Source organism: Chelonia mydas, chromosome 4 (assembly GCF_015237465.2).
Source record: "Chelonia mydas isolate rCheMyd1 chromosome 4, rCheMyd1.pri.v2, whole genome shotgun sequence".
In the NCBI taxonomy this organism is placed as follows: domain Eukaryota; kingdom Metazoa; phylum Chordata; order Testudines; family Cheloniidae; genus Chelonia; species Chelonia mydas.
In genome coordinates this window covers 62,268,420-62,340,508 of record NC_057852.1, presented here as the reverse complement: position 1 = coordinate 62,340,508, position 72,089 = coordinate 62,268,420, and the positions used below count along the sequence as shown (strand labels likewise).

The 72,089-nt window shown below is 38.7% G+C and overlaps 1 long non-coding RNA gene across 1 annotated transcript; it reads right to left on the bottom strand.

Annotated features, from left to right (window-relative positions):
- Window positions 1–21,822: 21,822 nt before the first annotated feature.
- LOC122465680 lies at window positions 21,823–44,670 on the bottom strand. Its single transcript, XR_006290675.1, has 5 exons — window positions 44,573–44,670; window positions 26,188–26,659; window positions 25,420–25,576; window positions 24,681–24,881; window positions 21,823–21,954 (listed from the first exon to the last, which is right to left on the bottom strand). It is a non-coding gene; the product is annotated as an uncharacterized LOC122465680 (long non-coding RNA).
- Between the last annotated feature and the right edge of the window lie 27,419 nt (window positions 44,671–72,089).

Sequence of the window (72,089 nt, the reverse complement as noted above, 5' to 3'; positions counted from 1 at the left end):
GCTTATCAAAATTCTCTCATCAGCCTCATTTTAAAGTACTGAGTGCTGCCATCTTGGACGCTCATTCTTGGAAATTACCCCCACACCTCAAAAATAATATTACAGTTGACCTGACTGGCTGCTAATGGAATATGATCCCCAGAATTACTGAATTTCATAAGAAAAACTTCTAATTATGAATCCAACAGAAACCAGGATGCTCTTTTCAGTGTGAAGTACCTATAGGAGAGCATATATGATGAGTATCTACAATCAGTCCAATTTCTAATGAAACTGAGCTGTTAATGTATACATATTGGATATTTCAAACAGTCTTGACTTTTGAATCTTTGCCAAAAGTATACCTCAGTGATAGACTGGAGGATCTTAAGCTGGGACTTTTGGGATCTTTTCCTAGTTCTACCACTGACCAACAGTGTGACTTTGTGCAAATCACTTAGCTTCTCAGTGTTTGATGTATGGATGTAATAAAACTTACCTACATCACAGGGAAGTTATGAGGATTCATAAATTAAAGTAACATATATCTATGTACAACATCCACTAGAGTGTTTGGGAGCCCCACATAATTCTCTCTGAAATCCCTTAATATTTGTACAGAATTTTCCGGTGAACAGATTCCACTCCAAATGGGCCTTTCCTTAGGTTTCTTTTTCTAAGGAAATAATAACAATCATAAAAATACATAGAGCTTTTCACTCATAAATTTCAACTGCTTTACACAGGATTATCTCCATTTTATGGTGGAAATAATTGTTACATTATTACTATTCATAATTTTAGGAATATCTTTGATTTGTTAATATTCAATAACTAAAAATATCTCCCTTTTATCTCTTTGCCAAACAGAAATACTGCATATTTCCCATCAGGCTCCTCGGCTGGAGCAAAAGGATTCCCCATCAGAACTGTCTCCCATCATGGGCCTGAATCATGCCACCAACCAGTTGGATTTTATTCCTATCACTAGACAAAATGTCACCTCCCATCATTGTCTAAGAACTGATCATCGATCAGTAGGTCCAACAGTACCAAAGACTTAGACAAGCCCCCTTTAAAAACAGACTGTGTTCCTGTCCTTCCTTCTCTCTGCTGGGGCTGGAGACCTACATTTTTTTTTATTTTTATTTTTTTTGGTATGTGTTTTTCAGAGAAGGCTTTTCTTTTGCCTTTAAGCAGAGAAAGGAAAACCATTTCAGGATTGACTCATTTTTTATTTTTTTAAACCACCTGTCATAGTCAACCCATTGTTTATAATTGCCAGCAATTACCATCTCACTGTTTAATTCCTTGCTTGCTTTATTTGTGACTTCCATATTGATTACCACTCCAGGAGTCATGGTCTAGCACACCTTTTTATTGTCTGTGCTGCGTTGATGGGCGATCTCTGTCGGTAGCCAGCTTAACTCAAAAGTTTATGGTCTGTCTTACATCCACAAACAACATGATAGTTTCTAAAAATGGTTTCAGAGCGGTCACTGGCACTGAATACAACAGATATGACAGAAGAACTGACTGCAGCAAATTTTTCTTTACTTCTTCAGAACACAGCTCTAGAGGGAAGCTGTATCAGTAAGTCCTTTCTATCCTTTGGGGGGGATCTTTATCTAATTCAGAACAGAGAACATGCCCTGTCCAATCTGCAGATGCTGCCTGTCATACAAATAAAGGAGGCAAAGCCTTATGCTAACAGTGAATAAACTGCAAATATAAACATTTACATCAGAAAAGTAGAAACCTTGCATTCTGATTTTCAGACTTTCCATAGCAAGCACCAGTGTCGCACTTATGGAAAGCAAAGAAGGACACTGGTTTTCTATTATAGGTGGGGCAGGTAGCACCACCTATTGTTAAGGTTGCTGGATATATCCCATTATAAGACCCCCATTTTCAGTTGCTTATAACTTTGCAAAACTTGAACTGTTTGGGTTGAAATTTTCCATGCTGGGTGTCTGCCACAGGCTGAAATTCACTAGAAAATCTCAGCCAAATTTGTTAAGCCATTTCTGAGGCTAGACAAAAAGGACATCTTTTTGATCATGTTAAAATTTTTGGCAACCTTCTCTTTGAGAATCTCTAACACCTGCATGCTTTGGAGCAGGGACTTGAATTTTGGGAGGGGTGGGGATGGCTTTTGAATCAGGGATGGGCCTTTTGCTGTTATGTGAAAATCCTCTTAAAATTTGGCCACGTTATAAGTCTTTAAACTTATAACAAGTCAGTTCACACCTACTCAGTTGGGACATGTTAGAGATTTACAGCATCCACACTGAACATGGTCTCTAGCCTGAAGGCTGCAGAGCCATAGGCAAGATAACCTGAAATTGCAGTTTTGAGGTGCTGTAGGGCAGAGTCAGAGAGGGGGTCAAGGCCAGAACTTGGAACCAAGAGTAAGAAGCTTTTCTCTCCTGTGTTCTCAATGACCTCCCTACTGGGCCTAGGCAGTGTATTAGAAGAAGATGCTAATTTGAATACAGAGAGGACCACAGCAAGACCTGCAGGGTAAAGAAAGGGAGTAGATTGGGACAAGGAGTCTGGAGTGGGGTGGGAGACTGGGACTGAAGACCTTCCAGAAGAGGGAAGGGAGACTGGGAGTTGGACGGATGGGGGGAAGAGGGCAGATCTGAGACTAATTGGGCAAGGAGACTGGGAGATAGGGGGACAGAGGAGACTTGGATTTGGGGAGGGAAATGACAAGACAGAGATGCAGCGCATGGGAGACCAAGACCACACAAGGATACTGGAACTGGGAAACAGTGGGGCAGGAGGAGTGGGGACAACAGATACAGTGAGGATCAGGATGCAGATGGAGAAGTGTGAGTGACTAGTCAAAGAACCTTGGGCAAGGAGCCAACGAGGGGATGGGATATTGATATTGGGCATGAATGCCAAGGAGGAAGGCTGGGATTAGAACCAGTGGGGAGTGACTTGACAGAGGGGAGGGACAAAGACACATCAGATACAGAGTTGGGAGGCAGGGAGCTGGGACTGGATGAGCAAGAAAACTGGGGACAAGGAGCAAGGGGGATTAAGAGGGAACTGGAGTGGCTGGGCAAGAAAAATGGCACTGGGAATGGGGAAGAAAAGACTGGGACTGGGAGGTAGAGCCCAGACGAGGACACTAGAACTAGCTTGGCAAGGGGAATGGAACATAAGAATGGCCACACTAAGTCAAACCAATGGCCCATCTAGCCTAGCCTGGCTTCCAACAGTGTCCAGTGCCAGATGCTTCCGAGGAAATGACTAGTACAAGGCAATTTATCAAGTGATCCATGCCTGTCTTCCAGTCCCAGGTTCTGGCCATCAGAGGTTTAGGGATGCCCAGAGCATAGGGTTGTGATAAGATGAAAAGCCTGAGAACCGGAGACTGAGACTGGCTAGGTGAGGACAGTGGGTCTGGTAAGAGACAGGACTGGGCCACGGGATGGGAGAGCAGGGGACAAGCTTCTGTGTGTGTGTGGGGGGGAAACAGGCAGAAGAGTCTGAGCCCACTTGAGCACACTCCCCTCCAGAGCCTTGACTGGATGCCACATTCCTGAGTCTCACTATTCCTCTGCTGCCAGCAAATTGTGAAATCCATTGGCAAAGTGTCTCATCTTCCTCTGGTGCTAGTCCACACAAAGGATGACAACCTACTACTGCTCTTAGTTACTCCTTTAACTCAAGAAGCAGAGTCCATGTGGTGGATCTAAAGGTTCCCACCTGCTAATGACCTGTGTCAGTGTCAATATGGTCTTACATGATGAATTTTTGTTGTTCAGATTGCTTTTTTAAATACCTAGGAAATTACACACAAAAAACTACATTAAAACAGTAAAGTTGCAAAGTGAAGTTTTCATACATTAGGAAATGCCAGAATTAAGGTGTTGGTGTTATCATAATTTGTCCCCCTTGTGCATATGCATTATGGTGCAAGGGTCCTGTGGGGGGGGGGGAGTATATGTTCATTTTAAATTAAAAACTGTGTCATAATGCACAGGCAACTTTGAAACTTACTATCTTTTGAGTATTTAAATTTGCAACCTTAAAATTAATAGAGGTAGAGGGGTATGTGTGTGTGAATATATTTAGTTTCAGTTTGTTCATCATCAGTTGGGAAACCCTTGTCTTCAGCACAGGATCACGTTGTGTTGTGCTTCAGTATTTGGGGCACGATCCAAAGCCCAAGTGAAGTTAATGGGGATCTTCCCATTTACATCAATGGGTTTTGGATTAGGCAAACAGACAGACAGTCTGAAAGACAGAGTATCACATTACTTGGTGGCTGTTTTCTTGTTGCTGTATATTTCCCCCCTTTATATTATGTGTATTTCATTCTATTCACCATTCTAAAATTATAGAATATTCATTATTGCAGCAGCAAAAACAAAATACCATCTTTTAAAATAAATAAATCAAGGGAACCTGTAGTTTGTAGGTAGGAATAAAACTTCAAATAGGAATTACAATTTATTATGATTTATTTGCACATTGTTGATATTGCATTGATTTTCCATAAGTTATTGGGAAAAAAACCATGTCCTCTAAGGCAAAGGACATATAATTTTTTTATTAATAAACAAAAACTATCCTCACTTGTAAGAGGAAAACAAAAGGTAATCTATTGAAACCTGTGGAGGATAAGTATCAGTATGACTGTGTATGGGTGTACAGCAGCTACCATCTATAGCTTATGCTTACAGTATGCCAAATAGTGTGTGTCTATCCTTATAGTATGCCAAAAACAGTGTCTAATGTGCTTGCTGTTTTATGACAATAAAATATTATTTCAAAGATCATTAGCTCTTAAACTCTGATCACGAAATCCTGTAATTGCAAACTGAAATTAAGTTTTATACATTGCTTCTGCATTGCGTCTTACTATTTGATGCAAAACCCTCTGAGAGACTCATCGACCTTAGTCACAGTGGACTTTGAATCAGACCCTAGATACGTTGGTTTTAGCCATGAAATTAACGTAACAGCAGAAGTCAATGACGAATGGATGGGAAACCAGATACTTAGTTTACTAATATATACATTCAATCTGCTCAGCCCTACAATCTTTATTTTTAAAATAAAGTTGACATTGAATTGATGATGGAGAGCATCCAAATACATTGTGGCTTCAGTTCATGAGTAGCATGTATGTTATAAAAAGGGGGAAACTAAATTACTTGGTCTGATCTTACTTAGAATTTGCTCTTGTGCAGGGCATTGTTCACTGTTACTATGCAACTTTGTAATTCTGCCCACACACTATGATTGTTGTTGCCACATTATGATTTACGTTGAATGTTTAGGTTGTTACAGCTACATAGTTCAAAATAGTAATTAATTGGAGTCACTCAGCATTTTTGAATCAAATACTTTTCTCTGCAATATTTGGCTTTAAAAAAATGAAAAAGAGAATTTGTTTATGAAACATTTCAGGCTTTATAAAATTCTGTTTTTTCAAAAATGTTAGGGGGAAAAACAACAATGAACAAAGAATAGCCTTATGTTTGTTATGCTGTTCTTTTGGCTTCAGGTTTTATTTGTTTTTTACATTTATTTGTACAGCCAATTTTGATTGGTCCAGCTGTGGCAGGACTTTTTCAAAATTTTCCCATAACCCACATTTTCTTCAGAAACTGGAGTAGTCCCCAGCCTGTCTTTGAGGCATTTTCAGTCCTGCACATAAAAATACATTAGAGATGGGCCTGCTTCTTGTCTCCATCCAAACACATATTAGACTGTTTCTTGTTTTACATAACCTCTACAAGAGCAGCTCTCTGCATCTGTCTTTGTTTCCAGCTGCTTCTACAGGGATCCAGGCTCTTCCCGAAGAGGCTGGATGCCTATGACAACAGGAGGCGATGACTTAGAACCTAGATCAATCAACTAAGAGTTGCTAATACTTAAAAAAGAACAAGAGGGAGGGAACAGGAGCCACACTCAGGGACTGAGTTTCCAACCACCAGTGGGAGAAGGACGTACAGGGGAGTAGGGAATGAAAGAGTGATGCAGTTTGTTCAATGGAGCCAGGAGAGAAGAGGGTGTCCAGGTGAAGAGCCAAGTGACAGGGCAGTATGTGCAGGGGAAGAGGAGGATGAGTGGTGCAAGTGACAGAGAAAGATGTACAAGGGGATCAGTGAGTAGAGGAAGGGGGAGATGAAATGTAATGCACCAACTGCCTGAAAGTATATGAGGGTGGTGCTTTAATTGTAATCTATCTCAAAAGAATACCACAGTAGCTTCTCTGAAATGCTCTCCCCACTCCCTGCCTAAGAGACCTGGGTTTGATTCCCTGACTTGAGGTAGGTTTGATTCCCTGACTTGACCCTGTGTTAGGTAATGGCTGACAACTTTGGAGAGGTAGTTGACTCTGATTGACATCGGTATAAAATGGGAAGAAAGCATCAGTATCTTGATATTATTCAACAGGGACCTTATATGCCAATTAAGGGGTAGGATAGATAAGCTCCAAAGGGTAATTCAGACCAGTTCTCAGACACATACATAGCTGACATAAGGGCTCAAGGAAGCATAATTAAAATAGATTTTAGGAAGTGGGAGGTGTAAATAATGGAGCAACTTTTGTTCAGTGAATTTTTAAATCCACACCAGATTTCATTAGTGACTCAAAGGGAGTCTAAATAAGAGGAATTACACTCTGAGGAAAATGGATGAAGGTGCAAAATTATATAATCTTAGAATCAACTCTGAATTTAGCCTTGTGGGTAGACTGTGTTAGCAACCAAGAAAAAGACAAAATGTGCATAGTCTGTGACCCTGATAATAGCTCTCTGTATATGTTACTTACAAATTAAGGTTCAGAACTGCATGATTCCTACTAGCACTAGAACATTGTAGGTGGACGTGCGAAGGACACCTGTGGAGAAATATGCATAAGCAAGCACATATAGTTCCCTGCATTTAGAAGGATTTAATAAACAGCAGCATGATGCTTTAGGGCCACCTCAAAGAGAGCAATTGCTGACATGTTCAGAGCTGTTCTGTCAAGAGCTGCGTTTTTACTGAACTTCATCATGACCTTGAATGCAAATCAAAGTGGGATGGATCTATCCCAAAGATTTATTGCCGTGGTTTGCTCCAGCCTTTTCTTAATAAGCTGAGTTAAAAATAAGTTAGACAGCTCGTTAGTTATACTACAATCCATTTCCCCCATAATTTTGGGGATGGCAAATGCCCTTGTTATTCTTAAAGCAGCATTTCTCTGCTGTGCAATACCCACCATACCATGAAAATCAGGCTAGTCCTTTCTCCACTGGCTGCTTTAAAGAGTACTAATCACCCCATGGACTATTTCTCTCTCTCCTTCACCAAACTGCATCAACTACTTTCAGCAGTGCCACTCTCCATTTTAATGAGGATTGCCTACTTCTTTGATTTGTCTTACTTCTTCTCCTCCAATTATTCTTTCAGAGCTCTTAGTCGAATCCAAACAACCTTCCCTTCTCCGTATTTGGATAGACTGCAATATAACAGAAAGGAAATATTTCAGAAAGTTACCTCACTGGAAACACCACAGAAAAGAATTCTTGTGGCATTTCCATTAGATGTGCTCTGTGAAGGAATAGTTTTTCCTTCAAGGAATTTTCTGCTAAATTTCTATGAGAATACTATTTCTCTTGACACTTCCCTTTCACAGTAGCATATTTTTATTCAGCTTTTCTAAAGAACATTCTAAAGAGCAAAAAGACTATTTCCCTTCTCTTTTACTTCTCTGTTTGCTCAGTAGCCAACCACAACCATCACTAACTGGTTATTTTTTACATTTCATCTACAACTATGCATTTTAAAAGCAAAATTATCTCTCTGTGAAGGACTGTAATTATTTCCTTTATCACTAGGCCCTTCATTTGCTTTGGTCACTACAACTCTGCACTCCTTATTGCTTACTAACCACTCGCCTCCAATCCCCAAATTGAATGGTCTTGGAAACCAAACAAAAGCAGAGAGGAGAACATTTCAAATATGGCCATTTCACACTAATATAGTGAACTCTGCTCCCAAAATGAAAAAGGAATATAAAGGGTTTGTATACAGAGATGCCAAAATTTTCAAATCTGGGAGCCTACAGTTAAGCACCTCAATCCATACTTAGGTACTTAAATAGTGGCCTGATATTTAAAGATGCTGAGCACCCTCAACTCTCAGACCTCAGTACTTCTGAAAATCAGGCCTGTTATATGAGACACCAGATTTTAGGCCTCCAGTCATTTGAACATTTCGGCCATAGTCACGGGAGAAAATACATAAGAAATGCTTTGCAGATGTCTGAGAATACAAAGTGACAAATTTAGCCCAAAGACAGTGGAGTTGTGGCCACTTACACTACTGCTGAATTTGGTGTGATATTTGTTTTTTAGCTGAATTTTGTATGGCCTCCAGGAATATTTAAGAATGGGGCACCATATAAATAAAAACACATTAATTGTCATCACTATAGTATCTTAAGAAGCTAAGCATCTGCCATGGATGTTAACTTTTAAAAAGGAGAGTCCCCCAGTGATCTGCACTTTCTCAAGTGTCTGGAGAATTTAAATAATTAATAATTCTCTGAAGTGGGAAACACTTAAGCCAATGAATTCATCAGTCTTCAGAATTCTAGTTCCAGCTGAACCAATGATTTGCTGTGTAACCTTAAAAATGCCATTTCCCCTCTTATAAATTAGTGATGATGATGCTGAGTGGGATTTGAAAATTGCTCAACTGGACTTGTGCTTCTAAGTCACTTAGGTACTTTTCAAAATCCCACTCACTGACCTTACAACACAGGATATTTGTGGGGATTTATTACATATACATTATAAAACACCGTGGATCCCCAAAGCACTAAGTATTGTTACTATTTAAATTAAAAATATTACACATGAATTATTTGCTCAGAAATGTAGACTTTCTAAACCAGGCACTTTCAGAAACATAAGTTTGTTAGAGCGAAACTGAGGATTGGGAAATTAAGTCCTTTTTTGAAAGATTGAATATGGCATAAAAACTTGATTGATTAGTAAAGAATATTCCTCAATGTTTTAAAAAGGAAATGTCTAATATTAAAATGGCTCTTCTACAATTATGAACAAGCCCATGCCAGCTCTAACTGTGGTCAATACAGAAACAGAATCAAGAGAGGATTTTTTTTTTAAATTGTGTTTTGAAAGATAGCATGGTTAGCAGAAGAACTTGCAAAACAATCATGAAAACTCTTAATAAAGAAACCCTCCTTTATATTATTCTTATATCTAGTCAGTTTAATTGCTTATGTTTATTTTGACTTAAAGAAATAGATGGATCAAATGAATAATACAGATGGTAAAAATGCAATGTTTGCACAGCCCTGAGACTGCTATCCTCCAGGGTCTGCCAAGACCACATTTTGATAAAATGCAAGGTATGCATCCGTTCTTGGCAAAGTAGAGGCATATTGTTAGAGTTGGAAACAATCCAAAAATGTATGTTTCACTCACTGTACCAGCTACTTCCCTAGCATATGAAATAGAGAAGTACTGAACCAACTGATAATTCAGTGGGAAGCATGTAGTGTTGGCAGGCATGCAGTTGTGTATCCCATTCTCCCTACTACAGTTCTTATTACTTGCCTGTAAGCACTGGCTTTGCAGTGAAAAATGATTAACATAGTGTACTGTATCATGACACAGTGATACTTAAGAAGTGTTGATGTATTATGTCATGTCATCATATTACGCAGTGTGACATGTAACCTGCTGTGATTATGCTACACGTCAAAACATAAAATCACACATTCTTCACATAACTTTGGCCAACAACCCAGATAAAGACTCTTCTTTATTGTTTTCTACATAAACAAAAGTGGGTATTTAAAGGGGGCTAGATATTCTGATTCAACTTCAGAACTGCTTTGTTACTGTACAGAAGTTAATTAAAACAGATGTGTGGAAACAGAGCATCTTATGTCAAAATGAAATTATATATTCTTCCTTAAGTCAGTCCTTTGACTTTGATGACAATCATGAATTTTAAACAGTCATCTGGTTAATATTTTAATATCCCCAGGCATAATTATTTCTATATAATTGCTATATACTTTAATTTACTGCTCTTACAGTACATTAAAATTTATTATTCAATTTTACTTTAATTATTCCTGCCTTACTTTCCGTCTTTCAACCCTTTAATATTTATTTCCATTAAAAATAAGGATGATATTTAGGATGATTTCAAACCCACCCACACAATATTGGCACTAATCCATCCTGGTGGAGTTAAAGTGGCATTTAACACTATCCCTTAATGAATGTTTAAGGAAGAACTGCAAAAGAATTAGAGAATAAGTGATACATACATAAAATCATCTATTCTCTAGTCAGTCAATAGATATTGAACAATATTCCATAATCTAGCCTCTCCCAATCCTATACTGACTTCAGCAATGCAGTTCTTAGTTCCTTCGGCCCTATTTTTCCCCTTGGGGTACAGATAATTTTCATTATCTTCAGTGGAATTACTCATGTCCTACCCCTGGAGAAAGCGTATTGTCTGTCTGGAGCCCTTAGCAGAAATCATAAAGTAATGCTGGAAGATGAGAACATAAGAAGTAGAAAATAACCATGTCAGGCAATTTAGTTAGAGGTAACATCGCTGAGTGATGCAAGTCAACAGACAAGATAGTGTTCAGAGTAGAGGTTGTGGAGTGAAGGCCTAGGATCCTATTTGAGGTGCTCACATCCGAGAGAGAGAGAGAGAGAGTGTAATGCAGATTTGTGTGTGTTAAATGCAGATTAAACTAAATTGTTTTGGTTAAAAAAAAAAACCCAAATCCCCAAAAGTCAAAACCTTTTCTTTCAACATTTTCTTTAAAAAAAATAATGATTTTTTTTCATTCAAAACCTTTTAAAATAAAAATACTTCAATTTTATCAAAAAATAGTTAGAAAAAGTTGAAAATGAAACAAATATTTAGGGTTGAATGAAATGTTCTGATCAACCAACCCTAAATGATTTTTCCCCAGTTTGCTGAAAAAATTAATTTCTGAAGGACCCAAACAATTTTTTCCCCAATTTTCCAGATTGGCTAGTGAACCAAAAAATCTATTCTCCACACAGCTCAAATCTTTAGGTGTTTGCCAACTTGGCATCATAGTATCAATTTTCATGTAATTTATTTTATAGCCAGAAAATCAGCCATATTCCTTCATTGTTTTAACTACCTTTGAGATTAGTTGTGAAAGGTACATACAATAAAAATAGTATCCACATGGAGGGAAATTTCATTTAAGATAGTCCCTACTTTTATTCCTTTATATTTTTCATTTTCTGCCAGAGTTGCCACTAAAATGGCAAACCAGGAAAGTGAAAGGCCTGGCATACCCACCTCTCTTTACTATAAGTATTTCAATTATATTTATTTCCTAGTTCTTTTTCAACTATAGGTATTTCATTAGCAATAAGTGATGTGGAAAGCAAGTAGAAATTGTAAGAAACAGAGCTTTATTAAAAATGCTAGAAAGTCAATATTACTGGGAGAGGGTCTGCTGTTTGTCTCACAGTTCCCACTGAATTTCCCATTCCAAAAATAGAAGTAAAACTTCTGTGTGGTAACTTTGGCAAATGCTGACTTTTAATGGTGAGCACTCTATCATATCTTCAGATACTGACCAGAGGTGCCGATTTTGTGATTTCCCCGAAGGTTCTGGACCCCCACTCCGCCCCAGACCCTGCCCCAACTCCACCCCTTTCCCCAAGCCCACACCCCCGCAACTGCCTCTTCCTACCCCAGCTCCACCCCCTGCTCCTCCTCTTCCCACCGCCTCTTCCTGTCCCTGCTCCTCCCCCACCCCCACCCCCCATCTCCTGCACACCAATGAACAGCTGATCAACGGTGGGCAGGAGGTGCTGCGGGGGGGGGAGGGAGAGGAGCTGATTGGTGGGGCCCGCCGGCCGGCGTGAGTCACTGTGGGGAGTGGGAGGAGCTCATCAGCAGTGCCTGCCAGTGGGTGCTGAGCACCCACTATTTTTCTTCCATGGTGCTCTAACCCCAGAGCACCCACAGAGTCGGTGCCTATGATACTGACAATGGATTGAACTCCATAATCAGATTGTCATGTACAACATCCACTGACTTCCATTTAGTCAACACATTCATAATTTGCCTTCAGGAAAAATGTATATTAAATATTTGCAAAATATTTACATATTTTCTCTCTCTCCGTTTTCTGCAGGTTCTCACAGCACTCTGCAGAAACACAATATAATGAATGTGTGTGTTAATCTGTCAGAAGTGAAAAGCTTTTAGATGTAATGTTTAGCAGACAGGTCTGCGCTAATGAAGGTTTCAAAGAAACACAATAAGGGACTGAACAAATTATTTACTCTTATTAAATCTGAGCACCTTTATTGGAATATATCTGTTTCAAACATTCCAATTTGTTTAAATGTTTGAACTTGCCAGAACCAACATAGAATCATGAAATAGTTTTTGCCATTCTCCAAGAAGAAAGTTTAACTGAAAGACCATTTTCTTGTTGACATTTCACCCCAGGCTCATATTATCCTCATTTTAGATAAATACTGCTGTGCACAAAGGAATCTGAACAATTTGTTCATATACAGAATGACTATGTTGACTTTAACTGGGAGCCTGTCACCACCCTGTAACAGAATTGCATGACTGTTTTTGAAAGCTAACAAAGACCATTCCTTTTCAAATACATATTCCAGGCACTCCCTTCAGAAGTACCTGAAAACCACATTTTTGGCAAGAGAAAACATTTAATTTGGCTCATCCTTCTTCTAATCTTATCAAAATTTATATTAGAACAATAAACAGATGACATCTCCATGTTTTGCCAGGTATTTTAATGATTTGCAGGGAGTCCAGGCCCCCCAAAAAGCCCAACTGTGATTAATGCGCTAGCAAGGTCCTAACATTCTGGCAAAATATGTACCCTGCTAAAAGGGCATAAGGTACAGTTTTCCAACTGTGAACTGCAACCTTGCCAAAAGGAATTCAATTGTTTAAAATACTAACTCTGTGCCAAATAATGCCCTCACTTTCATATGTGTACCTCCACGACCCCATACAACGTTGAAGAGTTGTAAATCTGGGCAAAATATGGCTTTCTGAAAACAAACCCATCTCTTTTTCTCTCATGTTATCAAGTCTAAATTAGTTACATAATAATCACACCAAATGAATGGGTTGGTGGCTGAATCCAAACCATGGGCCTGATATTACAAGGTGTTGAGCACCCTTAAGTCCTTGTAACCTCATTAATTGAAATATAATCGACTGCAAAGAGAGAAGGGCACTGAGTCCCTCTCAGGACTTGGTTCTTAATCCTTGGATAGGTGTTTTTTATTCCTTTAGAGGGGCCAGTTTCTCTGCATCATTTGCCCCTAAGAATCCCCTTCCCCTCTTTGAGAAAGTGTTGAGAAGTGGTTGGCAGACCTGATAACGTTCTCAGAACAAAAATCCCGCAGCAATTAGAAGTTCTAAAAGATTTTATTTAAATTTACTAAGTGTGCAGTAGGCAGCTCTGAGCAGAAGGCCAACTTTGAGGGCATACATGGGACTTAAATGATACACAAGGTTTACATGGGCCCCCTGAATAAGGATCAAACTTACCTGCAATGGATAAACTGGATAGGTAGTACAATATCACAGTGATGGGTGCGGCATCAGAACCCAAATAGAATAGAAGCTTGGATTTGTAGCTGGCAGCTTTCTAAATTCTAGGCCTAGCTCTGTCACTGGCTCATTATATGGCCTTTGGCAAGTCACTTGTAAGTCTCAGGTTATGTCTTCACTGCATAGTTAACTTGAGTTATCCTAGCTCAAGTGAGAGCAGCTATACTGTGAATTAACTATTGAAACTAAAGGAACTAAAGAGCAGCTCTGTGGGTACTCTAAATTATGTTGGGGTTTGAATTGGTCTCATCAGCATGGAGTTCTCTATTTAAAGTTGTGCACATCTCTAAAAAAGAAGTAATTGCTCCTCATGCACTTTCCACAAAGCTAAGAACAGCTTTTAAAAACTGCAATCAAAATTGAAAAGGAACAAGAGTGTTTCACCTCACTCACCCATGGGTAAGCAAAAATGTGTAGTGTCAACCACTGTACATATTCTGACCTTCATATCCACCCATCCTATTAGATGCATAATTTCCACTTGGCACAATAAAAACAGTTATTTTTGTAAATTTGTTCTTGTCTAAAGGAGATCAGAAATGAAATTGGTTTTTATTGTAGTTAAGTCCTTTTCATGCATGCCTCCTCACCACTGTGAGTGTGACCTTTTTCTAACCTTGAGTCAATCTCACCTAACTATAATAAACCTTAATATTTCCCTTTTAAAAATCACTACTTTAAGAACTTTAGAATTCAGCTACAATCATTCCGGCTATACATAGTCCTTTGCTCAAAAACATAATTTAGATTAGAACATTTTGGAAAAAGAAGACACACACATACTTTTTCACTGTTTACATTCAGTCTGCCCAAGAAGTTCTGCAATGAGTTTGACAGCTGTCTTCATCTTTTACATGAAGCCACTGCTTGCAGTGAATACAGTTCCTAGCACTCTATCCTCAATCTTGCTTCAAATATTTACGCTTAATGCGTCAGAACAAGATGGAATTTTGTATGCTGGGATAGGTGAGAGCTGCATATTAATGAGGACTGATACAATCTAATTTATTCAAATAGCTTTTAGGATCCAAGTGTGTTGCTGATCTGGGCCCTGGTTCAGCAAGTTATTTAAGCATGTGCGTAACTAAATACATGAGTCTAAATACATTGATTCGGAGCCAGACAGTTTGAGCACTCCTGATTTAGGCTTTCTCAAATTTTTCAGACCCCAAAAAGTGAATAACTTCTGAAGATTGTGTGATTTTATCTAAATACTTTGATTTCAGATTTGTAATTTATGGAGATACATGCCTATTATAGAGTGATGGTCATTAAAAGCATTACACTTTTGCCTTTTAGTCTGATGACTTCACCACAGTATTCATGACATTCTCTAACCTTATGTACTGTGGTTACTTTTAGAATACAATTGTAAAGACTTCAGTGGGGAAATCACTGTATGGTCTACTGACTACTTTTAGTATTTTGAGAACTAGAATAAGTTTGACTACTCTGCATTGTGTAGTTGCTTTTTCAGTAATGTTTCAGAAAAATGTGTAACAATGAAAGTCAATATCACAAATATGACACCACATTGGGCTAAATAGTCAAAACATCACGTTTTCAACACATGCTTTCAATTTGTGTGTCTTCCAAAGTAGCACACGGGAATACAGGTATTTAAAACAAGGTATGTTGGATAATTATGTGAACAATGCTCACCCTCCCCCCAAAGCATGGCATTTCCAATCATATCTTTCATGTCATTTTTAAGGGTGAAAAATGGATTGCTCTATCCTGACATTTTTGCCATTTTGAGATTGAGGCAGTTATCTTCTGAATATGGTTCATTCTATAGCTCCCAGAAGATTATTTTCATGTCTTTTGAATAACATTCTTGGCACAGTCTTGCAGCTCTATGTCAAAGGAAACAATATAAAGATTTGTTCTCTTGGGATTATTATTTGAGTTGATGGTGTGTGTGTTCAATGCTTAAGAAAGTTATAAATGATGTGATTTCTGCCATTACAAACACTCTTTGGCTTCTGTGCGTTCAGCTTGTCAAATTTTCCCGAGAGATCAAATGTGTTCTGTTTGTCATACTTTTTTTGAAAACTTACAATGACCATGGATGAATAGTTATTCTGGCCTCGTTTCTCTCTTTGGACTTAACTAGAATCCTTGTTTCTTTGCTGAGTTTAGTTGTCATTCGTGAAGGCTCAGTATTCGTTCACTTCAGAAGAAATTCATTTTTTTTTAAATTTCTTCTCTATAACTAACCTTCTCCGTCCCTTCACCTAGCCTGCCAGCAGGCCTCCCTTCCTGCAAGATCTCCAACTCTCCTCACATCACTGGGCCCAGATGAGTTTCTGCTGTGGATTCATTCTGATTCATTTCTCATGAACTCTGGTGCTTCATATGCCTCTGACTGAAATGTGTGCCACAGCGCATAAGAACTATATGTACATTGTTCAGGGCCCAGAAAAAAATGTTATTTGTGTCATAGTAGCACAAAAGAGCTATTGAGAACATTTCATTGTGCTAGGCACTGTACAAAAATAGACAGAGCTGTTGGAAGCCCAGAGGCAGGAAACGATTAAATAGGACAGTTGTACTGCTACTGATCAAAGAAACTGAACCAAACATTTTGGTGTGTTCAAAAAGTTCACTTAACATTTTCTGCTCTTACTTGCATACCATAGAATCATAGAATATCAGGGTTGGAAGGGACCTCAGGAGGTCATCTAGTCCAACCCTCCGCTAAAAGCAGGACCAATCCCCAACTAAATCATCCCAGCCAGGACTTTGTCATGCCTGACCTTAAAGACCTTAAAGCCACTTCTTTAACTTTCTGGCAAGAATACTGCGGGAGACTGTGTCAAAAGCTTTGCTAAAGTCAAGGAACAACATGTCCACTGCTTTCCCCTCATCCACAGAGCCAGTTATCTCATCATAGAAGGCAATTAGATTAGTCAGGCATGACTTGCCCTTGGTGAATCCATGCTGACTGTTCCTGATCACTTTCCTCTCCTCTAAGTGCTTCAGAATTGATTCCTTGAGGACCTGCTCCATGATTTTTCCAGGGACTGAGGTGAGGCTGACTGGCCTGTAGTTCCCAGGATCCTCCTTCTTCCCTTTTTTAAAGATGGGCACTACATTAGCCTTTTTCCAGTCGTCCGGGACCTCCCCCGATCGCCATGAGTTTTCAAAGATAATGGCCAATGGCTCTGCAATCACATTCGCCAACTCCTTTAGCACTCTCGGATTCAACGCATCCGGCCCCATGGACTTGTGCTTGTCCAGCTTTTCTAAATAGTCCCGAACCACTTCTTTCTTCACAGAGGGCTGGTCACTTCTGTCCTGTGGAAGAAAGACAAACATGGCACATCCAGTGCAGGTCACAACAGCCGAACGCTCCCCATCCATATTACCTTCCTTCTACAAGCTTCCTCAGGAGTTGTAGTAACTACTCAGAGAAGCTGGCAAGATGTAAGCCTCAGTGGGCTGTCCCCGGGCAAACTCCCAGGCAAACTCCCTCTGTTAGCCTGCCTCTGCTGTTCGCTGCTCAGCTGGTTCACAGCTGAGTGGCTTTTTATAACACTCAGGCCCACTCAAGGCTCACCTGGAACAAAGCACTCCCAATTCACACTTTTCAAACAAACAACCAATCAAGCACATGGTCAAACTGTCCCCACAACAGACACTCAGCTGTAGCTCACGAAAGCTTATGCTCAAATAAATTTGTTAGTCTCTAAAGTGCCACAAGTCCTCCTTTTCTTTTTGTGAATACAGACTAACACGGCTGCTAACCTGTCTGAAACCTGTCACCAACACAGCCTCCCTAATTCAGCCCTTAGCATACCTCCACTCAGACAGATCCCAGGCAAACTCCCTCTGTTAGCCTCTCTGCTGTTCACTGCTTCTGCACCTCTTGCTCTCAGCAAAGATCAGAAGCAAGGGTACCTACTACCGCCACAAATACACACTCATTTTGCGGGTCCTCTTTAGTTAAAAAAGGCATCTTGATGTTAAAATTTGAACTTCATATTCAGTTAAGTACCAATGACACAGTTAAAAAGAAAAGTCACAGCTTAACAGAAATTTGTGCAGGATGAAGAGAAAAATGGGAACCCTGCAGTTCAATATTAAACTCCATAAAGCAGCATGAGACATATAAGGCTAAGGTATGGGAAACCTGTGGTGGTCCACAGCTCTGCAGGGTGGGGACAACCAGGGACTTGATGAAGTTACTGTTTCTAAGGTGATGTTTATCAGTTAATTTGTACCAGTAACTTAGAGGTGACAAGCTCCATATCCCAAAAATCAGGCCTCAGCCATCCAATCTTCCTTACCTGTGATATATTTGAAGATCTAACTCCTTATATCCATCTACATGACTGACAGACGCAGCACACATATGAGCTTAACCAGCTGACACTACTAGGCGATACATATGTTTGCTTTTAAAATGATCATTTATCTAAGAAGCTGATATTCAGATTTCACAAACATATAAGATGCATTCCAAAACTATACCTAATGATCTTTTTACTCCAGAGAGGAGAAATTTTAGTCTCTCTGGTAAATAATACTTTAATAGGTTGCCCAAATTACTGTATGTATTTAGCAGAGAAGTTGGAATGACTCCAAACCCACAATTCTTGTCTTTGATATATATAATATACTATACATTTTCCAGCTGTCCATGATGGGTTTGGGGGAAAGAAATCACACACACACAAAAAATCATCGAGGGTCTGAATTAAACAACTAAAATCAAGAGCTAACATTTAGAATGCTGTATGTTCCAGACTGCTTGCCAAATAAATGGTAAACTGGGACATATATATGTACATGCACAGACATTGAGTATGTATAGCCTCCTAAGTGCTAAGGTTGATACTATGAACTAACGATCTGACACTCACACCTGTTGTCCTTTAACACTGCTATGCATGCAAGATGTAAAATTATGTAGTATTGCAACACTCCAAGCACTGAGGACAGTGTGTCTCAAATAAGAAATCAGGCTGAAGCAAAAATTGTATTCTTATTAGCATCTTAGACACAATTCCACCATTGATCCCCACAAGCTTTGGGCAGAGGATTTACAATAGCCTTAGGAAGTCCACTGTCAACAATTGCCTTGTCTTAATTATACAACCCAAAATCCCTCACCATACTCCTGGTGATGAGGTACTCTGTGGGTTATTATAGCCTGCAATACCAAGGCAGGAGGTAAAGATTAATAGTTAGCCTGGATTATCTATCATAACTCTGACTTGTCTCACTATATCTCTTAGTCTGACCATCATTATCCATTTATATTTAACTGCTAAGACTAGCTGGAAATATGCACATTTTGTATCATGTATTACAATGAACTTGTTTTCAGAAACCAATATGTTCAGCTGACATCCTCTTGGAGGACGGCAAGGATCTGAAAGCCTGAAGAAACTAGCTCCAGCATCACAAAAACCCAAATTCAGAAGTCCTTACTGAGTTTTCCTTCAATCCTTACTCAGGTAAACTTCTAGTGAAGACAATCAGACCTCACCAGAATGTGGAATGAGGACCTGTCCTTGACTGCATTGTTGGGAGTTATGCCACTTTTGTGACACTGTTGTCATAGAATCATAGAACATCAGGGTTGGAAGGGACCTCAGGAGGTCATCTAGTCCAACCCCCAGCTCAAAGCAGGGCCAATCCCCAACTAAATCATCCCAGCCAGGGCTTTGTCAAGCCTGACCTTCAAAACCTCTAAGGAAGGAGAGTCCACCACCTCCCTAGGTAATGCATTCCAGTGCTTCATCACCCTACTAGTGAAAAAGTTTTTCCTAATATCCAACCTAAACCTCTTCCACTGCAACTTGAGACCATTACTCCTCGTTCTGTCATCTGCTACCACTGAGAACAATCTAGATTCATCCTCTTTGGAACCCCCTTTCAGGTAGTTGAAAGCAGCTATCAAATCCCCCCCTCATTCTTCTCTTCTGCAGACTAAACAATCCCACTTCCCTCAGTCTCTCCTCATAAGTCATGTGTTCCAGACCCTAACCATTTTTGTTGCCCTCTGCTGGACGCTTTCCAATTTTTCCACATCCTTCTTGTAGTGTGGGGCCCAAAACTGGACACGGTACTCCAGATGAGGCCTCACCAAATGCCTAATAGAGGGGAACGATCACATCCCTCGATCTGCTGGTAATGCCCCTATTTATACAGCCCAAAATGCTGCTAGCCTTCTTGGCAACAAGGGCACACTGTTGACTCATATCCAGCTTCTCGTCCACTGTAACCCCTACGTCCTTTTCTGCAGAATTGCTGCCGAGCCATTCGGTCCCTAGTCTGTAGCAGTGCATGGGATTCTTCCATCCTAAGTGCAGGACTCTGCACTTGTCTTTGTTGAAACTCATCAGATTTCTTTTGGCCCAATCCTCGAATTTGTCTAGTTCCCTCTGTATCCTATGCCAACCCTCCAGAGTATCTACCACTCCTCCCAGTTTAGTGTCATCTGCAAACTTGCTGAGGTGCAGTCCACGAGATCCTCCAGATCATTAATGAAGATATTGAACCAAACCGGCCCCAGGACTGATCCTTGGGGCACTCTGCTTGATACCAACTGCCAACTAGACACGGAGCCATTGATCACTACCCGTTGAGCCCGACGATCTAGCCAGCTTTCTATCCACCTTATCGTCCAAGTCCTTGTCCCAGTCCTGGACCCTCTGTTGGGAATTCCATGAGTCCAATTACCTTGTGTTTGGATCAGGCAGAATAGGAGGCTGACTGTGAAAGGCTGCATGAATACTCCTGGTCAAAACTTTTAAATCAGTGGAAGTTAATTGCAGAAACTTTTGCCCAGAGATCCCCACTGCTGAAGAATCTTTCCTGAAGAAGATTCAGAAATAGGAGTGCTATGGAGCCTGTGGGCTGAAAAGCAGGGTGAGAAAAAGCACAAAGAAACAAGGCCTCTTTACATGTAAGCCCATGATACCACTAGATTCTCTAAGATCCATATGAGTCTTGGGATTCTATGGGATTTAAGGTAAAACCTAGTACATTTAGTAGGGGGAACCCCCTCTTTCCCCTTTGAGGTTATAATTTATGGAAAATTCCGAAATAGAAACTTTGCCAAGTTTCCCTACCATTCTGAAGCAGCTGTCCATGAATTTTTCTACGGGAAGTGGGGGAAGGGCTATCCCTGCCAAATGGCTTCAAAATATTGATTAAAGTATTTTGTAACTGGGAAGCAAATAAGTGAATAGAAGATGGAGAGGATTAGTATATAATTAATAACCACAAGGTGTATTTGAGCTTGTCTTTGTAACAACAAATCAGAGGGTGAAATTTAATACAGTAGGAAATATAAATTATACTTGTACCTCTTTATAGATCACTCTCTGTAGATATTTGTTGGCAATAATTTGTGATAAATATTTTAGGCTCTTAATCTTCCTGAAACATTAGAGACTGAATTCTGTATGCCAATGTAATAATGAATTAGCCAAAAGAAAGTTGTATGTTACCATAACGGTGTCTTTATTTTACAGGTTGATGCTATGGGGCAGATTCTTAGTTGGTACATTGGAGCTTCAGTGGAACTATGTCAATTTATACCAGCTGAGGATTTTCCCCATAGATCTCATCTTGCCAGGTGTTGCATGCCTTTTATTCCCACTGAAGTAAACAGGAACAGAGGGCCCTCAAATACTCAGAACCACGCAGGATTGGAACTTAGATTAGTACAACAATACAAAGGATTCTCTTCTCCAGCTGAGGCCGATCTTTGGTTCATACGACTTGTAACATTTACATGTAAACCCTAATGCAAAGTCCATTAAAGTCAATAGTGTCTTTCCATTGAGTTCACTGGGCTTTGGAGCAGAGGCTTACCGTGGAGAAGAAGCTCCCAGTTCAAGTCTGAAATGGTTGACTAACGTCCTGTGTCATTCTTTTGGGTTAAAATTCCTAGATATTTTTACTGCACTATCAAGAGTCTGGACTTAATGTTTCAGTCAGAAGTCTGATGGACCTTCTACAGATTATTTAATTATAAGGGATCTGATTTTGTTTCATTATGTCCTATTATAAAACAATGACCAGTAAACACTGTTAAATGCACTAATGATTTGAAATTTTATTGCTCACTTTTTTTATTTACCCATTTCAAATCATTACAGGGAATACACTCGGTAAATGGGTGAAATGCAAAGATCATTTGCACAAGAGATAGGTGAGATTGGCTGAAGCTCGACAAGATCTGCAGCACTCTGATCAGTATGCTGATGTACAACATTTGGAAGTCAATGTGATATTTGGGAGTTTCTTCCAACCTTTCAGATCGGGATTTGAGTCAATACCCTGCATTTAAAAAGGGTGGGAAAATATTTGAAGAAAAGTTGTCACCAATGGAAATGAGGAAAACAAAATACAAAGAATTTCTCTTATTCCTAGGATTGTTCCCAGGCAACCACTAGTTATTCATTTCTGCTGGCAGCCACTAAGCACTATGAAAAGTTTCAGTCTGCATAAAACATTAAAATTCTAATGAGCTTTGCAGCGTTTACAAAATCCCAGAAAATTAAGCACAGTGGGGATGAGTTGTCATTAACTGCATGAACAGGATACTACACAGTAGCAAGAATGTCAATTGCTTTCAAGTTACCATATTGTTATGGCAAAGTAGCATGTGGTATTTTCCCATTACTCCATAAATGACACATTATATGTCAGAGCTACTCTAATAACTTATTCTCAAAAGGTTAATACACTAAACAGATGTCAGGACTGAATGAAATCTTTACTACATAAACAAGTCAGATAGGGAATCAAGTTTTTAGAATGCTCTCCTTTTGATTATAGTGTAATGCAAAATAAAATAAAATGGAAGTAGAGCTGGCTATACCTGCAAAATTCAGATCCAGATTTGAAATTAATTTTTTTTAAAACCATCCCTATTAAGTTTGAGAGTGTTTGTATTTATTTTCACACGGAAAAGCATTAAAATAAGGATTATTCACAAAGAGTTCTGAGTGAGAATTTGCTATTTCATCTGTGTTGTTTAACAGTGTCAACCCATATAAGCCACAGGGTACTGATTCTGTTCCCTGACTAGATGATCGCATAAGCCATCCATCACAAAATACTAGAGCCTGCCTATATAGAATTTGATATCAGTGAATACCCCAAGTGTCTTTGAAATGTTTTTTTATGCAAACATGTGCGCTTGTAGAAGTCAATTACATTAGAAAAATGATACCAAATTGGAATGATCATGACAAGAGAAATAATTTTTAAAAATCATGCAAATATCTACAGGATTTTTTGTTTGATTGTTTGTTTGTTAAAACATATTTGCCAACTCTAATTACAACATTAGAGATGGGCCCCAACCAGCAGAGTTTGCACCCGGGACCAAACTTTGGGGATTTCTTAGATCCCAGGCATTGGTAGGGATCTAAAGTACAGCTACATATATAGTCACATATAAAAATGTGCAATGTACTTTTCAGATACCTAAAAGTAAGCATAGTCTATATTTAAAATGTACTGGACAGTCCTGGAAACTTTAAAACACCACCTGTTGAATAGGGATGAATTCCACTGAACAACACTAGGTTCTGTTTAATATTGCTGCTATTTTAAGATCAGATTGGTCAAATTTCTTGTTTAAAAAGAGACCACAACTACAGCTTTTACACTGAATAATACTTACTCATATAAAGTAGTCCCATTGAGCTCATTGAGAAGCAGATAGATCTAGTGGATGGGGCACTTGATTGGGAATTAGCAGACTTAGGTCCTTGGCTGTACTACTGGTGATAGGACCCAGGCTCAATGTCCTAGGAAGTGCCTTCCAGTCCTACGTCCTTAAGTACTACTAAACAAAAGTGGTGAAGAATTGGATCTTTTTAAAGAGAAATTTGCAGAATCTGGCCCCACAAAAATGAAATGAACAAACAGATAGAACTTGCAATGCCATAGTATTAAGGCATAGAAAAACGCCTGCGTACATGACATGCTTATAGTTCAGTGATTTACTTTATGTGTATGTGTGAAGCTGTCATTCTCTTTATCATCAACCATAGTTCAGCCAAGCTAATATATTAATCTCTTAATCTTTCCTTCATGCTCTATCCCTGCAGTGTTAGTCAATGTGATTGCTTTTCCCTGATTTCATTCACTTTATCCACCTCCTTGTGGTAGAGAGAGATACAGAGTTATAGGTGCATTTCTAGTTAGTTTCACCAATTCCATATAGCAGGGGACTTTTATTCCAATGGTACATGTGTATAGAGCCCAAAATTGCATTTCCTCCCTCCCCAGCATATCACATGGCAAACTCATATATAATTTGCTGTCCTCTATATCTCTTAAGTCTTTTTCATTATTACTGATTTTCACTTTATTTAAGTGTTTGAATAGTTAGTTTCAAATTTCTCCCTCTACTGAATATCAGGATTTCTGGTCATTCTTCCCTAAACAGTTACTCACAAAGTGATTCCTATTGAAGCCAGGGGAACTCCACACGTGGATAACAATTTGCAGAGGCTTACTAATTTATCTCTCTTTTTAATGCTCTGCCCACACTTCTAACTAATCCACTTCCTGTTTTATTATTTGACTGTGATTTGCATCACTTCCTAATTTAGTTAGCATTTCAGAATTAAGGTCCTGTTTCAACAAGATATAAGCCAATGCCTAACTTTAAGCATGGTAGTAGTCTCTCTCACTTTACTGAACTGGGATTTTAATTTATTTTTACCCCCAGATCATTAATAAAGAGGTGAAATAAGATTGCTGTTTGACCCAATGCCACCCCACAAGACACCTCTCCCAAGCTCAATAAATCATAAGTCATTATCACCTTTTATCTGTGATCAGGTTTCAGTCTATGTGACAGTGCTCATATCTAAAGGAACCTGAATAAATTTTCCAAGTAATAATTTCTCAGGCATTTCTAAGATGTCCATATCTACTGCAAAACACATTCTCTTCCTCCAATAATTTTATAATTAGCTTTCAGAGAGTGATCACATTTGTCTGGCATGATTTGATTTTTCAGACCTATGCTCTTTATTACTTACTGTTTATTTTCTTTAGGTGCTTATGTAACCGGGATAGCAGAGCAAATTAGGCATACTCCTTTTCCTTCCATTTAACACGCTGCTGAAGTACAGGCCAGAGTTCTATCTCTCCAGGATTTTTCAGAAAGCATTCCACAGAGTCAAGCTCAGGGCCATTGTATTAGGCCCTGGAGTTAAGGTTCATTAGTAGCTCTCAAGCACCTTCAAAGAAAGAATGCCACATCATTTCTTAGTAAACTAGAATTTGAGATTTAATGCAAGCAAACAAAGGAACCAAGATTTTGAAACAGTCCATAAATCACTTTTATATTTTTTTTAAAAAACAACATGTATTAGGAAACAAACAATTAGTGTATCTTTCTAGTACAGACTTCCCTTTCAGTGACATACTTCTTGGTGATTGCACCGACCCATGGTTGCTACTTGGACTAAGACTCCTTTTGGTGGTTCACCTGTGTTTCCCCGTCCCCCCACCATGGACCTGCTTCTACTACTTCGTCCTGGGATCCCCCTGCATCTCCACACACACCTAGGGTACCTTAACTCCAGGGAAGGTAGATGGAATGTTTATGGCACGTGCCCGGGATGGTGAGGTAAATGGGTATTTGAGGCAGGAAGGTGCTGGGCAATGCTGAAGTTGTTTGTGTGGGCGCATAGGGACTGCTGAGGTCACTGGGAGATGGGCTGCATTGTGGGAGTGATAGAGCTGGGAGGCACTCAGAGCAGACTCTCTTCCCACCTTCTATACCGTACCACTGCCCTGGTCTGCCTCCTGGTTGATTCTCCATGGTGGCTCAGATTCATCAGGGACCAATGAGAGAGAGAGATGCTGCCTGAAGAGTAGATGCCACATCACTGCAGTATCTGCTCCCAGCCCACCCATTTTCTGGGACTGCCTGCAGAGTGGAGTGGTTTTCCAACCAGCCCCAGTAAGAGGGAACAAAGGGGCAATGTTACCTTTTCATTTAGCAAAGGAAAGGGAGTTCCACTTCCCCTTCCTTTTTTCATGCACAGTACACACTCGTAAGTACTAGGGACAATGAGGATGGATAGGAACATTTGATTTGGCCATATTGTTTAAGAAAGTCAAACTATTCCCAAGGAGTAGAAGAAAAAGCAGATAGACTTCCATACTTTGCTGACCAATGTTACAATGACTAAATGTTATCTGTTGCTCATCCTCTTTTTTCAATCCACAAAAAATTGTAATGAACAACTTGAAATCTCCCAGAGCACCACTTGGGTGAAGATGAAGATGCATTGTATCAGATCCATTTCTAAACCAAATCTAATCCAAAATAAAATGATGAAGAGATTGTATTAGATGTCAGTATATTGTAACCTGTTGGAGATACAGCCATTTACATGCCTTCTTTGATCCAATCACATGATTGTCCATATGGGGACAAGCATCTGCTCGTACATCTCAGAAGTATTATCCCTTCTGAGAAATTCTGCCTCCTCACCCTTGATGAGGATATCTCCATGATATATACATAGCTCTTACCTGTACCAAATTTTGTACTGGAACACTGGAAGCAGCTGGATCGTCCTCCAATGTCGGAATGGAAGTCCAATAGCAGTTGCTCCCTTGGGGCCTGATTCCAAGCCCCTTGAAACCAACAGATGTCTTTCTGTTAAATTCAATTGACTTTATATCCAGTAGTTAATGGGGAAAATAAATAACAACAACAACAAACACCCTCTCAGAGGAAACAGTATCTTGCTTTTCCAGTGTTGTGGGAAGCTTCAAGCCATTTTAACACCATAAAGAAATGGTCATATTTTATTGTAGGGCCCTCATTGAACAGGATAGTAGGGCTGTGACTTGGAAACTCTCTTCCTTTTTTCCTTTCTGAGCCTTGCTTCATGTCTCTCTGATTCTTCTTCCATCTCACTTTTAGTTTCAGTTGGATTGGGAATGCTCTTCTGTGGAGGTTGATTGATTACCTATATCTGGATGCCTCCTAGTAATTAGACTGGCAAAAATGAGATATTTAGTGGACTTTATGGAAAATTTTGCTCTGCTGTGGAGGTAGTATGTCTTGTTTCATTGGTTTGTTTTGGGGGTGTTTGTAAATCTCATTCTGTATCCCATGAAATAAGGTTCACATCATCCCAGCTTCGTTTTCTGCATCCTAAAATCTCAAGAACTGTGCTTGTAATTGGTTTACAAGTGGTCAGAAATCTTGTGAGGCATGCAATGTTTGTATTATAATGATAAATGTATAAGTCTTATTCCTTTTTGTATTAACACTGATCTCCCATAATGCTCAATAGCTAAGCACAATTATTGTGGCCTACACATTAATGCCTAGGTTTTTGTTTATTTGTTTTTAAGGGACCTCAATTTGACCTGCAATTTTGCATCTACTATTAAAGGTGAAAATACTAGTAGTCTGACATCTAACTACCTAATTTGAGAGTGCAATCAATAATTAAATACCTAATGCTAGTATTTGTACCCACAGCTAATTGTACCACAAACACTGAAGGGCTTTTTTTGGTGGGGGAAGGAAGGGCAGTGTTTTTTTTTTTTTAAAAAAAAAGCAGTCTGCTTTGAGGACATCCCCATTCTCCACTATGGACAAACAAGTCAGTTCCCCATTATTATTATTTTTGTCACATGCTCTATATGTTGTACAACCTTTGTTTGCTTGAGCTGGTAATTCCCCTAAATAAATGACAGAGAGTGGTTGGCACCCTCATTAAAAACTCTGAATTAAAAATCTGGCAAGACTCTGAGTAACTCCTTATCCCTATGTATTATTACAAATAAAACTATTAATTGTTTTTGATGAATATGCCAAATAATTCCTATGGAAGTGACCAAGGAACACCTAATTGGGCATAAGGTTTTCTAAATTCTTCCCAAGCTATTTTATCTAAACTGTAACGTTAACATTTCTTTTTGTGAAATATGCTGGATGACACATCACACTGGAACATTACTTGGACTGAGTCAGTCAAACCGTATATCACCAGCTCATATATCATGCATATATAGTGTCCTGGCACTGCTTGACATGACACGTCACATCTCTAATACTTTAAACAAATTTCTTGGCTGTCAGTTAAAAAGGACACATGGGCACACAACACAAACATACGGGGACAAAGAAAGCCCTGCAAAGAGATTCTGATCACCTTTTTCAATATCTGATTTCCTTTCCCCAGCCCCACCACTTGAACAGTAAAGGACTGGTTTAGGAAAATATTCATCCAGGCCAAGGGATGCAGGTTTCCTGGCTACCTTAACTAATGGGGGGAAAAGCTATTCTAAGATATATACAGTAAATAACTAACAGTCCTTAATGGAGAATAACTCAAAACCCTGACATCTTTGGGCAAGATGCAGAAGAATTAGGAGTATAAAATGTATAAAATATGGAAATGAGTTTTATGAGAATTCACCTCTAAATGTAAAGTTCACTGCTTGCAAAAACTGACTTAGAGTCACTACAATTTTGAGATTTTTTGGGGGGGTCTTCATTTTTGCCCACCTATAAAACAGCTCAATCTTCCTGCTGTTGGGCTTCTCACCTTTTAATACCCCCCCTTGTGGTCAGAGTTAGTAACAGCAGCCTTGCCTCAGCTCCCCTTTATATCAGTTTAGAAATAGGGCCTGCAGTGTTCAGCCACTGTAACAACTTCAACCCTCTGGCAGGGTCAGTTGAGTCCCTCCCCTCTTGGAGTAGTAGGAGTCTTAGTCCCCAGGGGCCTAAGTGATCTGTGATGGGCCTTCAATCACTAGCCCCTGATATCTCCCTCTCTCTTCTTTGTGTGAGAGGAACAAGGAAGGTTGAATGAGAGACAAAAATAAAGTCCAAAAAGTTGTGTGGGGACTGCCACAAGTCTGAAGTCTCAGCAGTTTCTGCCACCCTTCCTTGTGGAGGATTGTAGGGGGATCCAATCCCACCCTCTCCTCTAAATCCCTGCCCATCCTCGGTTACTGGGCGAGGGTCTGCTGTTTGTCTCACAGTTCCCACTGAATTTCCCATTCCAAAAATAGAAGTAAAACTTCTGTGTGGTAACTTTGGCAAATGCTGACTTTTAATGGTGAGCACTCTATCATATCTTCAGATACTGACCAGAGGTGCCGATTTTGTGATTTCCCCGAAGGTTCTGGACCCCCACTCCGCCCCAGACCCTGCCCCAACTCCACCCCTTTCCTTGTGCAGGATTGTAGGGGGATCCACGCCCACCCTCTCCTCTAAATCCCTGCCCAGGGATCCTCAGTTAGGCAGTCAAGGACTGTTTGCTTCGGTCACCTGCTACTTCCCTGGACTGTTTCCCACTTATGGCCTTTGCAGGCATCTTCTTCTCATGATCCTTCTCCTAGAGCATTGGTCTGTTTGGGTGGCTTTCCTCCATCTGATGGTGGGGAGTTTTTCCACAGTGACTCTCAGCCCCTCCAGCAGCTGCCCTGCTCTGTCTGGGTTGTAGCTTTTTATCCCAGTAGTCGCTAACCTGCCATTTAGCTCCAATTTGGAGAGTGATTGCTCTCTTCACTAACGCTTTTCTGCCATGTGGGGTCTCTACACCCCATCACGTCCCAGTGTCTACCTTCCAATGTAAAACCCAATGTGACAAAAATCCAGAGTCAAGGAAACAAAAAAAGTAGTCATCCAGGAAACTCAATCATGGGAATCATTCCTCTAATGCAAATAACTCTATAACACTGGCATGGTTCTTTATTTCTGATCTAAATAATTTTAAATAATAAGTAAAGGAACACCAAATGTGTAGGAATATAGGTAACATTGGGACAAAAGCAAGTGACATAGCTTGACAGGAGGTATTGCTAAGAGACAATGAAAACATAAGTTTATGGTTATTTTTCAGCAATAATAAGTTGTTGAACAAGACGTCCCCTTTTTGCCTCACTGCTGATGATAGTTTATGGCTACTAATAGCCTCTATACAGAGAAGTGGCCATATCTAATATTTTGAATATAAGCTTTGTTGGGCAAGGACTGTGTCTTTGCTCTCTTCTGAGCAGAGGCTAGCTTATATTTGGGCATTATTCAATAATAATTAAAATATTACTATTGATACTGATATTAATTTGATATCCTACATCAGGTGGTCTCTAAGAATACCTCCTTCAGGAGGTGCCAATTCCATAAATGAGGACATTCAAGTTGACAGCACCAATAGTTTGAATAGAAGTAGGAGAGGAAAAACATTAGCACTGAATAGGACTTGAATTTTGCTTCCAGAAATTCTTATACAAGAACAAATATAAATGAACAACAAAGTCTAGTGAAACTACAATACAAGAACATATCTTAGTAAAACTAAAGTATTTTCTGAATCTAATAAATGATGGCTTTTTATTGTCAATCACTGCGCACACTACCCAACATGTTATGTCATACACATACCTGAACAGTGATCTGTGTCTGCTTCTCCAGTAAAAAATAAGTGGTTATCCCGTATACGCTTTTCTCTCAGTGAAGCAGGGGAAGTTAGGGAATAGGAGACAAAAACAAAATTAAGTGAAAAAATGAAAGCTAGAAGTAAGGGAATGAAATAAAAGAAACCATATATAAACAGACAGAGGATGAGAGAATTAAAAACAGGATTTAAAAAGAGGGAACAAATAACTAAATAAAACAAAAAGTGCATGGAATTTAAAAAAGGGAAGTGCAGGTTAAACTTGGAAAGAGAATTGCAAAAGCACGAACAGGAAAGTTAACTAAATGGACAGGATAGTGTTAGCATAAACTGCACACTGAGGAAAATACTACTCAACATGCCTACGTGTTGCACACCAACACCTAAACAATGGAGTGTAATGAAAGATACAGTCAGAAATTTAATATAATATAAACTTATTTTTAGTCTTGGTTTTTGTTTCATAGGAAATAGCTGCACACCGTTTTACGTGCCATCATTACTTTCTCCTATTATGGTAATTATTTGATTCATTTGGAACTAATCATAACCTTAGTCTCAGTCTGGGTTCTAAAAGTAAGTATCAATAACATCATACCTTTCTCCTGCAACTGAGGAACCTACCAGTTTCTCGTTATACGGGTGGTGGTACCAGACCTACTTTCCCACAAATTTCCAAGATTCCCCCATACACAAAAAATGTTCTTAGGAACATTTAAGTTATTAAAAAAAAAAAGCTCCACAGCAATTATTTCCAAGAAATGTCCCAGCAACCCTTTTCCAGAGATGATTTGTACATTTGTTTATAAAGCCATTTATTCCAAGCACCAGCATCTATTGGAAAGTTTTTCATACTATTACCAACATTAAAACCACTTGGGATTTTCATTTTAGCACTAATCATGATGCTCACATTCTTCCCCAGGTCAGTATTATACGTACTGCTCTTCGCCAGTGCTAGACACAGAATACAAAGAACACATTCTCCATTATAATCTGCCTAAAGTAATAAAAATCCGGATGCATTTACATTCAAATGTTACTATATTGCTTAGTATATGCAGTTTGGGGTCAGGGTCTTTTAGGAAGGGCATAGGAAAAATAAATTTCTAAGATGTTAAAAATCTATAGTTATGGAACTAAATAATTCTTTGGCTTTTTTTTTAAAAAGAAAATAATTGGTGGGCTAGGTTTATTGCAACACAATGAATTAATGTGCTAGCCTTACATAGATAGGCTTAGACTAGGAGTTCAAAATTTGTTTTACTTCTATAGGTTACATCTACAATAAGTTTAAGGAGCAAATTCCACTCCACTAGCTGGAAATCTTGAAGTCAGTGGGTTTGCAATAGTGCACATGAAAAGAGAATTAGGCCCTAAATATCAACCTTAAGTTAAATCCCACCCCCATTGAAGTCAATGGGAGTTTTGTGATTAATTTCAGTGGGGGCCAGAATTTTTGATTATCCCCACGACCTATGTTAAGGTTCCCCAAATCAGTATTGGTGCTAGTAATAAAAAAGTGTTCTGAAAATTGCCCCCTCCCACCCACACACTATTTTAAAAGTTACCTTTAAATCATCCATGTTTTCAAAGTTTTCAATATTTTTTCCCTTCCTCCTGCCTTTGTTTGCCACTGGGGGGAAAAAAAAGGAAAGAGGGGAAAGACAAATACAGAAAAAAGGGAGAGAAAGGGGAAGAAAGAAGAGGAAAATACGCAAACCCTCAATTTTTCCACAGTTTACATTTTCAATAAAAAAACCAAAAAATTCAAATAAATGAAAAAAATCACTCCTTTTCAAAACACGTGGAATACAAATGAGTTAGAAATGTGTGAAGTTTTTCATAAAAAATCTTGACCTATTTTGATCAGCTGTAGTCAAAAAATAAGCCAGCTGTGTCTAGGTAGAACAAAGAGATCATACAATTTTTACAGCTGTAACCAATATATTGTGTTAACAATTAGTGCAACCTTTTCAGACTCAGGTTTACAAACTGCTTCCTAAGAGGAAATATCAGAAGTTTTGGAACATTAGTTTTGGTAAAGAAAACAACCAGACATTTGGATTTACCACTGAGAACCTCCATCAGGCCCTGATACTATCCCTTCACAGGCAACTGTTTTCCCTCCCAATGGTAAAGTCATATATCTTGTGGGAATGGAAAAATGGAGATTCTCATATACCCTGGGGTTTTTTGTGAATATAATGTTTAGAGATCTTTGGGACAAGATCTGCAGGTGGAGGAAATTTGTAAAACTCCCTGGATTCCAGTTGAGTTACAGATTTACAATAGTTGAGGGTCTGGCCCTCTAAATCCAAGAGATACCTCTTTCTGGGTTCTAGATAGGTGAGCATAAAAAAAGTCATCTTCTCTAACACTCCAACAAAAGAGCCAGACCCTGCACATGGGAAAACACAAGAACTACTCTCGCCATGAACCCCAAGGGCAAAAGTCACACCAAAAGACAAGGGGTATTTAACCATTATCTCTGCATATAGGGATCTGGAAGGGATAATTCCTTCTGCAGCTCTGCACTGCCCCTAACACAGGGACATATATAATTTATACAATCTGGCCATAAATGCAACAGTAGCAGAGGAGTTACAAAGCCCTGATCCCTTACATTGGAGGAGCAACTACTTTGAAGTCCCCAGAAGATGCTGCTTACCAGATTGGATCACTGATCCATACAGGAAATTTTCAGTGTGGTATTCTTTTAAAAATGTACTATATAAATAAAAAACTGGAAAATGCAGAGATAGGAGAAGGTTAAGTTGTGCATAGTCATAGATTCCTTTACCGTATTCTGTTACCATGGCATCCACAGCAGTGCCCAAAATAGACAAAGCCGTTTCATCTTCTTTTCAGATAATCAACATTTTATTTTTTGTGCAACAATCGGAACATGGAACATTAAACCCTTAGATAAAGTGTACTGTTTAATGCAATAAGAAATGCTAAACTATTATGCAAATTGTGGCACAGAAAATGTATTTAAATGTATTTTTAAAAAGCATACTGTAGTATTTGAGACTTGAATCTTCTGATTGAAATAAGCTTGTAAGATTTGTTTCAAAAAGACAAGGTTAAACACATTTCAATGTGCTTTGTCATTAGGGACTTTATTTATTATGTATACCCCCAAAATGGTGCTTATCTCCATATTTACTAATAGGAAAATGGAAAGTTTGCAACTCATTTAAAACTTTAGCAAAACAGAGAATAAAGTTAATATATGACTAATAAAAATACCACTAATATGACTAATAAAATACTACTAATACCAATAATAGTACGATCCTAAAACCCATGGGATCTGCTGTTTTCCGTGGGATTCTGTGACAGTATAAGGCTCTGTTATAGAAGATCCAGTTGAAGGATCAGATGTATGTTAATGCCAATACCAATAATACTTTGCACTTCTAATAAAATGCTGTGAATGTTTTTACAGTTCAAGCTTGCAAGTAGCCTTGGATGAAATTCTGGCCTCATTTAATTTAGTGACATAACGATCATTGACTTCAACAGGACTGGGATTTCAACCCTTTTATATTTTCCAAGTTTGTATCCATCTATTCAAAATCTTTCAGAAATAACTGTTTGTGTGAGACTTTGGCCATTTCTAAACTGGAACTGAAAAGCAGGCCTCTTCTGTTTTTGGAGCCAACTCAAAATGAAACCATAGGAATGGATTATGGACATGATTCAATTCTGAACCCCTTCCACAAAATCTGAAGGAGTTTAGCTTCAGTGTCTTTCCACACTGATCTAGCTATAACATATATAATAAACATGTACCCACTTTAAGTTTACTTACCAGGTATCAGAACAACCTGTTAGAAAGCACTTAAAAGTTTGGAATACATGCAATTAAAAATGTGTCATACACATCAATTTTCATGCATTAATTACTACTTACTAACAAAAGGCCAAATCCTGAAATCCTTTCTCGGTTTTTAACAAGGCCTTCAGGATTTGGTGCATTGTAATTACGGATGTTACCTTAAATATAAAGTATTACCACCTGATCTTTCAGCAAGTGTTCTAGTTGTAATCATTGTATCACCTCTCTAATTCTAATCCAATATAATCCATTCTGCAGGTACAGAAAGGTAAAGAGTATACTGAGAACTCTTGTGGAAGGCAGCAAGTATGCAATTGCTTAGTCACCAAGCAAGCAATCTACAGTGTACGTATAATGTTCAAAGATAATTATGTGTACAACCACTTTAATGCACATTAAGTCAAGCCAGTACAAGCTGAAGAAACTCCCAAGCAATGACAAAATATTAAGTGCTCCAACATAGCTTAAATTCCTATAACATTTTCATTTCTAGAAAAGTAATAAAAGCTAATTAAAGAGTTTCATTTGTATTTTCCATTTTGCTGCAGCCCTAGACCAGCACTCATTGTGTGTGGATACAGCATCACAACATTTTGGTATCTATTGGTCATTTTTATCATGCTCAAATTTATCATGGAACAACATTCTAGCAATGAAATAGTCTTCATTAAGAGCACTTATCTGGGCAGGGTGGGAATTTCTCAAGAGTTCAGCATTTGACTAGATCTGCTTCCAGTGATGTCAATAGTAATAAAAACTTACTTCAATAGGAGTAGCATTAGGCCAACGTTGAGCAGTTTTGCAAATCCCATCCCAGTGTATCTAATAAACTGAAATTAGAGAACAAATGTTTGCATTTCATTTGTGGTCCCTAGCAGAGGATTTTTACCCAAGTGCTTTATGAATATGAAGGGATTTAGCCTTAACTCCCTCTGAGGCACTACATGTATTATTCCCAATTTAGAGATGATGAAAGTAAATCAAGGAGAAGATGGTTTACCCAAAATTATACAGGCAATCTGGTGAAGAGCTGGAAAAAGAAGATGAGTCTCCAAATTCACAGTCTTATGTGTAGCTTTCAGGGCATAAAGAATAATAATAATCCTACCAAACGCTGAAGACTTATTCAACATAATAAATCTAAACTGTAATTTATCTAACTGCCTAGGACAGATAATTCTTCCAATCATGTTGCTACCAGCCTGGTCATAAAAAAAATACAAAACACCCATCCGGATCCTGCTGAGCTCATGATCTCAGGTTTCTAGTCATCAGACCATATTAATCTCAGATCCCAAAGCCTGGCATCTTGTTACATATAAATGTACTTAGAACACTCTCCAGTCCTTATGCCAAAAAGGCTGAGTCCTCCAGAGTAATCCAGTTAGTCAAAGGAGCAGAGTGGAAGAGGACTTCATTTGGCCCTATTATCCCTTTTGAACCCACCAGAATTATCTTCTTCACTAGCCCCTGGCCTTCTAGAGGCGAAGTGCCCCAGCCAACAGCCAGGCCAGATCTGAAAAGGTGTTTTGTCACTGGTTATTGATGACAATACAATCGAATCTATGTGGCCCCACCAAGTGTGCCCCAGCTTAAGGTTGAAGCAAAATACTGATCAAAAAATAAAAATTGAACTATTTTAATTAGCTTTTGTTATTTAAGAAATGGAAACAATTAAAGACACTGTGGGAACTAAGGTGTGGAGCCATTTATCATCATCATTTTGGCACAGAGAGAGTTTCTTCAACTTACATTGCTTTGACTTTATATACATGGCTCAGGACAAAGGAAAATAAAGAAATGGCCTAGAGAGGCCAATTAAATGTTGCCATAGGAGAGAAATTAAAGAACTAGAATAAAACAGATTTAAGGAAGACCAGACCCAAAGTGGAAGAACAGAGCTTCATGGACTAAGGATGCCAGAAAAGAGGCTTGATGTAATCTGGAAAGCTGACAAAAAATAAGACCAAACGTGGAAGTTGGCGGAAGAGATGCTGAATGAAAAGGTAAAATGTTGGAATACTTAACATGTATTTATGCTTATAAAATGTGTGATTTCTAAACACACAATAGCAAAATCCATTAAAAAACCCATGGTTTATGTAGCCATTAAATCCTTATCAGATTGTTGTAGTCCCTCAGCCTTTAACCTTGTAACCTGGCAATATATCTGAGCTATGAATTAATGGTCCACTAAAGCATGTTCTCATGTGTCTTCTTGATTAAGTAATTTATAAGTGAACAGTTAAAAATCATTACATAAAGCAATAACCATGACTATTACAGATGATTAGCTACAGGAAAATGAAAATATTTGTTTTGATCAATTTTTCAAGAGGATTAAAAAAGAAGATCTTTACTGAGCTTTCAAATTCCAGTTGCCATAGCAACTAGATTTTTAGTTGCCATAACAACAGCTTGGTTTTAAATAATACTGTTACCTCTCCCTCCTCCCCCCTAGAATTCAATACATTCCTGTGGCCAAGGAATAACTAAGTATTTTGCACATAAATAGGAAATAGTGAATCTATATCTTGTGTCAGTTTCACATAATGGCAGACTGGAGGTTTGGCCTTGTAATGTGAGGAGACTGGAAACCAAGAGAAAAATATGTATGAGATTTACAATCTTCATCCATTTATCTTCTTTCTTTCTAATTGAACGAGTCTGACATTCCATCATCAACATCATCATCAGACCCTTATAGCCTTCTGATCTTGTCTGGATTTCTCTAACACCTGGATTGCTATTGTTCGATTCATCTGGAGCATTCCACAAACCTTTCCCCCCTGCAATACTCCTTGCTTCCCCCCCGCCGCCAGTTTTGTGCTTCTGGCTAATGTGGCCCTTAATCCCATGTAAACATGAGCTACAAATTGGCCTCTACTTAGGTTACAATTTGTTGACTCTCAAGCAAAATACATACACAAACATATCCCTACACTATGTTTATTTTCTGGACATTTCAGGGCAGGAATATAATTTCACTACGGCAACAAATGGTAATAAAAGCTTCACCCTGTAATTGTGTCTCTCTGAGTACACTGTCTGCATCCCATTCTTTCAGGTTACTAATTGGAAGCCAGCATCAGGAATCAAAATAAATCCCAAATTAAAACATGATGATTAAAAAAAGGAAAAAAAAAATCACCAAAGAGAATAACACTAGGTATTGATTAACAAAATTTAATGTGAGACATAGGATGTTGCTGTTACTTCCTTAGCTGCTATTTCTCTCTTTATAACTGGAAAACATTTCATTAAAAAAATCTGAAACATGGCATGCTGCCAAAGTTGAATGCAGAGAACGCAAATGACAGGACTGAATAGTACCGGGGCAGGCACTCCCTCCTTCCCTTTCAATGGGCTGTTAAGAAAATTTGCTGTTGTAGACATAACAAGAACTAAAAGTGTTGTGTGGATGTACTATATATCAGAGCCTGTCTAGTTCCTACCAGAATAATTTCCTATCCTGTTGCACAGAAGTTGGCAATTTTCTTGTGGCTTTGAGCCAGAAGTGGGAATAGGCAGTGTTTGTGACTCAAGTCCTGTGCATATTGTAAAGGAAGATTAGTGCCAGCGCATTTCTCATTTTCCATGTTCTATCTGCACCTATACAAAATGAGATGTTACAAGGACAAGTTTGCATTGATAGCTTGTGATTCAGTAAAACAAAAAGTATCCATTGGGCCTAGAAATAAAGTTGTGGGATCTCTTACCTTAGTTTATTTACGGTAACAGGAGATGTTGACATTCAGTTCCTTCTCCAAAGAATGAGTTAATAAATATATTGGTCACCTTACCTCCATCCTTTATGGCCAGTCTAATATTTTTTGAGCTGTGTAGGATTCTACTGGTCCAAGGATAGTCAATAGGCAGACTGCAGGCCAAATCCAGACCACCAGATGCTTTTTTTCGGACTCCGAAATCTTTACTTATTGTCATTATTATTTTTTTTATTATTATTTTCTCTGGAGTGTGGACCTTGATTATACTTGACCAAGAAATTTGGACTTTGACAAAAAATAATTGACTACCCGTGTCCTAGGCATAATGCTTTATCATTTTCTTTATGTAATATATATCTGTATACAGAAGATTGTACTATATTTCTCATCCTTACAGCTGACACACAAAGCCTTTTGGAAATAAACATGGGGAGGGAATTAGAAGGCTAATTGTACCCCAAATAAAAATAAAGTAAATAATTTAGATAAGGGTAATTGAGACTTATGTGGAAAATGAATACTCTGTAAAACATTTGTTTACTGGTTACGGTTACTATGACCTGAAGAAGCGCTCTGGGTAGCTTGAATGTTGGTCTCTCTCACCAACAGAAGTTGGTCCAATAAAAAAAGATATTACCTCACCCACCTTGTCTCTCATGAGGTAAGAGGATATTCATAAGAGAATGAACTGTATGAAACGGAGTCCTAGAAGTGCTGGAAAAAAATTCTGTGATCCCGAGCTCTTTTCCAAACTCACATTTATCAGCACAGCATGAAGTCAAACAGGTTGTTTTGTCTTGTATATTCTGACATTTGCTTCCACTGAATTTTGGTTAGGATTTTATTTCTTCCCTTAGTTGTCATGGAAATAGGCACACAGCAAATTATAACAGATAAAGCACTGCTGACAAAAAATAAGCTGACCCAATTCAGACTGTGCTGTCTAACACTTGCAGTGGCCATCTCTCACTGTTTCAAATAGATCTGAAGCAGTCTGCCCTCAGGCAAGAGTGTGGCCCTTTGGTCACCTCATGTGGACCACAGAAGGGCCAGGAGATGAGACTATGGAGACAAAAAAATGCAGGGGGGGCAAGGAAATCCTAGATGCAGCAGAGAGAGAGAAAATATGGACAGAGGAACGTTGGGTGAGGCAGGGAAACTGAATGTGGGGAGAATGGGGAAAAGAATGTGATGAGACAGAGAGACTGGAGGGCAAAAAGGGGACAGAGGAATATTGTGGGCCAAGCAGGGAGATTGTGTAGTGCAGGAAAATAATTCTTGTTTACACAGGAAGTTTTTAACCTTATTTTTGGGTACAGTTTGTCCTTTTCTGTGCTTACAGAGAAGTTGCTGTGTGCATCAGTTTGGCTGCACCCATTCTCAGCAACTGGCAGTTTGACAGTACGGAAAAGACTTGAGAAGAAGGAAGGGAAAACGTGCAGGGCAGGAAAGGAGAGAAGTTGACAGGAGACTCAGAGGGACGAGCTAGGTGAATAGAGAACGTGGCAGAAGAGGAATGGGGAATGGGATGGAATAGCAGCTCCCTTACCTCGGAAGTTGAGAGAGGACATGAAGTGAGTCCCACTCCAAGCAGCTGAGGAAAAAGCTTGTATCTGTGTATGCACTGAAGAGTGAATTTTGTCTATTCGCTATTAACAGTCACATACAGGTTTAGGGAGGGTACTTCTCCCTAAACATTAAAGTCAGGCATTAGACCAAAATTAACTACTTGTTATATTTTAGAAACTCATGATGATTATGCAAAATTTCATGATTTTTTAACTCAAAGTTGGCAATACTGAGTATGTAATCATGTAATTAAAAAGCTATCATACACACAAGGCGATTCTGTTATACTTATACAAGGTTGAATTGGCAACCTTATTTTTCTTTTCTGATTTCTGAGTGCCTCATTTTACAGTCTGAACATTCCCTTTACACAGACCTTGTTATGAAATTAATATAATTTTTATTAATTTTAAATGGCCTGAGAAAAGTTACATTTTTCTCTGTAGTCAGCAGTCCTCAATGTATAAGTATCAAAATGTGAGATTGTAGATCAAAAGAGCACTTGAACAGTTGAAATCAGAGAAGAATGGGTATTCTCTCTTAGGTCAGCAGTCTAAGTTCAGTAAGGAAATATTTTTCAGTATACTCAGTGTCTATAATGAATGCATGTACCAAATGTCAGGATTCTAGCTCAGTAGGCATGATTAATTTCCATGTTACTATCAGATTATCATAAGTCTTTGTATTGCACCAGAATGGATAGATGGATACTATTGGTTTAGATATAATTAAAGATGAAAACTATGGCCTCAACCCCAAAGGGATTTAGGCATTGCAATGCTCAGCATTATGGTGCCTAACTCTTAGGTGCTTTGTCACCCAGTAGAATTCGGAGCCCCAGGTTAGGCACATAGGCTCTCTCTGCAATGCATGGGGAGAGAAAGGCACTTCAGAAAGGGTTCCACAAAACTCAGTATGCTTAGCAGGAGCTGCCTGAGTTAGCCCATAAGAAATGCAGAGGTGAATGATATGGTCTAAGCCCTGGTTTGACAGAAGTGCGTATCTCCACTTAGGATTCACAGCCATGAATTTTCTCTGGTAGGCAGGCACCTAAGCAGTTTCCTTCAAGAAAGGTGGCAGCACACGCTTAAACACACATGTTTTATAAAAAAAAACAAACCTGCAAGTTTGCTGCCTAAGTAAGGCTCTCTACAAAGTTCTCACCAGGAGAGAATTTTCATGTGGTGAAAATAGAGGATAATGATGGGTTTCAGAGTAGCAGCTGTGTTAGTCTGTATTCGCAAAAAGAAAAGGAGTACTTGTGGCACTTCAGAGACTAACCAATTTATTTGAGCATAAGCTTTCGTGAACTACAGCTCACTTCATCGGATGCATTCAGTGGAAAATACAGTGAGGAGATTTATATACACACAGAACATGAAAAATGGGTGTTTATCATGCACGCTGTAAGGAGAGTGATCACTTAAGATGAGCTATTATTAACTGCTGGAAATGGCCCACCTTGATTATCACTACAAAGGGTTTTCTCCCCCCTCCCCCACTCTCCTGCTGGTAATAGCTCATCTTAAGTGATCACTCTCCTTACACTGTGCATGATAAACCCCTATTTTTTCCATGTTCTGTGTGTATATAAATCTCCTCACTGTATTTTCCACTGAATGCATCCGATGAAGTGAGCTGTAGCTCACGAAAGCTTATGCTCAAATAAATTGGTTAGTCTCTAAAGTGCCAGAGGTACTCCTTTTCTTTTTGGATAATGACAGAAATTCTAAGAATCATAATTATAGCAGTACTAACCGTTGCCATTTTAATGACCTGAATTTAATCTAGAAGATAAAGGGAATTTGAATGCTGAACTGCATAACTGCAACAGTGATGTAAACAATTTTAATTGTAAACCCAGCTCATAATCTTTTCATTAGGAATAATGGATTGTGCTCCCCCTGAAAAAAATCTGTTAAAAGCATCACAAAAGGATAATACAGCTGGCAGTTATGCATCACTTATCAGAAGTGTGCTTTTGCTGATTTGAAAACGATATATAAGTTTAAATTTCTAGAAGTATTAGTGCTCACGAAAGTAAGAGACTATCTTGAGCCAGGAATAAAATTAATACAGAAAGAGAAACTGAGGTACAGAGAAAGTAAATAATCAGAAAAATCACAGAGAGTCATTACTACGACAGGCATAGATCCCAGATCATCTGATTCCCAGCTCTATACCCAATCCAGTAGACAATGCTGCCTCTTGAGGAGTGGAGGAAAACTATACAAGTGTTCCTATATAGCTCTGAGAATGCCCTTCACTCCTGACCAGAAACACCATATGTAGAATACTCCCCGGGGTTTTGAGCTGTGAACAAATGTCTACCAAGCTCTTCTCTATTTATAATTTCAGATTTTAAACCTCCCCTTCCCATAAGAACACCACATACTACATCACATGATGGGTGGATGAGGGAAGTGTCCAGAAACTAAATATTGATCTGAATTTGGTGGCTAGTCTTCGGTTGAATTAAAATCCAGACACAAATATCCCCAAACTGCATGGAATTCAACAGCCAGACCAATCACTTCTTTCTAGGTGAAGTCTCTCTGTACAATGAATGCCATGCTAGGTGTAGGTGCAGAGACAAACCATCCCCATGGACTGCTTCTGAACTTATTGTACTGTAAAGAGCCTCAAGGAGCATAGAGTAGGCCTGGCCTATTCACCACCCTGAATGTCCCTCTCATGACCTGAATTAGTTCTTCTTGTTGGCTCGGAAGGAAGGATGGGGCTATGGGCCTACTGTGAATTCTAGCATTGGCTAAGTGACCTGGGGTTGGACTAGATGACCTTCTGAGGTCCCTTCCAACCCTGATATTCTGTGATTCATAGTACTAGACTTGAGCAGCCTTCATGCTTGGAGAAACTAAAGGATTGCTATTATAGTCACCCTAAGTCACATTTTGTGGCATGTTAGTGGGATAAATATCAGCATTTCTACAGTCCATGCTGTCACTGGCATGTAGACAAATGGAGGATTTAGTGCTCCAAAACTGTCAGTATGAGGAACTAAATTCACTTTAAAATTTTAATAGTCTTAGCAATTCCTGTCTATGTCAAGTAATCACTCGTAATACTTTTTGAAATTGATAGGTTCATCTCAGGAAATAAGTGCAGAATTACATATTTCAGATAATGTTATAAATATAATGGAGCAAAAACGGTGAGGCAGAAGGTTCTCTGACAAAAGCTGTCTAGAGAATTAATCAGAATCAGTTACAGATGTGTTAGTCAGGAATGTTCCTTTTCTGAAAAGGCCCCAAAAAGAGAGCCTTTCTTCTGAGCCAGTTTTCTAGTGTACAGTAGGTTTAGAGCCCAGTTGCTTGTGATTAATGAATATGACAATACAGTTTATAATAAAGTCTGGTGTTTTCATTTTTAGCTTATTTTTATGACCCAAGAAGCTTTCTGTTTTAGCTGAGGCTACTCCATTCTTTAGCAACAGAGAAAATTCTTTTACCACATGTGTGAATAAAGATTAGGAACACATTAAGCTTTCAGTTAATGGAACAAATACACTAGGTCTTGAAAGCATAATAACCACCAAGCCGGTGCTGCACCTGTACTTTAATCAAGTCTGCTGTTTTCCATGCCCTTCAGCAGAATGACTTTGAAACTCTACTTACACAGTAAAATTACAAGCAGTTTTATTGTTAAATTTAAAACATACTATATGTACCTAGACTTTTCCTCAGACACTTAGTATTCCCTAGACATTTCAAGGTAGGTTGTGTGCATTTTCACACAACAATTTTATATAAACCATATTGCCAACTCTCCTAATTTTATCACATTTCAGGTTATTTGGTGTTTTGCTTAACCCCCCCGCTGCTGGAATCCTGCGATAACATGAGAATCTCAGCTTTCATTAAAAACAAAAACAAAAAAAACCAGACATCATGTTTCTAGTACTCATGGTTGCAAAGAAAAGGTTAAAAACCATCTACCTTAAAGACTCAAAACCCACAAGACAAATAAAGACCCCATTTTAAAAAACATTTTTAAGACAATTTCATGATTTTGTGGGGACTTAGACTTTTTTTGATTGCTCGTGGCTGGCAATACTGAATATTTGTGGTGGGAGTAAGGCCCAACTGAAACTCCAACTCCATTTCCTCCTCTAACCCCTGAAAGATTTTTTTTTTTCTGTGGGATTCAGGGAGGGATTCAGTCAGAATTCAAACTAGGACTGAGATCTGATTTTTGAAACTCGCACAGTTCTTGATCTGAATGGCCCTCACATTTCAGGGGAGAAGGGATTAACATCTCGATCTGGGTACAAATTGTGTGGCTTGACTCTCTATTTAAATTAAACACAGAAGATGATCTAGCTTATTAATACATTAAAACTATGTGATATCATAATTAAAATTAGCTGGTCTCATAACTACTTTTTACCCACTGGACAACTGGAAAGGAAATGATCAAATACAATTTGTCATCTTAATATTTATCTTTTCAATATAATATCTGCTAAATATTTAATACTCAGTGTGACCTATTTCTTTCTATTAATATGAAGCAAGGAAGGTTGCTCTTTTGGAAGACTGATAAAGCCCTTTTAGGAGGCCTTTCAGCCTCTCTTTTCAACTTCTAAATTAAAAAATAAATAAATTACTCATTGGCCAAAGTGCAAATTACAGCAAACTCATTTGAAGAGGAAATGAAAGCCAGAATTCTGTAGGAACAAAATCACCTTTATAGAAAGGATTATAAGATATTATGAATTGCAAATCATTCAGGTTTTACATGTAATGTCACCCTCAAACTGCCATTAATGCAAAATGTGTGACCACTGTAAGTATCTCAGATGCTGGATCTTGTAAACAAACTGAACCATTTGGATTAACCATATCAGGAATACAAAAGGAAACAGACAAAGCAGGAAAATAATGCTTTAAAGGTTAACACAAAAACTATTTAAGACATATTACACATTTTTTAAAATATAAGATTAATTATCTTGCATTCTAGAATAAGTTAGAATACAAGATTCCTCTAAGCTTCTAAAATCATTCAAATCATGAGTAAAGTTACTCTGAAAAACTTCTGGGACAGATAAGGACCAAAACTGTACAAACATATGGCAGAAAGGGTAACTAATATCCTCCTAGATGTTTATAATGCCTCATTCCAAGAAAGATATATTCCAGAGACATTAACAGTTTGCTTTTAGAAGGCTGATTTTTAGAAAGGCTAAGATCTGGATGAGCATGATTCACATCAATTCATTTTCCTTGTGAAATTCTGGCACTTCAAAGCCAGACTGATATCTAGCCCCAGAATTATTCCAGCCCTCAACTGAGAACTTATTGGCAGTCCACCGTAATGAAACATACCAGCACTGAGCTGAAGCTCTGAGGAGTACAGCTCTGTCCTCTGCTAAGTGAAGAGGCTATACTTCAGTTGCACTCCCTCCCTATTGCCCAGAAGCAGCATTTCCTGTGAACAGACAAAAGATGTGTATGTCTACTTGGCTGAGTAATGGACTTTACAAACTCCATACTGTGCAAAGGCAGAAGGAAAGAGTCTTTCCTACTTACAGGCAAGCAGCTCCCTCACAACCCCACACAGCTGCCAGACCTGCCTATCATGGAGATAGACACCCACAGCTGTGACCAGTAGAGAAAACAAGATCTGCCATAAAAGGGAGAGAAAGGTATGAGATAGCAAATGGTGATAGCTTCACAGCAGGTTGCCTCTGAGAAAGGAACTAGGAGGTAGAAGGAGACTGTGAATCCTAGAATTGAAGGGCTGATAGATTCAAGTTAAGGTGAGGTTCCGTGAACTGACAGAGCTGACTGAAAACAAACAGAGGAGGGATAGTTAGGAGAAGCCTGGAGACCACAGCAAAAGGCAATGACAATCTGCTTGAGTTAAGACTCTAGAAATAAAGGGCTTGAGTTTGCCCTCAGTTACACCTGTATAAATCAGGAGCAACTCCGCTTGTCAACCAATTATATCCTGGTATAAAATCAGTATATGTGAGATCAGTGCCAGGAGCAAAGACTTTTACAGCTGCAGAAGTTTTTGTCCTGCTGCTGTTCTTGGTCTGCCCCGCATGTGACTTCAGAGGCTTTCTCCCAAGCTAGTTAAAGTGAAGAACTTTTTAATTACTCAGGACTGCTGTATGGTGTAAAGTGAGTTCCTTGTTGGTCTAGTTAGTATATGTGCATACAAGATGATTCTTAAGCATTCAATTTTTTGCAAATGAATCACCCAGGCAATGGGAATCCAGGGGAGTTAGGTACCTAGGTGCTTTTGAAAATTGCAGTGGGCACCTAACTGTAACTTTAGGCACCTAAATACCTTTAATAGTTGGTCCTAAGTCCATCTCTCTGTTCTGAAGGTAACCTCAGTAATGCAGTAGTAGTTTGTGTTCAGAGTGTCAGAGACTAGGACTTTGAATATACAATTGGGTGAGCTATCTGTGTTACTAGTCTGCACTTGCATCAGCTACAGTTAGTCAATGATTTCTTCAATAGACACAGTACAGGACGGTCATCAGGGCCATCTAGCACTCCCACCCTCCATCCTGGTCACTGTCATTGCTTTCATTTCCTTGAGTAGAGGTGGGGCCCTGTTTGCGATTGGTGGGGGAGATCATTCTCCCACCTTGGACACACCCAAAGAAAACGCTCACTGGATTGCCATGAGGGTTTAATGGGCAGGGCCAAGAGTCCAAAGAGGAGCTGCCACTCTCTGCAGCATACATTCTGCCATGAACAGGGAGTATTTCAGCTGCTGTCCGTCCCTAAATTAATACTAGAAGGAGGATTTTCCACAGCCAAGAAAGAGCTGCCAAGGAGGTCAACAAATGAGCTATCAGAGGTTTGAAGAGTAAGGTCTCTTCTCTGCTGATTCCTACAAGCTGCAGGGTTAGGAAACTTTCCTCATCTCTCTGCTGTAGCCCTTAGGAGGGGACTATTTGAAGGAAAATCTACAAGGTTGGTCTTTCAGTGTTTCCTGGCCTCTGCTATCCTTTGTATACACATTTCTGCAGAGCGGAACAGTTCAGTTCATGATTTCTTGCATTTCCTTTTGCAGCATTAGCTACCATTCTGAGGGAATAAGTTCTTCAGGGATAACTGTATTAGGAAGGGAACAAAAATGATCCAGTTATGGTGGTAATACACTGCTCTGTGTATCACATCCAGCTGGTCCTGGGCATTATTAATGTTTATAGAGCAGCTTCTAGGACAGCATCTGGCTTCAAATGTCATGTTGAGAGAGGAGCTGTGTCCCAGTTTTGTCGTTGGCCATTTATTATATGGCTATGAACAGGATTTATCAATTTACAACTGAGTCCTCCTACCATGTCTAAGTGGTGTACGTCCCAGTAAACACCACAAGATTCTTCCCACTATTACGGCAGCAAGGCCAGGCCCAACAATATTATTCATGTACAAGAATTGATACATGCTACAGATATTTTGTCTAGTTTCTCATAAATTTTAGTATTACATACATTGACATCTAACAGCCCCTGCATTTTCAGTGAGATGCAGGCTAATTTACTCACACAGTTACCAATAGATTTAATGGTATTTAGATGGGTAAATAATCCCCATATAATCTTATACTGTGTTCAAAGTTTTGTGGAAAACTATCTAGAAATTCTCCAGTGGAACGTAATGAAGTATGGTCACTAGCTGATCATTCATCCTATTAGTAGAGCATATGAGTTCAGAATTTTATCTTTTGGAATGCAAGATATGATCATTCGTCCTTGAACTTTAAATGTGACTGTGTATACTAGTGTGTGCACTCAAGGCAATAAAGCCATGTTTTACACATTTATAGGATTATCACCTATTTGCTTTTTTATGTGTATGGGGGCAAATGAATAAAACAGAAAATAGAGACTGGCTAATTATCATATATATATACATATCATATACATATGATGACCAAAATGCCACCTTGTATATCTTGTTTGACACCACTGTGTTAAAAAGTAATTTATACTCATGCTGCAATATAGAAATTGAGCAAGTAACTGTGAAACAGTTGACACAAATGTATGGTGGTTTTTTTTATAAATGAACTTTCTTACCCTCAGTCTCTAATCCGAGAGGGTCTTAACATTGATAGTAGTTTCTCCGCTAAACGGAACACCTTTCTGTGACCTTTTATATCTTTGATCCACTCCATCATCTCTCAGGGACACGCAAGCAGGCATGCACCTTAACCACTTTACAACTCATTCTGAAACAGCAAGAAATAAACAATATGTGAGAAGCTGCCATAAGTGGATACACTGAAATTACATAAGTGAATTACCTAGAATTCTTTGCCCCTTACGAGAGGGCAGCAAATGTCACTGAAACACTCAGGTTTTGCTGAATTATAATTCTACAACTATTGCTTACAAAAGCTATGACTAATAAAGGGCCAGAATAAAGAAAAATCTCTATCTGGCTTATAGTTAGAGACTTGAAATAGGTTGTGAAAAATGCAGTCAACTTGGTAATTTAGAGCATATGCTAACCTCTGAAGGTTTTTAATATGCTAGAGCCAGACCTACTTTTATTGAATCTGACACTGAAAAAGAAGAACACCTCTCTCATTGTAAGATGCCAAAATGACGACACAATCAATAGCAGGGCAAAGGTTGCTTATAGAACACACACCCTTGAAAAGAAAAAAAATAAAGATCTTTTTTGGATAAGCTAAAGCATTTTTCCAGACATCTGGTATGGACCTTGTTCACTCTCACAGATTTGTTGTCATGCAGAAAAGGAAAAATGGCATTATTTCAAAACACCAATTTATTAAACAGGTTTTTATATCTTTAATTTGAAAGAATATTGAATAATTGTCACTGAAAATATTTTTAGAGACAGAATTCTAACAGACAGCTACATTTATTATTTTAATCAATTATTGTAACAAATAGGCACTCCATTTACTGGCACTCTGAGCATCCATTATTTAATGCAGCTCGTTTTGGAAGACCTTTGTTCTAGGTTCTTTTCAGCTCTGAGTTATTGTTAAGAGCCAAGAGTTTTGGCAGCTGTTGCCAGCTCTGTGTGATTTGTTTAAAACAAGGGGAGGGGGGAGTTGCTTAGCAACATCAGATCATACTTTTGGTACCCTACTGTATCTCACATTCCAAAATATTCTGCACATCTTCAGAATTTAAAGAAACAGTCTAATTAAGAATCATATTTTAAAAAGTGAATTTCCCTCCCGATGTTACCAATGGTTAGAAATATGAGGGGGAAGGGGGAAATGGAATCTATTATGAAATCTCATTTGAATGTTGCTGATTGTGGATTTAAAATCTTGCCACAGATCAGTAGGGAATAGAACTCCTGCTCTTGCTGCAGAGCTACATCGGAGTCCCAGTAGTCTGTGGCATCATGCAGTGGAGACGGCACTAGATGGGAGCAGGGCAAAAAGGAGTTGCTGTTTTCAAAGTGCCATCAGCAAGGAGCTTGATGGGGGACTGGGTAGATAGAAAAAGGGTAATATGGTTTATGCAGACTTATGATCTTGTTTTCTCTGTACTGCTGCAACTTTAAAGGTTTAGGAGGCTGCTGTTTGAATGGGAATATTCAAATATAAATATCTTCATGATGGAAGTCTCCAGAGGGCCAGATCAGAATTGGGGCCTCATTTCTGTATGAATACACAGTGGACTTTGGCCCTGGTCTGAGGAGTTTACAATCTGCTGCCAACTCATGAGGCTGACTGAGTGTGTTAGAGGGCAGACACATGCAGAAATTTGCTCTTCCTTGTTTTGCTATTTTTAATCTAACATAAGTAGGACTGGAAGTTGGGGTTTGCTCTCTGCATTTGAAGAAATGTAACGGTGGAGCGTGGGAGAGAAGAGGACAATAAGACTGGAGAGTGACACAGTTAGAATGGAGGCTGGAAGGCACACCATAAGGAACAAGGAAGAGAAGGGCACAGAGGAGAATCAGGAATGGAAAGCACAGACAAGTGGGGAGAAGTCAGCATGGTGAATCCATGCTGGCTGTTCCTGATCACTTTCCTCTCATGCAAGTGCTTCAGGATTGATTCTTTGAGGACCTGCTCCATGATTTTTCCAGGGACTGAGGTGAGGCTGACTGGCCTGTAGTTCCCAGGATCCTCCTTCTTCCCTTTTTTAAAGATTGGCACTACATTAGCCTTTTTCCAGTCATCTGGGACTTCCCCCGTTCGCCACGAGTTTTCAAAGATAATGGCCAATGGCTCTGCAATCACAGCCGCCAATTCCTTCAGCACTCTCGGATGCAACTCGTCCGGCCCCATGGACTTGTGCACGTCCAGCTTTTCTAAATAGTCCCTAACCACCTCTATCTCCACAGAGGGCTGGCCATCTCTTCCCCTAACAAGGTCAGCTCCCAGACTGCTGCGCTGGGCATCACAAAATGGGGAAGAGATGGCCAGCCCTCTGTGGAGATAGAGGTGGTTAGGGACTATTTAGAAAAGCTGGACATGCACAAGTCCATGGGGCCGGACGAGTTGCATCCGAGAGTGCTGAAGGAATTGGCGGCTGTGATTGCAGAGCCCTTGGCCATTATCTTTGAAAACTCGTGGCGAACGGGGGAAGTCCCAGATGACTGGAAAAAGGCTAATGTAGTGCCAATCTTTAAAAAAGGGAAGAAGGAGGATCCTGGGAACTACAGGCCAGTCAGCCTCACCTCAGTCCCTGGAAAAATCATGGAGCAGGTCCTCAAAGAATCAATCCTGAAGCACTTGCATGAGAGGAAAGTGATCAGGAACAGCCAGCATGGATTCACCAAGGGAAGGTCATGCCTGACTAATTTAATCGCCTTTTATGATGAGATTACTGGTTCTGTGGATGAAGGGAAAGCAGTGGATGTATTGTTTCTTGACTTTAGCAAAGCTTTTTACACGGTCTCCCACAGTATTCTTGTCAGCAAGTTAAGGAAGTATGGGCTGGATGAATGCACTATAAGGTGGGTAGAAAGTTGGCTAGATTGTCGGGCTCAACGGGTAGTGATCAATGGCTCCATGTCTAGTTGGCAGCCAGTGTCAAGTGGAGTGCCCCAGGGGTCGGTCCTGGGGCCGGTTTTGTTCAATATCTTCATAAATGATCTGGAGGATGGTGTGGATTGCACTCTCAGCAAATTTGCGGATGATACTAAACTGGGAGGAGTGGTAGATGCGCTGGAGGGGAGGGATAGGATACAGAAGGACCTAGACAAATTGGAGGATTGGGCCAAAAGAAATCTGATGAGGTTCAATAAGGATAAGTGCAGGGTCCTGCACTTAGGATGGAAGAATCCAATGCACCGCTACAGACTAGGGACCGAATGGCTAGGCAGCAGTTCTGCGGAAAAGGACCTAGGGGTGACAGTGGACGACAAGCTGGATATGAGTCAGCAGTGTGCCCTTGTTGCCAAAAAGGCCAATGGCATTTTGGGATGTATAAGTAGGGGCATAGCGAGCAGATCGAGGGACGTGATCATTCCCCTCTATTCGACATTGGTGAGGCCTCATCTGGAGTACTGTGTCCAGTTTTGGGCCCCACACTACAAGAAGGATGTGGATAAATTGGAGAGAGTCCAGCGAAGGGCAACAAAAATGATTAGGGGTCTAGAACACATGACTTATGAGGAGAGGCTGAGGGAGCTGGGATTGTTTAGTCTACAGAAGAGAAGAATGAGGGGGGATTTGATAGCTGCTTTCAACTAACTGAAAGGGGGTTCCAAAGAGGATGGCTCTAGACTGTTCTCAATGGTAGCAGATGACAGAACGAGGAGTAATGGTCTCAAGTTGCAGTGGGGGAGGTTTAGATTGGATATTAGGAAAAACTTTTTCACTAAGAGGGTGGTGAAACACTGGAATGCGTTACCTAGGGAGGTGGTAGAATCTCCTTCCTTAGAGGTTTTTAAGATCAGGCTTGACAAAGCCCTGGCTGGGATGATTTAACTGGGACTTGGTCCTGCTTCGAGCAGGGGGTTGGACTAGATGACCTTCTGAGGTCCCTTCCAACCCTGATATTCTATGATTCTAAGTATAAAGACAAGAGTGAAGACTAAGGAGGCAGGGAATAAAGGAAAAAAGAGTCATTGGGATTGGAAGCTTCCACCTGTGGTTCCTCAACTTCCATAACCACAGTGTCCTCTTTGCAATTCAGCCCTCTGGGTAGGCCACCATCCGTGTTTCCCCCTTCCAGAGGTGCATATCATGGTCCTATTGTCCAGCCACTTCCCCAGTGGTGTGGACCCAGGCCTGCCCAGCACTACCGGTCCCAACCCAGTGACCCTGTAAAAGCAGCTTCATGTTGTCTCTAATTTCTCTCAATACCGCTATATTTCCCTGAGCTGCTTCCTCATGGCCCCAGCACTTTCTTTGCTCTCATCTCAGCGGCCTCAGCTGCTCAGACACAGCAGCCAGCCAGTAGCTCTGTCTTGATCCCCCAGCCCCTGCCAGTAGCTGCTTTATCTAAGGTGCTTACAGTTCTCTCAGCCTTCCAATGATATAGTCCTTACTCCCTGAGCTCCCAGCAGTGACTGACCCTACTCTGCCCTGCAGTTCTCTTTTATCTGAGCCTGCCCGGCTTGGATTGGTTGCTCCCTGCAGCTCCTCCCTGATTGGCTAAGCTTCATGCAGCCTCTCTAAGCTGCTCAGAGGACTCATCTCCATTGCTCCTTTTGGGGTAGGGCATGGTTAACCCTTTCTATACCTGTACGGATAGGTAGCCCATCACACACAGGAAGAGCTCTCCTCACGAGACTTCAGCTACCTCAAACCAAAACATAGTTCCATTTTTCGGATCTGACCCAGAACTAAAACTGTAGGGGGAAGTAAATATCCAGTTATTAGTATCCAAACTGCCAAGTTACAAAATAGAAAGGAGTTAAAATTTGATGTTCTGTTTCAAGAATAAGTCAAAGAGCAATTTTAGTCTAGACTGATAATATGCACATATATTTGCACAGTACCTGCTTAAAGAAATACCTTGCATAGGAACAGCCTTGCTAAAATAAATAAAATAAAAAAAATACTTACAGTTCACCAGACCACAAACATATAAAATGAAGATTTTCAAAATAAATACTCACTATAGAAATAAACTTTTAAAAAGAAAAACCTCCTTGCTCACGGAAAGGCACCATAAAAAAATCATTCATCTGACAATTCTGTATAAGAAAGAATGAAATCTGTGTAGCTCTGCACTCTAAAAGTACTGGAGTAAGGGTTGGGACAAGAGATGACATTTATTAAAGATATCTGGTAATTACTGTATACCCATCCTATATCTCTGGGCCTTCATCCTTCAGTTCAACGTATGTCAGTAGAGAACTGCTGGGGGCAGGGGTACACCTGTGAATAGTGAATTGCAGGGCCGGAGCCTTGATTTTGAACAGTTCTTAAACTGCTTTTGAATAATAAAAGTGGAGGGGCACTGAACAATGGAAAATGATGAGTTCTTACTCCAATAATTGTCATTAACACTTGAGCTGGTATTCTGAATCCTGTGGAGAAAACCTAATTTCAAAATAACTTTAAAAATTATACATATCCATATATTTCAGTTTATTTACCTGCATCAATGTTTCTGGCTAGCTTCTGGGGGGGGGGGGGGGTGAGAGAGATCTATCGAAAAGGCTTTATGAATCATCTCTAGCTGGTTGTCCTGAATCCCAGCATGTAATTCAGAAGCTCTTGGGATGCAACATAGATCTTGGTCATCAAAAGTAATGAGCCCCTCTTGTCTCATGCTAGCCAACATGTTGCTGAGGAACACATAACTATTAGGTTTCATTAACCTACATTAAGACCTCTTCAGGTAATGTCAATGTGAGGAAAGTTTCAATATTCAAAAACAACTCCATACTGTCACATGGACTGCATGGGGAATAAATTGTGTGGGACTAAGCTTCACTCCTAATTCAAGTACTATGTTGTTCAAACCACGGGCCATGTCAGTGGCATTGGAACAATTTGTATAATGGGGGTGCTGAAAGCCATTCAACAAAACTGTAAACCCTGAATACGATAGAAAGCACTGCAAGCACTGACCCATCCCCTGCACTCCTCGTACCAGCACCCCTGGGTCGTGTCCTACGTTTCTCCAGTAGAACCTGCAGCAGTGCTATTTTTTTCAAAATGCCATGAAATCCACTAGTCTAGCCAATTTTACTGATAGACAATACTTTGTGTGTGTGTGTGGTTGGGGGAGGGGGGAGAGAGAGAGAAGATAGCCAGAAACAACCACCCTCACATTATCCAGTGTTTTAGAAAACAGAAACCAAAAGGTTTTTTTCTGCTCAGTAGACCATGCTGAGATATGCTAATGTCTAAGGTAGAGAATGTCACCTAGGAAATAAAGTGACAGGAAAGGAGGATGACTGCAAGTGAAGCTTGGTATACTTGCCACAGGCTGAAAAGCACTGTCCTGTAACAGTTATGTGGCTCCTTTTTTGAGTTGTCCTGTCCATAGCTTAAAATAGTAATGTCTTTTCCAAAAGAGAAAAGAATACTGGAAGAGACCAAAACAATCTAATCAGTCTGTGGTAAAATAAAAGAAAAACGTTTGCTAAGAAATATCTACCAAGCATGGTGTTTTTTTGTTTTGTTTTGGCCCGTTATCTCCCAGTCAGGAATGTCAAGGCTCTTAAGTGCTGTCATGGTGTTATGGGATTGCTGTTCTGAAGATCCTTTTATATTATTGTTACAGCTTCTTATCTTGCACTCATATCGTGCAACACTCATCACTCTGTGTCAGAAGCTAGTTCAGTACCTGCTGCAGCAGCATGTTATGGATAAAGATTCTGTTTAAATTTCAAGTACTTTACTTATGTTAATGAACATGGACCTATTCCTAATGAATCATCTGAGCCATTTACTTAGTCACAGGGTAGGATAACAGCAGGTCTTTACCGTGGCAGTGCTAATTGCACAAGCTATATAACAACTCCTGAAAAAACTACAGAAGTTATTTTTTATTTTGCCTAAAAGAAAAGGAAAGAAAGCTAAAGTTTCAGAAGCCATTCCAAGTGTCTTGTGGAAATGTAGTTCTGCATTTGAATGCAACTCTTACAAACTGACACCTCATTAGAAAACAAAATCCCTTCAGTCAAGAATGAATAACAATGAAAGAATTACTAAGGAAGCTAAACATAGCATAACAGAAGGTAATATATGTCCTATGGTCTGAAAATCATTGTACAAAAAACAAGACAGCAACAAGCCACCATGGGAGTTTTCTCTGGGCTCTGCAGAAGATAATTTTCAGAAATTTTCATGCACACTTTTCACCCCTCTCAAGGGAACGGGGCCCTCTTGTACAAATTGTCAGCTTCTGGAACATACCTAATATGATAAGAAAGTCCTGTAGCAAACAGAACAGCAAAAATTATAAAAATTCGGATCTTAAGCCAAGAGAAAAGGTAAAGCAAGGTTGAATTATCTCATTTTCTCTATGGATTGAAACCCACAAAACATTTAATTTCAATTTCCATTAAAGCTAAACAGAAATATAAAGAGATGGGCGAGAATGGCAGAATTTCAAATCTCTAGTGCTATGGAGGTGATGAGACTCTGCTATTTGGTTCAACACATTTTAAAACAGGAAGCCAAATGGAACATTTGGGTTGTCTTGGGCTTCAGATCCTGAACTTTACTGAGTGGAAATTTGGGTCTGGCAATTTGGTTCCAGCCAATCTCAGGTTTAAACACATGTTCATTAAACAATTCCTAAAAAAATAATATCTGGCACCTGCCAATTACAAGAATAGGGAAATTTTAGGAAAATTCTTTCATTTGATACACTTCATCCTCCAAACTATTCCTGCCTTTGAATATTTTCTTCTCCCTGACAAAAAATAATTTTGGCATGGCAGTTCTTCTTGATAGTCCCAATGGTAGAATTTACATAGTAGGAAGCAATAAATTATATTGGCATTGTTGATGTTGTGCTTGTCAGTGAAAGTGAAGAGTTGATAATTACAGTTGATTTTTAACTACATGTTAAAGAAGGCAAAAACAATGACTTCTGAGAACAGATTCTTTCCCCAACAATATAATTTAGTTTTAAATAAGAAAAAAAAAAACAAGTGGAGTAAATCCTGCTCCCTAATTTTCATGGCATATGAGCAACTCGATCATTTCAGACGTGGGAAATCTTGGCAAAGTGCTGGTTGGTATTCATGTGAATAGAGAGTATTTGGAAGATAAGGGCTGTATCAGAACAAAATTCAGGTTGGTAAACTGCCTCTTGCTGGCAGCATCAGGGTAATAGATTGAAGTATAATGTAACTATGAAATAATGAGTGTCATGGAAACAAAAGCCCCATCAGTATATAAAAACACTATGGATAGGAGCATTTGTTATTTCAGATGGTCACGAGAAACTGAAGTTGAATTTATTTTACCCATGTATTAAAGACAATTATGCAACCTCTGGAAAATAGGATGATGCAAAGGAATGCACGAAGGAAAAGTTTGAAAGGAAATGCAAAGCAACTTGAAAATATTTCAAGAGTAAATGACAATTATGAAAGAAGGTTGTACAAAAGGTTTCCTGACCTCACAAATGACATTTAAGCAATGATGACAAATATGTGGAAACCATAATCATGAAAATTCAAGGATAAAACTAGAATTATAGACAGATGCAGGGACAGAAAATACTCGCTGAGTTATCTAGTCAGATCCACCACATTTTGCAGCACTAAATAAGATGGGGAAATTGTGACCAAGGCCCATGGGTGGTTCACTACTGTGTCACCAACTCGCCAGACCTAACACACTCATTACACCTAACACACTGCTGTCATGATATATCCCCAAAAGATGACATGTAATATATCATTGGAAAACTCATAACTCACTGATCACTGATATTTTTGTGTGGTGTATGTACAGGTAACATATGCAAGATTACAAAACATATGCTAAAATCATAGAAAATGTGTACCAGGTGGGACAAAGTACTCCACCGCAGACAAAGGAATGTGGTTCCATCTGCTTGAATGTGTCTCTGATATAAATTAGGCAAGGACAAAGAAGAGCACATTTACATGCAAGGTAAGCAAAACCATCATGAGAGCAAGTAGGGAAAGACAAATACTTAACAATATCAACGGAGGATAGAGTCTGCGTGTTTCAGGAGCCTGACTCTTGAAGCAGGGTTAGTGAACTTTGGGAAGACAGCGTGGCTTCTACAGCTCAGTAGGAAAGAGATGGTTGGGCTGGGCTTACTTGTCAAAGTCTAGACATTTCAAAGGTTTATTGGACTATAAAACAAAATGAGAGAGAACCCCATAGTTATCCATCACCTGGGGGATTCAAGGAGCCACAGCTCTTGGAATCACAGAACACTGGATCCTACAGCCAAGGGGGTGGAAGTCTCTGGGAATTGAATATGTGTGAGAAACCTGCTTAGGCAAAGATTGTACTTGCTGAAATTAAGTTGTAGTCTCAGAAGTGTATTTTTACTTTTGCTTGTTTGTAACCATTTCTATTTTCATTTGTTATATTTGGTATCACTTCAACCTATAACTTTTTGCTTAATAAACTTGTTTTACTTTTACTATAACCCAGTTCAGTTCTGTGATTGAAATAAAAGTGTTGATCAAGCCCAGGCGAGTTAATGAGCTGTAGTGTATTATCTTTTTAAAGGAGCAATGAACTTAATGACTTCTGTGAGTGCTCCTGGACAGGGCTGGACACTGCAGGGAGACATCTTTGGGGAACTTGGGAGTTGAGGTTCACTGTTAGCTGCAAGGCAAGGTTTGGATTGGTAAAGTACTGAAGAATTTGCTGACAAGGCAGAGAAGCTGGTGTGCCAAAGTTGTCACAGTTTAGCAGTAGCTAAACTCTCACTTGCTGAGGGGCCTCACAGTAATGGGAACCCCAGCAGAAGGTTTTGGGGGAATACTGGACTGACAGGGTGTTGGGGGTCACTCTGCAAAAAGAAATTGGGCAGTAGAAGCCAGGATATGACCTGCATGCTTGTATGATGGCTGTGGGCATCAAGGCTGTGAGCTACAGCAACATAACATTTAAGGCACCCAGAATTACAGGGCAGGTGTTGATTGTCCTGGGTTGAAAGACAAAGCGTCACACTTATCTACTCTATTCTTGAACTTCAGTAGTAATGATACCTCCACAATTTCTTGAGTCTATTCTGTTGTCTAGTCACTCTTTCTGTCAAGAATTGTTCCCAACCAAATCTTTGCTTTGGGCCATTACTTCTCATCCTGTCATCTCTTGAGATTCTGAATAATTCAGACAGTTTACTCTCTGTAAGTTTCAAATGCTCAGTATTAAAGTAGATTAGACATTTAGTTGGAACGTGTACTCCCATTCCTCCTGGTATGAAATGAGTTTGGTAATTTTAGTCCATTTCCCAGTGCACAGAGGCCTACATCACAAAACATGACCCCCCAAAATACAGCAACAACGAAAACAGCTAACACAAGAATTGATTGTTACCCTCTTCTAGGGGCTAAGCACTGAATGAAGATTGAACTATCCTCTCAATCCTAGAAATTTTTCCCAGAAATCTGGAGAAAGACAACAGGAGAATCCTCATCTTCATAAACTAAAAAGGAAAATAACCCTTATGGTAGCTTAATTTGGGGATCTCAAAGTTTGGTGCCATTCCTTTACATTTTCTGTACTGAATGAAGCAATTGATGATATAGCAAATCTATGTCAGAACGTAAAATATCAACTCCAATCTTGGCATAAGAGTGAAAACAATCATCTTAGTGATATTTGGGTTCACCAGAAATTAAGTTGCAGTTTGCTAACTCCTCTAGGTGTGCTCCAGCAATTTATTACAGTTATATATTACCTTCTAAAGAAATTGGGATCAGCCACTTTAAAAAAATTAGTAATTTCCTGAAATGCATTTTTTACCACAAATAGATAAAAACATTTCTTTTTATAATACAGTGATATAATGTAGTCTGGACTCTGTCTCCATGTCTTTCGAAAAGGCTTATATTTTATTAGAATACAAAAGTTGAAAGGAAATTGTGTACTTCAGAGGAAAGAGTAATGATATTTAAAAAGTTTTTTTTTTACTATTATTTTTGTTTTCCTTACTTGAACTGTTTCAGAAAGCGCCATAGCCAGCAACTGGAAAATGACAAAGAAAATTTAAAACCATATTTCATTCATTCCAAAGCCATTTAAATGTGAATTGTAGAAGATTTGAACATTAGTATCAGCTCAAATGCCTCAGTAGAGTTATACAAACAGCACCAAAGTGCTCAAATTAATAAAGCATTTTTAAGGAGAGAAGGGTATTCTAGTCTACTCACATAGCAGGGAGCAGAAGCTCAGGAGGGCTAATCCAACGATAACATTGACTACTTCAGTGACATTGGCCAAGTTCCATAACCTCTCTAACTTTGTTTCTCCACCTCACCAACTGTAAAACAGGGTTAGTGGGCCATATTCAGCTCACAATTACATCAATATAAATCTGGGGTAATTTCACTGAAGCAAATAATTGAACCAAATTCATTATCTACCTTAGGAATGTATGGTGGTGATTAGTTTTGCTTTACATTACTTGATGATTTAAACTCATTTTCCAAGGCACAGTACAGCGAGACATGTCAAAGATACAATATGTAAGACAAAACACTGAGATGGAATTCTAATAAAAACAGACACTTCCTTGCAACCTGTGAGATCCATAGAAGATCTATCACATTATGGGAACAATTGGACCACAAAATGACATGTAATGGAAATTGAGCAGTTCATATTTGTATGTATCTTTCAAGGTGAAAAATGCTACACAAAATGCAAAATTGTTAATTCCTTTAGTGGTTTTAAAAATTGCCAGAGTGCTGCCGTGGGTGACTTGACTTGCTAATAGTGATCAGAAATCCCAAGATGAGCTGGAATGCTGAAGTATACAACTGATTAGTGCTGGAGAGTGAGGAATTGCTATTAGTTCATCTAGCGTTTGATTAGTTTCTCTATACAGTACTTAGAAATAGCAAAGGACTTGCCTCTCATAGTGCAAGACAGCTGACCTACTTTTTAAACGCAAAGTCCTGTTGCTGATTACTGACATCCGCGCGTCAGGACTGGTATTAGCTAACAGGAATCATGGGATCCATGGCAGCACTTAGTGCTCTTCAAAACAACAACTATAGAGGTAAAAATCTTTTATTTTTTTGTATATTTCATATATTCATTATGGCAACACAAGATTGGAAAAATGTTCAGATAAATAAATGTATTACCTTTAAATGCTATTTAGACCAGTATAATATCAACGTCATCATTAACCCCATAGTTTCACAAATTAGAATGTCTAGACATAAATAAAAAGTCTTAGGGTTCCATTCAACAGATAGTGATTGTGTTAATGCAGTCACCCTATGGTAGAGGCTAAGCTGATAAATGTTATGAAGTACCATGTTCACACTTCCATAACAGAGATGGGATTTTCAAAATTGTTCACTTCTTGCTTAACTCTGCTCCAACTGAAGTAAACTGTAAAATTCCCATTGACTGCAAGGGGAGCCAAGTTAACCCAAAGCACTTAGCACTTATGCAAAAATCATAGTTAATAAGGAGGGAAGAGTGAAACCTCTGTCAATGAGCAGTGGGAAAGATCCTCAGATGCCGTAAATTGCCATAGCTCCGCCCCCTGAGGTCCTGCTCTAGGGACTCTAAATTATACTAAATATACCACATTTCTCTAACCTTCCCTGGAAGTCCCCAAATGTATGAACCATAACTATAAAAGTTAAACAAATTGTTCAATTTTCTGATAATCTTTCCCAACAGAAAATTTTACGTAATATCCAGATTTTTTTTTTTTACATTTAATTATTTTTCACCTGGTGTTGGTACAGTTGTCCAGCCTAACAATCTTTATCCTCACTTGAAATCTTTATCTTCACTTGTTGCTTTAAAAGTATTTAAATGCATGACTTCTGTTGTTTATAAAGTTGTATCTCTTTACATAGTTTGTGAACCCTCTAGGGGTGCTCACTGTGTTCTATGATGTAGAAGCTGAGAGAAATCAGCCAGAGCAGTAGTATGTATGTATGTAGCTAGTTCTTGCATGTTTATGTACATTTAGTAAACATAGTTATTTGGGCCCCAACTTTGTCTTTGTTGTTTCTTCCTTTTAAAAAACAAAAATAATATGAAGACACATCAGACCCTTACAGTTTTGATAGATGTAAAAGAATTCAATACAGTTAACCTTTCTTTCTTGGGCATATTTAGATCTGTGTCAATTTGGTTGCCTTTTTTGAGCTTTCTTAATCTCTCAGCCTCTTCTTTTAAAGTGGGAAGATTAAGCCTGACTGACTTCAGTTGGATTACGTACCTTGGTAGGTAGGCATTACATAAGGAAGGCCTTGAAGGATTGAGCTTTAGAATTAGCTTTAATATTCCAGGTGCTGTCTCATCACCTTACAACTAGGCCCCAGAGGAGGACAATTCTGCTTTGTGGAAATTTTCAAGGTTTCCAAATTTGTTTTTATTCCACATTGTAACAAAATAAAAACCTTGTAAATATTTGAGCAAAAATGAAATTGTTCTGAAAATGGACATTTTCAGATCAAATCCTGAGAGACAGAGAGTGTGTGTGTGGTGGGGAGAGGAGTGGGGAGTGCATTGATCTGGGATATTGGAGACACATGGTCATGTCCGTACTCCATTAGATTCATAGAAGACTATTTGATCCCAGATCACTCTGGAGCAAGGACTTAAACCTAGGTCTCCTCAGTGACTTAACCATGAGGCTCTACAGTCTTTTTCCTGTGCCCACTGAAAACTTTGACAAAACAGCATATCTTGGAAAAATTTCATTTAACCAAAAATGTTTTGACCAGCTACTAATAATATATAAACTCCACTGTCTCCATGAGAGGGCTTTATAGTAAATACACATCGCAGAAATGAATGATCATTTTTATAAAGACAACATACATCAAAAATGAGTTTATAATATCATTACTTTCCTGAGGCTTCCAGTCAAAAATAGGTTAAAACTAACTTGAATCTTTCTTCACATAACACATCTGTAGGAAAGACGAAGACTATGGGTCTAGTCCCCTCTTACTGACATTAATTTTACAGCAGTATAACTGCACTGGCTTCAATGGAGACACTTTTGAATTACACCAGTATACTACTAGTTCACCATAAACATTCAATAGCCATCATTATAACTGATTTATTTTCAAACTTTAATTAAGAGGAACCCAATTTACTTGTCAAATTCAAAAGACTGAAAAAATATGTATCAATTATGTTTAAGTTTGTTTACACACTTTTTTTCTTTCAGTGTGTGTAGTTTTGCAATTAGCTGGTGCTGTTTTATACCAGTATATTTATTACACAAACTCTGAAAGTTACTTCACTCAGGACTTGGTCATGAATATGAGATTATTCATGGATGCATCTTTTTGGATATACCTCATTAATTATTATTAATGTAGCACCAAAAGTGTGCAATATACTTCACATCCAGTTAAGACAAGGTTTTTACCACAAGTATTTTACAGTCTCAGCAGACACATAGGCAGTAAGAAGGGGAGGAGGTGCAACAAAAAGTGACTGAACAAGGTTCCTCAGCTGTTTAGATTCTTTTATTTAGTCTATTTTGCAAACACTTTGACGGGACAACTAGGTTTGGGGGAGAAAGGCTTATCCTTGAGTTGGCAGCAGGATATCTAGGATGTTGGATCTAGATGTTGGATGTGCACATCTGAATAGACAGAGATTGGGGTGGAAAAGAAGATCTGTCAGGTATCCACCAGCTAGAACAGCTTAGGTTCCAAGAAATATATCATAGAGGAAGAAGAGGAGATGGCCCAGTATAGAGTTCTGAAAGATTCCAGGGTATTGGGAGAAGCAACTGATGATGCAGAGAGAGGGATAAGAGAGGGAGCAAGAGGGCTCTATGACCAACAAAAGAAAATACAAATCTTGGGCCATGTAATTTCTTTGGCTATGTCAATTCAAAGAGAGATTTTATTTTTCCCCATTTACAATGTAAGGAAAAACAAGCCATCATCTGTTCAAATTATTTTAGGTTATGTTGTTGAACATGAATCAGTGGAATTAGCTGAAAGAGCTCCATACTCCTCAACTTCCTGAATTATCAATACACATTAAATAAGAGTTAATAAAGTATAGTCTTTAGTATTGAGAGAAACAATACATACTTTCACTCAAGATATCAAAGTATCTTTATTTATTCCTCCTACTGTACCTCCGACTGCACTACTTCCTCTCAGGCTAGCCAGGATTGCATTTCCTTAAGTGTCTGACAAAAACTAGAGATGTGAAAGTCCTATTAGGTAATTTGGTCGTCGTCCAGCCTCCCCCCCTCACCCGCACTGCAGGACTGTTTAGTACCCCCAGAAGCATATGAAGTGGCAGAGGCAGCACTGCTTATGTTAGGACATATTTGAAAAGATCATGGCAAACATGCCTTTCAGGGAGATTGGAGAAGAGGAGTGCACACACAATTTCACCTAATATTTTTGTTCTTCTGTATACACGTTCCTGTATAAGGAGGACAAGATATCACTAATTTTACTGTATAGATTATCAATAAACAAAGAAAAGGCATAGCAAGCTTGAAATAGCCTACGCCCTCTTTCTGGCCTTTCCTAATCTCTAACTGCATAGAATCGGAACCCATTTTCCCCACAAGCCAATGTGATGTAGTGCCACCTGGCAGGCACTGAAGTCTTTTTTCCATCTGAGTTTTTCATCTCAGGTAAGGTTTCCTGCTGCTGCTGGCTTTGGCAGAAATCTATGGATTTCCTCCTTGCCGTTTCTGTTCAATATTATACTTCCAGTGGTTTAGCTTTGCATATCATTGGAATTTAAAGAAGCAGAAGGAAAGACATATGTCTTTTTATTAAAGGTTGACCCTATGCTTTTTTAGCTCTTTCTGTAATTTTTTTTAAAATACTCCTTCACATCATTTTATAAATTAACACAAATTGTTAAAGAAATAGTTTGAAACAAAATGCCCACTTTTATAAGAGGACTATAGCTCAGAGCCTACTATATATAGCTGTGTTTTTTAAAAGAATATAGGAAACACTAAAATTTGATCCCCAAGGCTTAGTTCAGAGATTTGGTTTATTTGAGTGTTTTAGCCAGAGCTTTTAAGAAATGGGTTTTTTATATGTGAGTTAACTGTACTGATTACCAGCTATTAATTCTTAGGCCCCCATCCTCCAAAGTACATCATGCAAGCAGACCCTTGCACCCACATGTAGACCCACTTAGTTTTACTGCTCAAATCCAGAGAACTCCAACCATGAAGATGACACCTTGCAAGATCGGGAGCCATAAATGTTTCATTCCTCAGTGTGATCGTCTCCCTTTTCGGTCTAGAATATACAGGAAGATTGATCAAGCTCTCTGCAGTCAGAGACACCAATGAGAGAGAAATTTTGAGGCCTGGTTCATGTTCACTTGAACTTTTAGAATTAATAAAGTCAAGAGTAAGAAAAAGAGAAAACTGTACATAAGTAAAGCTGTACAATTTGTTTGTTTAGTAAAATGTAAATTAGTCTCAACGAGCAACAATTTATGAAATTCATATTAAACAAAGACTTCTCTAATAAAACTATTTTAATTTAAAAATATACCAGTGCTGGTTAAAAATAAATGCTTATTTATGTTCATAACCAGAAGCTTGCAAATACTCTAGCACAACAGCCAAACTAGTAGGGAGAAGGATGTGTACACTTGATTAGGTAGTCATAATTTGCTGCCACTCATTCCCCTTCCCTAGAAAAGTCCCTGTCCATATGCTGGGTGGGAAAGGAAGGCTGAGTAGGGAAGATCTTACACTCCTGTAGTCTATTCAAATGTCCAAGGGTGATTCTTACTCCCTACATAGCCCATGATATTTGTGAAAACTTTTCTATTATTGAACTTTAGTATTCAGGTCCGTTTAGTCCTTGAGGGCCAAATTCTGATGCTTCACTCATACTGACTAATACCTTACTCCATAGATTGTGAGCACCAAAGAGAAGGGGCAGTCCTTTATAAGTGTTTGGCAATCACTCAGTATACCATGGGCCATGCTGTAAATAAATAACAAATGATAATATCAGACTCTGTTCCTAGTGAACAGAAACTGTCAAAGAGCTGACATTCTTACAAAGTTATATTTAACAGCAACAGGACAGATATCTTCATCATTTGTTCCTCTGGGAATTTTCTGAAGGTTAAGCTTATTGGATGAGAATAATACAGGCTATTCTATGTCTTTGATAGGCCTGCACTTTTGAGATGCAGCCAGCATGTGCCATCTGACGCTGTTTTATTGTGATAAAGTACATTTATTCAAAAGTTATTTGTTTCCGGTGGTGCCAAGAATGTGTTAGATTCTGTAATCAGAGTTACCACCACAAAAGACAACACTGCTGATAGACTTAAATGAATTCTGTGTCTTTTGTGCTTTGCCTACAGAACTCCACCTTCTTAATAATTACAGCTAGCTACATAGGCAGTTGTCCTCACGGAAACTGTGACCATCAGAATATTGTAGGGTTGCATGTGTTTTGTTTTTTAATTATCTTGAAAAAATTTAACCTGGAGAATGACATAGTTAAAGTAGCCCTGTGCGCATGAACAGATGAGTCTCTCATCAAATAGAAACATACTACTCTAATTTGGAGTCTGTCCCATGAAGTTTTGAGTATCTCCTGCAAGGCTCTTAGCACACTCAACTTCAAGAGAAGCTGAAGAAAGACAAGGTTGTTCCACCCCTCCCAGAACTGGACTGAAAATATTGTCATTTTGGTAGGATTTCTTCTCCAGTGAATTAACGCCTATGGGACATGAAGTCTGATGTGCTGCCACAATTAGTAAATTTTCTACTATTTCATGACAGGGAACCATTAGGAGAGTAGCCTTTATTTTATATGACAATTTGAAAAACACACTAAGATCACCTCTGGCCATTCTAGCTGTTCTAAGAACAATAAAACCGTGTAAAAATGGACTGAGAGTGTAAGTTTTCTTTGATAACTCAAGCATAGCCACCCTCTCTCATGAAACATAGTCCTAAATAGCTTTGAGAAGTAATATCACTCCAGGTGTTTCACTTATGGTTATAGTCACCAAGTTTAATTAGCTACTACTCTGAGCAACGTTGGAAAAAAACCAACCAAGTTCTACATATTGTTCAACTCGTGAGCAAACCTGCTGTTCTACAGTGACATATACTGTATTTATGATTAAATTCAGCATGAAATAGGCATACTATAATGGTTAGCAGGATTTAATGTTTTAAATTCCCTTCCTTTCACACTGACTACTGAAAATATTATTGATCATAAAGTTGTGAAACAACCATTCAACAATAAAAATCACAATTTGTCTTACTGAATTGAGCATAGTAAAAAAGAAACGGCTCTATCAGCAAGCATTCAGTTTGTAATTGCACGATGCAGTGTTGTCTTAATTAGTGTCATTTAATCATTTTTGCTTCAGCACATTTGTTTCTCAATGTGTTTGGTTCATATTACTGCAAGAGAATTCATTATCACCTCCCTCAACTTTATTTTAATTATTTTTTTTAATTACAGTACATCACTGGCAAGTATGCAACTTCAAGTCAACTAATTCTTAGATTCTAGTTTACATTAAAATAAAGATGCATTGATAATTTTCCTTAGGTTTTCCTCTACACCTAAATCATGTTATGTGCTGATACATCTAGCCAAAAGGTTGCCATTAAATAAACAACAATAAAAATATACTCTGTTAAATATCATTTGTAGGTGATAGGCATAATAATGATTATGAATAATGATTAAACATTTGCTTACCTTTGGTTCATTGTGTCTGCTAAATGTAAGTGAGATTGTCAGGTTGCTCACTTGCAAAAAAAAAAAATTGTGTTGATTACAGGGACAGGTGCATAGGTGAACAGTGCCCTAAATAACCAGTACTGCTGGTGAAGAGTAAGTTTATTCAGGTATATGTTGTTTCGAGTGATCAAGCTTTATATTCATTTGCTTCTAATGCATGGTTTCATATGTGAGGCTTTTGGTGGTCATGGATTTTTTTACTGCACTGCATCCACAGGAAAAAAATATCACTACCTATAAATCAATTATGTATTGGAAGTGTAAATAGCTCATTCAGGGACTGATCTACAGTCTATTTAAATCAATGAGATTCCTTTTATTGACTTCAGTAGGCTTTGGGTCAGGCCCCTAAGGGGTAGGAGGAAAGGAAGTAGTATATTTTACATCTCCATTCAGTTTCAGGTACAGATGGATTTTTGGAGGAGCTGGGGAAGTGTCCTTAATCAATGCCATTCCTTAGATCCTACTTGATGCACAAGCCCAGTGAAAGGATGTGTCCTTATGACTGAAAGAAAGGGAAAGTCAGTGTAGAGATATGTTTATGAAAGATTGTGATTTGGAGATGCTCCCTCATACGGGACAGTGTTGTGAGTGTGGGAATTTGGAGATGTGCCCTGAAGGAGAGGGTTTGGGAATACTGCATGGCTCTGTGCAGCAGATCACTACAGAAGCTCTCCAGTTTGTTTTATTAAAGTTTTATTCCTTTCTCATTCACTGGTTTGTTATTTAATGAACCTCTAGATCATTACAGTCAGGGGAAAAAGAAGAGCCAAAATACTTAATTGCCAGAAGAGAGAAAGAACTGTAGAACAACCTGAGCCCGTCAGTAGCAAAATGGTCACTTCAGGACTACAGCTTTCTACCTCTTCTGGATTTAAAAGGCCAACTGCCAGAGGAAAACATGCTGAGCTAGGTCCCTGAAGGCATCATTATATATGTGGATATGCATTTTCAGTGAGAAAGAAATATTTTTTAGTTTGCTATAATCATCTGGAGCAATGATCTTGGCCCATCTCATAGCCAAAGAAAAATTCTGCAAATCCTTGGTCAAATCTAGCAGGAGTGCTAGTGCCAGGTGATTGACTGATTAATGAATTATCTGAAATATATAATTTGTTGTTTTTATCTACTGGAGGACATCTTCTACAATATACATTATCAAGGAAAATAAGCAACTCCTACTATGGTAACACTACTTAGTACCAATTCTTACATTAAATGAATATGTTTCTTCAATTGATAGGATTGTGAAATTTTGCTTATGTAGATCTTCATTTATAACAAAGTCTCTTTTATTAAAGTACTTTAAATATTTTGCTCATTTACAAATGGATCTATAGATTGGTACCTAGTAAAGAGTAAGGAAACAACAAAACAATGTGGTAGTAAATACTTAAATAGAAAAAAAAAAGGGGGATGGCATTTACTATTGTAATGAAAAATGCCCATCTCTCGCTTAGTGCCCAATCAAAACTCATTTATTTAGATCAGCAGGAGTTAGATTGAAAATTGTTTATTACTAGAGCTTGTTGAAAAACAGACACAAATGTTTTGTACATTTTTTGCAGAATTTTATTCCCTTTCTTCAAATTTTTTTGTACTTCAACAAAATTAGGAACAGCTTTATATATTATATAGAGGCAAACTTCATGCCTTTTGAGGTCATTCAGTGTCAGTGTGCATCCTGCAGTTCACATTATTTACACTATATATTATTTTGATGTTATTTTATTGCAGGGTACCCCTAAAGTCTTTTAGGTACTTCAGATAAGAAATAGAAAGGAAAAATACCAGTCTCAGATGTGTTGTTTTATTTCCACGTAATCCACTCGTCCTATTAATAACTCATTGCTAGTAAGTTAACAAGAGCCTTTATTAGGTACATAGTTAATTTATATACAGAGCATCTTAATTCAGGTCAATCTATCAGTCTACCCTAAAATCAACCACCTCCCCCACTGTCAGCTCCCTCACCCTGCATATTCTATTAATGATCTTAAAGGTACAATAACATATCTCCTTTCTTTTATTTAAAGCACAAATTTATTCATATATATATACACGTACATACACACACACACCCCAGAATTATGTTAACAGCTTTCTATAAGTCTTAATAGGTTCATTTGACTTTATGAACATCTACTTTCTATATTTGCTGTATTATTAAAGTTATTACTTAGAGGAATGGTGTCATTTTCATGTTCTTGCTGCTCTTATTGCTGTACTATATCATCTCTTCTTTGAGTAAAAGATTGATATCTATACGTATTATTAGTCATGATATCATAAGATTGAGGCACTACCTCTTTTGTAATAATGGCTTTCTGAGCCTAATTTCTACCACTGTAGATACATACTGTATCATTCTGTTTCAAGTAGAGTAGTTTCCATGATCCTCATAATAATTCTTTTGATATAAACTTGACTGACATTTATACTTATTCCTTTCCTTATATCCTTCTTCAGAAAACAGAGGTCATCTGTTTCTAAGCTTTTTTTTAAATAACTCTGCAGGCGATAAATCTTGTTGTAATGGTGATGTTCTATAATTTAATAATGCCAAATATAAATAAGTATGTGTTTCTTCAGCTGTTGTAGTAATCTTTTTATTATTTTAACACCATTTTCTACTAGCCCATTAGATTCTGACTAAGACGAATCTGATGCAATATGATTGAAATCATACGCTATGGCAAAACTTTTAAACTCCTGACTGTGAAATTGAGACCCATTATCAGTCATTACCATATTGGGTTTGCCATGCCTTGCAAAAATTGATTTAATTTTTATTAATGACTTGTTTGGAACATGTTTTTTCTAGTATAGATATTTCAGGAAAATGTGAAAAATAATCAGGAACTATGACACATGCATGTCCTTTATATTCAAATAGATCTAAACCTAATTTAGACCAAGGTCTTACATTTTTTCTTAAATAAATATAATGAGTTGTTTAGACTGAGCCTTTCTGGATTTTGACGTACGTCACATTCTTTTATATAACTCTCTATCTTTTGGTTTATGTATGGCTAATACAGAACCTCTCTTGCTCTACAGTTACATTTTTCTATGCCTAAATGTCCCTCATGTGTGCATTTCAATCTCTGCTGTTACCCTAAAAAAATTACTACTGTATAACTTTTAAACAGAATTCCTTCAATTACTGATAAGTCTTGAATAAATTGAGTATGTGGCTCTGGTCTCTTTTTTATTATATTCTTTTTCAATAGCTGTACTAACCCTCTGTAAATTCTCATCCTGTCTAGTTGCTTGTACCATTCCTTCCCATACTCTATCTGATATAGGAAACTTTTAAAGTATATCTACATGTACCACATCATCATCATCGTCTTCAATTACACTGGTTACATCATAAGTTCTAGAAAGAGCATCAGCAACAATTAATGATTTCCGTGGCTGGTACTCTATTTTTTTCAGTTGTATTTATATGATTTAAATGAATCAGCTGGTATGTCTGTTGTGTTCCTTTTTGAAATATTAACTAATGCTTTATGATCTGTTTCTGCCAGTAGAGATTTACCAGATATAAATGTTAATCATTCTGCATGCAAAAACCAATGCCAACGTCTCTTTTTCTATTTGAGCATACTGACATTCCTTTTTTGACATAACTCTGGATGCATAAGCAACTGATTTCCATTGATCACCATACTTTTGGTAATAGCAGTACTCCTAGGCCTTTTCTGGATGAATCTGAAGGCAATTTTGTAAGTCTGTTGCTATCAAATGTCTTTAATACTGTAGCTGTTTTTATTAGTTGCTTAAAATGCTTAAATTCTTGTTGATGATGTTAGTCCCAATTCCATTGATTGTTTTGTAAAAATAAAGCCCTTAACGTGGTTGTTTTTCTATTAGGTTAGGCATTTATTTTCCTACAAAACTTAGACCCCAAAATTTCTGTAATGACTCCTTCTCTTTTGGGAAAGCAATATTACCAAGGGCTTGTATTCATTGTAGATCAACCTGTAATCCCTGAATGGTCAGTTTTTCTACTAGAAACATTAATTCTTACACTCTAAATTAAACTTTTATTATTGTTAAGTTTCAATCTGCTTCTTTTTGCTTTAGATAATTCTCTTCTAAATTTCTTCCTCATATTATTACATCATTTATGTATTCTTGTGTGCCATCTATATTTTTTAAAAAATCATTTGTATTGTTCTATAAAATACTTCTGGAAACTAACATAATCCAAAAGATAATCTTTTAAAAACGGTAATGTCCAAAAGGTGTGTTAAACTTACATAGCAATTGACTTTCTTGCTCCAATGGTATTTGCCAAATCCATGCAAAGCATCTAAAGAAGAAAAGTATTTTGCTCCTGACATTTGTCCAGATATTTCTTTTCTGGAAGGTATTTTTAAATGTTTCCTTGTAGGAGCAGGATTTTATATTTGTACTAGAAGAATTAATGTATGATTCGATCATCCTGCCAGCCACCCTTTTTGAATAGCAGAAAGGAATGACCCTCTGGGACATTGGTAAAAATGCATCTGACAGACTGCCAGGGTCTGTACTGATGTTAAGGCAGGGACAGACCAGAACAATCCTTATGACTGATTATGGTCACCTTCTGTTTTAGGATAAGATTTCATTACAGTATTTGTTATAAGGTTTTGCTTCTTGTATGCATTGCAAACTAAGTTGGGTAAGGTTCTTTTGTAATCCCTTTAGTAACCATATAATCCTTTCCAAAAAGGACTCTGCCGCTTTTACAGATCCAGACTAACACGGCTACCCCTCTGATACTGGACGCCATGCAAAGCAATGCATGTAGCCATATGGAGTGGAAATCCATCAACCTCATGAAGAAACTTGCACAAGTACAGACAGATATCATCTTCCTTTCCAAATGCAAACAGATGGACATCATACCAAATGGGCCAAAGGTGAAAAATCCATTGCTATCTACATACTGCACAGACCACAGTGAGAGATTATGCCATACACTATCAAAGAAACTGAGGAACCACCTGATCAGTATCCTATACAGCAAACAGGAAAACATCAAAAAAGAGCTCTCCAACCTGGAGACTCTCATATATAACCAACTTCCATACAAACGGACTTTACTAAAATAAGACAGGAGATCTACATTACACACTTCACTTCTCTACAAAGGAAAAAGGAGTGTAAGCGGTCTAAAATCCTACCTGCCACATGGGGCCACAACAATGGTACCCCTAACTCACCCAGCAATATGGTCAATCTATCCAGCTACACACTCAGCCTGGCAGAAGAGTCTGTCCTATCTCGGGGACTCTCTTGCTGCCTTGCCATCCCCACAAACATGATATAGTTCTGTGGTGATCTGGAAGCCTACTTTTGCCGTCTCCGACTCAAAGAATAGTTTCAAGATAACACTGAACAGCACACCGATACACAGAAACCCTCCCACCAACAGCACAAGAAGAAGAACTCCACATGGACTCCTCCTGAGGGTCGAAATGACAGTCTGGACCTATACATAGAATGCTTCCGCCGACGTGCACAGGCAGAAATTGTGGAAAAACAACATTGCTTCCCTCATAACCTAAGTCATGCAGAACGCAATGCCATCCACAGCCTCAGAAACACCCCTGACATTATAATCAAAGAGGCTGATAAAGGAGGTGCTGTTGTCATCATGAACAGGTCTGACTACCAAAAGGAGGCTGCCAGACAACTCTCCAGTACCAAATTCTACAGGCCACTTTCCTCAGATTCCCACTGAGGAATACACTAAGAAACTGCACCATCTTCTCAGGACACTCCCTACACTAACACAGGAACAAATCAACATACTCTTAGAACCCCGACCGGGGTTCTTCTGTCTACTACCCAAGATCCACAAACCCGGAAACCCTGGATGCCCCATCATCTCGGGCATTGGCACTCTCACTGAGGGACTGTCCGGATCTGTGAACACTCTCCTCAGACCCTATGCCACCAGCACTCCCAGCTATCTCTGTGACACCACTGATTTCCTGAGAAAACTACAATGCATTGGTGATCTTCCAGGAAACAC